Consider the following 72,089-nt stretch of genomic DNA (forward strand, 5'->3'; position numbering starts at 1 on the left):
GTTGTAATCAATAATTTTGATTATTTAAAAAAATATACTTCTAGTTTTCATTTTCCTCTTTATATGATATCAATTTCACTGCAATGAAGAAAAAACATTTTTATAACTAATATTTATAACTAATATTTCAATCAATTGAAAAATCTGATTGAGTTTTCTGTGAACAACCAATTGTCATTCATTTGCATTGCTGAGGCCAGTGTTATAAATCAGTAATGAGAACATGGTTGTTTTTCTTTGATGATAGATCTCTTTTTGAGGATCAACCTAGCCTTTTTTTCTGAATTTCAGAGAGACTACAGGAACCTAGATTCATTTCCAGGTATTAGTAAAGAACTAGAGGAAAGGAAACATAATTCCGAGTGTCCTGAAAATCACCTGTTGTTCAAAAAATTCAAAATCCATTAAGTCTTCCAGACCAAATGCTGAGCCCAGAATTAATTTGGAAGAGCATTCCAGTGGTCCACAAATCTATGGAAGTAATTGTGTAGTGTTTTCTCTATCTATTAATATGTGAGTTTTAGTGTTTGCCTAGTAAGGACTAAGGCCCTCAGCTACTCCAGATGTCAGGACTGCTGATGGCTGACAGCTCTAAACTCAACCTCTCTCCAGGAATTGTCCTCAGTTGAGAAGATGCTTTTCCTAAATGCAAGCTCCTTCTCCAGTGTATGGATCTAATGACTGCTCTGTGGAGGTGGATAAAAGACAACTCCCCTGTCTTAAAACAGAATGAGTCTCTAAGTCCATCCCTGATCCAGAACTTCCCACAGGGTTTGCTAAGGCCTTTATTATGACTGCATTGCAGGTCGGCTTCTTCCCAACTCAGCCCTACCCCTTTCTCCCTCATAGTGGATCCCCTGAGCACTTTCCAATAAACCTGCTGCATGAAAACCTCAGAGTCAGAGTCTGTTTCCCAGAGAAACCTCCCTGTGACATGGATGTATAGATAGATAGACGAATAAAGCACAACATTCCTTCACACTGTGTATTTAAACAAATCCATCTTCTGTGAACAAATTTATAGTCAGAACCTCTTGGTGGCCCCAAAGGAAAGCACCCTGAGTTGTATCATGTACATTCTATGAATTTCCTTTTAACAACCACCCCACCACACAAAAAAATTAACAAATAGGGATACAGATACTGAAACCTCATCTATTAGTTATAGAAAATAATCTGCTCACAAGACTAAAGGCTTCTTTTGGGGTTGGACAAACCAAAGATTCTTCAGTTCAAATAGAATGTTTCTAAGCCAGGTTGGGGAGTTCTAGTAACTAACCTACAACCTAGATTTCTAGGTAAGTATGACAAACTCCTTCTCCAGAATGAGAGTTGAAATCTCATAGCATCAAGCCACAGCAGAGAGTCCCCAGTAGCTCTGTATTATCAAATGTATATCCAAGCTTTACAGGCAGAGTGTGAAGTTTGCATTTCCCTTATGTCTTTACTATTTACGTAAAGAAACTAGGCTGGAATGAAGATGAACTAAGATAAACTATTTCCTTTGGTTTTCCCTAAACTGTTATGTGTAGCTAAATGGTTCTTCACCAGTGATTTTGCTCCCAGAAGACATTTGAAATTATCTGGAGACGTTTTTGAATGTCTCAGCTTTGGAGGGGAAATGTTATTGGCATCTAGTGAGCAGAGGCTGGAATGCTGCTGAATTCCATGCAATGCACTGTGCAGACTTCCTAAACAAGGAAGTATCTCCTCCAAAATGTCGGTAGGTTGAGAAACCCTGCTGGAAGGCACTCAACAATTAGAAAGGGACAGAGTTACTCCACTCCTCCTGCTCAAGACTACTAAATTAACCAAACAAGTTCTGTAAACACTGCACTCTTTGTAAACAGCTCCACAGTTAACTTTGCTTCTTTTTTTCATATGCTACAGACTTCCAAAGATCATACAGCATTTTCAGATTTCCCAACATCAGCAGCTGAAGGAAAAATGATGCGAATTGCAGAAATGCACAATACCATGCTGATCTGATGTTTGATGGCTTGCAGAGTGTGAGTTTTGTTTATATATAATTGTATATATTATGTATATATATTATTTATCTTTCTGTTCTTTTGTACATTAGTGATTATGTGACAGTGAAATCCATAACATCTGATAATAATGCTGATGATGTAACCTCTGTGAAAATAAAAATACATGTTTTTCTAGCAGTCTTTTCTTGAGGTAAAAATGCTGTTGAACTGCTGCTATAGCACTTCAATTCAACAAATATTTATTGTGCTTACCATATAAAGTTTCATAAAGTAGCTTATCATTCCTGCCTGGACAATTTACATTTTTCCTTGTGGCTGACCACTTAGAATTGTGACTAATCTGTTTAAACCAACTTAAATTTTATTTCTTTTTAATAATCTGCTTTCAGAGGTACAAAAAAAAAAAAAGATTTCACTTTCCTAGCCCAGACCACTAGCACCACAAGAAAAACTTTAGAGGAGTTTGTTTAGATATGGATTTTTTTTCATTGTAAAATACTATTTGCAGAAAATTAGCTGATGAGCTATTTGTCAGATCAGTTTTATTTTTTTAAGAAACAATTTTTTGTTTACAATAAAAAATTTTTTATTGTTAGAGAAACATCTTGTAATCATCTATTTTGGGGCAAGTTAGATTGTAAGGCTTGTTAGTCTAATTGTATTACAGAGACTACAGGCAAAGCACCCGTCTCAGGCATGAGGATGGATTCTCTCCTAGGAACTGGACTCATTCTCGCCACTTCTACTACAAATCATGATAGTGTGACTTAGATACTAACTCCCTATAGCTGTCAGGAGTTTGACATTTTTCCCTATGAAATTTCCGTTGTCTGCACAAAATAAGGATATTTGTTAAAAACAATTCTCCATTTGTGACCTCAAAGATGGTTTAAAGTTTACCGGAATGATACTATGTCACTCTTTTTTATGTTAAGTCCATAAATTGTAAGACTTGATTTTGGTTTGAGTTTTTCAGCTCAGAAAATATAGGCAATCCAAAGTCAGGATTAGCCTTCAGTGTGTGGAAAAGTAGCCAGGATAACTTGAGGACAGTCAGGCAAAGATGTTAAGTCCTAAGGTTATGGCAGTGGAAGAGCTCAGGCTGTCAGAGCGCCTGGGTCCCGCTGCCTATCAGATGCAGGGTATTTGGTTAGGTTCTAGTAGGTGCCAGCCAGTAGCCCTATGCTTGTTACAAATGTTAGCAGGAAAACACGTGAGGGTTGTCTTATTTCTGGTGAAGGCCAGGAATAGAAACCTAATAATGAAAAATAGAGAGTGGAATATACAGACTGGCTATATTCAAATCTCAGCCCTACCACTTGCAGATTATATATAGACAAATATCTTAATCTCTTTGTATCTTAGTTTCTTTACCTGTGAAATTAGAAAATAACAGTACATCTATGGTTGTGAATGAAAGTTAATGTATGTAGCAATAACATTCTACCTCTTAGCTACTATTATGGTAAGTAGTTTAGCCTCAAATATTAACCTGTAAAATTAGAGGAAAAAAACACTTCCCATTTTCACAAATGAGTTTAAATTTTGTGTTGGTATAGGCAATAAAATGATTCTAACCGGTACTTTTACTCAAGGAACATTTTATTAAGAAATGTTAATCTTGATAGTTGTTCTGCACTTCAAATGAGCTAGGGTTCAGGCTCTAGTCATACCACAAATAAGATTGGCCCAAATTAAACAGAACCTAATTATTAAGTGTTTTCTAAAAACAGAGTTACATTGAATGTGAAAGTAATCACAAATCATAAAGTTCTATTACAAAGACTTTGGCCTTGGGATTAAATGGAGAAAATAAAAGGATTACAGTGTTCAGTCCTTCCATGGATATCATTAAAAAGGAGTTCAGGATGGAATTCTAAATAGGCTCAAGAAGAATTTACATAAATCATAAATAATGTGCCAAAAGAATTGTGGATATTTGGTTTATATAATTATATTTTAGGATTCTTTTTTTAAGGAAGATTGCTTGAAAAGAAATAATTGTCTTCCCAAAGCAATTTTTATTGCCCCTGTAGAGACAAAATATTATCCCAATTAGATTATTTTAAATGAGCAGGATGATTATCATGAACATAGAAATTATTAGTGAATATTAGACCCTACAGTATAATACAAAGAACAGTGAATCTGAATCAGAATTGAGGTGCCTGTCTGGGTTTTGCTTCTGTGCAACTATGTGGGTATAGATAAGACTATGTGGGTATAGATAAGACAATTCATTTCAGTAAGCCTTTTTCAGTTGTAAAAGTAAATAATAATTCCTACCTTTACTTCACAAGTTTAATTAAGACCAGATGAAAACAACTTCATAAGTCTTTGTAAACAGTGAAACTGTATCAAATACGTCATAATAACCATAATTATTATCATTTTGCCTTAATTAAGGGAAATCAACCCACTGATCCATCACTATAGTCATTTTTAAATAAATCACGTCCATTCCAGGTTACTTAATGATAATTTAAATATACTACACTGATGGAGATTGGTCTGAATGATCCCATATAATTTATGTTTTAGGCAAATTTCAGTTAAATGAGGAAACGATCTTTTTGAAAATTTTAAAATACTGTATACTTCAGTTTTTTAAAATTTCCTTCAGTTTATATTTAAGTTCCTAAGACTTGAAAACATATAATTCAAAATTCAGACATTTTGGTATAACATCAATTAGTTGAGGAATGAACAACTTGAGGGAAAACTGTGGTGGTCCACCCTAATGCAAAACTATGTCCTAAGAATATGGACCATTTTTGAAAGTGAGAACTTCAGTTCGAGGAACCTAATATTAATAGACATAGATTTTTGTATTTTCTAAATATCACTCAATGATTTTAATAAGGTTAGCTTTGCTGTCTTTTACATGATTATTTTACAGTAGATGCAAATCATCAAAAATACGCTTAGCAGCTCATTTTCAAGTAAGACCAAGAGAAGAAAATTTTGTATGCAGAAGATCAGAGTAATTCACTGATCTAGTCCTGAGAATGAGAAGCAATTAAGCCTACAAAAAATTTTGAATTCTTTCTGCAAACAGCTCTACTTTCATTACACTTTCTAATTCTAATATATGCATATTTGTCCAATTTGTAAATTTTGTTTGTATGCAAGTCATATTTTGAACAAACATTTTAATTGTTGCATACATAAAGAAAATATTTTTATTCTGCTACACTCTAACAGTGTCCTCCTCAGTGAGGTGGGCATATGTTCAATCACCTTGTCCTGTTCTTCTCTTGACACCTTTTTCAGTGTAGGTACCAGGGTCCCTGCTGAACAGAGAGTGAGCCTTATGACCCCGTCCCTACTGTCAGTTGATTCAAAAGGGTACGTTCTGATTCATATTTGACTAATGGGCTTTTTTGTCTATGGAACAGGAATTTGTATTGAGGCTATATTAATTCTACTTAGGGTGTGTTGACACTAGATTGAGGACATGACCGAAGTAACAGAGAAAGTAAATAAGCAGAAAGAGAGGAAAACAAAATAAAACAAAAAACATCCAAATAAAACCACCATCAAACTGAGAACACAACAGAGAGAAGTCATCAAGTGGCTCCAGAGAGACTATTGTTCCAGTAGATTTCCAGTTCCGTGCAAGTCCCTGCTATACTTTATAAGCTTGCTTTAGATTAAGTACACCCTTTTCCCTTATATTAAATCCCCATTTCTGCTTAAGCCAGTAGGTGTAACTAACTTGCACAATTTACACATTTGCAAATGAAGAAATGGATGTACAGATCCTCAGAGGTAAAATTCACAGGTTACACTGTGCCAAAGATGGACTAGGACTCTGTTATTCCACTGTTCCTTCTTTGTTCAGTGTTCATTTAAAATAGTCCATTCCATTTGCCTTCATGTTTTTTTCTGTTTAGATTCTCCTATTACTTTGTCTTCCCACCCCTTACTAGATCTCATGTAGCCTAAATCAAACTCTGCACATTTTATGAACTATAAAGTCCCACAATTTAGTGAGGAAAAATAAACCCAAAACAAAACACTGCAAACATCTAAAAGACTTCAATTAGAGGAATATAGCATTCAGAGCACATGTTTTTAAATGTAGAGCTTTTAATTGTCCATAAGCAACAGAACCTTTCTGGAGGATGCAGTATTACATTCATACCATTATTCCTGGGAGGGGCATCTCTCTGAAATGTAAGAAATTATATACAATGTATAGTTTATTAAGTCATAACAGAAAAAAAGAGCAGAAACAAGGATTCACTTGTTCATTCATGAACAGTTTCTACCTATTTTCTTACAAGAGAAAACCAGAGATTGAGGGTATAAAGAACAAAATCCAACCAGCATTTTTAGCACCTTACAATTAAGATCAAAGCCTTCTCAAAATCCAGCTGTGAATTATTTTAATTAGCTTGCTACTCAGTATAACACATATTGCAAATATTCCTTCTTGAATAACTTCCTTGAATAATGCAGCTGGGAGTATAGTCGGTTAAGCATTGATGCAGCTGGGTAGCTGAAAAGATGAAAATCAAATGTGAATTCTGATGAAGTAATTTCATTTTGAGCCTTTCATATTTCTTCCCCCCTAAATTAAAAAAGAAATGAAACCTCGAGTTCAGCTGGTTCACTGCCTACTCCATACCAATTCACATTTTCAGATAATCAGAGTATTTTGCCCAAAATGAATACTAAACACAAAATTCTATTTTCTCACCTAATGGTGAGAAATTTTTTTATGTATGGAGCTTATAGTAATTTTCTCTGATAATGTAATAGCTGACCTGCTTTGTGAAGAGAGGTGAACATGTTATTATTGCTAATAAAGCATAAATGTTGCTGTAATTTCTCATTATGAGATGTTATCTTCTCTACAAACATTCACTTATAGCATATTAGTTTCAATATGAATTCTATTGTGAAACAGCTGCAATGATTACCCTGGGATAATCTTTCCATTGTGAAATAATATCAGAAAGGCTTCAGGGACCATTTTTTCCCCTATGTACTTTTAATGCAATGAATATCTGCAGGAATTCAATCAGCTGATAACTTCATAATTTCAAACTGCCACAAAATCCAATAAATACAATGGAATATCTCCTTGTTTTAGTTATATGTATGATAGCCCATTTTAATTACAGTATAAATTTTAGTTTTAGATCTCATTTGTTTTGTGTTAATATGTTTAAGTACATTGGAGTTAAAAATTTTTGAGCCATTTTTTTGACGAGCAAAATTTTTTATTCATTAATTCATTCATATACTTACCAATAAATATTTATTGAGGACTCACATGAACCAGGTGGTATGTTAGACACTAGAAATACAGAAAATAATAGTATAAATGTTGGCTTTCTGATCCACAGTTTTTCAGAGAAAGAGAGACCATTTAACAGATAAAAAGAGTCTGCATTCCTTTCAGATTGGCTGAAAAAAAATAAAGTGACAATACAAAATGCTGGCAAAAATGTGAAAAATGGGACCACTCTTCATTGCTGGTGGGAAGGCAAAGTAGTCCAGCCACTGTAGAAACTTGTTTGGCAGTTTCTTACAAAAATAAGTATGCAACTACCCTATGACACAACATTTATACTCCTGGGAATTTCTCAGAGAAACGAAAGCTTGGATCATGCAAAAGTCTGGACACAAATGTCTACAGCAGTTTTGTTCATAATAGCCTAATACTGTAAACAGCCCATATGTCCTTCAAAAAATGAATAGTTAAACAAACTGTAACATACATGCACCACGGAATACTATGTTTATCAATAAAAAAGAACTAATTGTGATTTATGCAATGACTTGTATGAAACTCCAGGGAGTTATGATGAGTGAAAATATCCAATGAAAGTCACAGGTGGCATTACTCCACTTGGGGAATATTTTTGAAATAAAAAAATCATTGAAAAGGAGAACAGATTAGTGGTTGTCAATGGGAGGAGGCAGGCATGATTATCAGAGGGCACCAGGAGGGATACTCATGGTGAAGTATGCCTGTTCAGTACTTTTGTGCAGTATCTTGACTAGGGTGGAAGATAGATGAACATGCAGATGTGATTCAATTGCATAAAACTAAATACAAACACACACTCAAGTGAGTACAGACAAAAGAGGGGAAATCTAAATAAGATCAGTGGATTGTATCGGTTTCAGTTTTTTGGTTGTGATATTATATTATTGATTTGCAAAATGTTACTATTGGAAAAAACTGAGGAAAGTGTACAGAGGGTCTCTTTGTATCAATTCTTACAACTATATTGAATATACAAACCTCAAAATTTTCAATAAAAATAGTATAATAAAAGGTGGGAGTTATTTTCATAGAAATTTGCAGGGTATATAGTACAACTACATGGAGACCAAGGAATATTTGTGTATGCAACTATGTGCATCTTTTCCATTGCTGATTGATTCATTCACTCATTCAGTAGGTATTTATTTAGCACCTAGTATGCTCCAAGAACAGATGATTTAGTGAGTAAAACACAATCTTGGTCTCATGTTGCTTCCATTCTAGTGGGGAGAGATAAACAATTTTTTAAATATAGGTGATATATATAGTATATTTAATTGTGAAAAGTTATATGAAGAAAAATAAAGCAGGGAATGGTGAACAAAAAAAAACAAGAGACATGGGGTGGGGTAGGTGATAAATACTTTGACATTTACTCTGAATGAAAAGGGTAATCATGGAGAGAAATACCACTTTATTTCATTTTTCATTTATTTTTGAAGAATAATGTAATTACATACAGTACACCTATCATATATGTAAAGTCAGATAACTTTTTATTGAACCTATTTTGTAATCAACACCCTGATAAGAAACAAAATCCACCTCATGGATTCCACCTCCTGCTACCCTTTGGTCACAACAAATCTAGCAGAGAAACACATCAACAGATACAAACAAAATTAACTCTTCCAATTTGGAGGCCCTCTTGTGGATCTGGAGCTAAAGATCTGTTCTGAATTCTGGCTCCAACTCTAGATATTCACATGGGCTTAAGTTTTCTCATTAAATGACAATAAAAATGAGCTTAGTTTACAGGATCTTACAAACATCAGGGATAATGATAGGTCTTTAAAATTGTTAAGGTGTGAATACATTAAAGTTATTAGAACAAATATAAATCTTGACTTACTAACAGCTACAGGTCTTTCTTTTTAAAGAGCTTTATTATTTTTAAATTATGAGGTATTACATATTTCTTATTTAATTCTTACACTCCTCTGGTAATTCAGCTACCACTTAGTTTGTTTTCATTAACAGTTTTCAACACATACCAATTTAATAATGACTTCTCTAGATATATTATTGCAATTGACAGATTTTGAGTAATATTCCTGTTCTTAAAATTTACTGAGTAAATATGGCCAAGGTTTGTATAAAGCTAATTTTTTTCCTGAAATGACAAGTAACTATTCACATCCTAAGAAAAGCATGTGATTTTTCAAATAAAATGTACTATCTTCCACATTGTTTCCATTAGTTTTTTTCTCACCTTAAGGGGTTTGTCTTTCTAGTGAGCGGATGAATGAAAAATCTGTCTACTTACAAAATTCAATAAAGTTCATTAACGTTTCTTAAATTATTTCAATTTCATTTATGTGATAAGATTTTTTTTCTGTTATTCTATTCAGCAGGTGTTATACACTTCACAATTTTTTTCCAGAACACAGTAATAGCATAATAGCCATGTTTTACTTCTGATTTTTGACTTATTTAAAACTTCTCTTTTTTGATCAAGCTGTGACAATGTTATAATTTTGAACAGTTTTACAAACTGCAGAAAATGCTATAAACAGATCTCCCACAATGCTAATTAGATTTAACTGTATGTTGCAATTAACTTTAAATATGAATGTTTCAATATTCCTAGAATTTAAATGAATGTAAACCACTCATTTGGGAGATAAATATTGAGTGGTCAAATGTACCTTATATATTCTTTCCTATTAGAAATCTTTTCAAATTACACTTGGTTTGCTTTCCTGTGTAAATTTAAAAGACATACTGGTGGTATTAATAGCAATTTAAAACAGACACCAGTGAAATAAAATAAGGGCCTTAATGGCAGAGAGTAACTGGATTCTGATCTTTCAGCAAACAATTAACAAGCTATTAATTAATCCTGAAGGGGTGGTAAACTCAAATGCTTATAATGACCAGAAGACATTTGTCATCTTTGTAATTTTGAAAAGTGTTCCAGTGTAGGCAGTTACTACACTAAGAACATGCAAACACATGTGTGGGTGTTTGTGTGCATGTGCATGTGCTAGCCTGGGTTACACTTCAGGTGAATTCATTTTCTCAGATCAGTTACTCACCCTTTAGGGTAGTCAACATGTAGTCAAAAAGACTTCATATGAGAGATAGCTACTAAAGATGGCTACTTTATTATGGTACTTTGAGCTACCTATCTACATAGGAAGTTTTCCTAATTAGCAAAATAAATGCCACAATTTTTTGTGTCAATATTGCAATCCATATTTTGCATACTGGCTAGAATAGTCTTAGGACAATCCTTGCAAGAGGTTCTGCCTGTGACACACCTCACATCCTTCTGGCCTCACCTAATTCTAGCAGCTACTGCAATAAATATTGCATGTTGGCTTCCATGCAGTTTGTAACGACCAACATCCTACCAAATTTGGTATGTCCTTTATTCTGGTTAAGAAAATATATGAGCGAAGTATTTCATACACCAATAATTTGTAGGCATATTTAGCTGACTGGTGATCTGTGAAACGCTGTCTTCAGTCAGGTGTTAAGTTTTTTATATTGTGCTCAAATATATTATGAAAATATTGGTTAAAACAAAGTTAAATAGATTAATTTATTGTAGGACAACACAGAATCCTTAATATGGTAAAGAATACTGTGACTTTCAAAACAGAGCTTCTACACAATGTATACATTACACCCAGAAAAACACACACATAGTAGGGAAGCAGCAATAGCAAAGTGTTTATAAAGTACTCACCTATGACAAGCTCTATCTAGTTTCTAGATTATAAATTCTCAACAAGGTAATGGGCTACATTTATAAATAAAGAAAAAAACCTAAAATGTTAAATATTTTTATTTTCCCAATTCCTAGTCTTTTACTTCTAAAAATTTTTATTTTCAGGGGAACAAAATTATTTACTTAGGTTAAGGTGGTTGACCTCCATTATCTTTACCAATTGCAGAAGGATTTTGTTAAGCTCCTCAGGAAATACAGGAGGGGTTTTACTTGATTGGATTTCTCCAGAAAACTGGAAGTGATTCACTGAACATATTTATTTATCCCTTGCAAGGTGCATGATGTCTGATTAAAAATAGGGCCTATCTGAATTTTTCCTTAGAACACCAGAAGAGTTGTGTACCAACCTTTTTGAAGCGGTGATGCAGGAGCAGGCCAGACATAGCAATAAGGAAACAGTATTGATTCTAACCAAAGACAGCTGAACCCAGAAGAAGTCTGTGACCCACAAAATTTTTCAGTTTGCCAGATCTAGTTAGAACTTTCCACAACTAATTTTTTTCTCCATATGGATACCTTCCTGTGTGATGTAATCACTTTGAATTTTCCACTCAAATTTTCCTCTGAAGTGTAACTACATGTGAATCCTAAACTAGTTAATATTTACATTGAAAAAAGTGATTTTATAGTTATGACTTTATTTATAAAGTTGTCCTGTTTCTCTGGAAACTAGTAGAGACCACGCACCATGAGACATCCAGCCATCCTCAGTACTGTGGATGAAAGAATGCACATCAGTCCAGTTTGGTCTGTTTTCTTTGTATGTTTTGCCTTTCTCTTCCCACAAGGCTCTGCTCTCCTTAAGATCTAATTGATCTGTATATTTGCTTCTGAATATACTAACTTACCTGCTGGAAATATTTTGATCTACTCATGAATATTGATTATATATGTTTAATAAGTAAGTAACTGCAGTATCCAATCTAACTTCTTATGAACCCTTCAAAAGGATTTTTATGGACTCTTCAAAACTGTATCTCAAAGACAGTAATACTTTAGATGGACCATAAGTTTGGTCTAGTTAAACAGTACCCCACACTGAAGTTGCCTGGAAGTACTCTAGTGCTTCCACAAGGACCCATGCATTTTTCAAATTATCTTTTGTGATTTAGTTGCCTGAATTTTGTCAGCCAAGTACATTTGACAATCTTAACAAACCTATATTCAATATAGTAAATATTTTCCTTATAAGAATATATGGACATAACATTATATTATTGATCCTTAGAATAATAAAGAGATAATTATTACAAAAAGACTCATTCCCTTTGGCAGAATGTAGTATAAACTGTTAATAGGCCTCCTCAATTATCCTTTGAAATGCTTTCTAGAATCAAATTTCCCAATGTTTTCCATTTTTCAAGAATTTAGACTGGGACCACTTAATTTACATACTATTTGTACCATAGAGTTGCTTGTTCTGCAATATGCTAAACAAATACGTTGTTTAGTGTATGCACAGACACTTCTCATATGGAAAAGTTGCACTTTTGATCATGCACTGTCTAAATCTAGCATCTTAGGTGTTGCAGGTACAGCTAAATTCAGATTGACCTATCAGATTATTGCAATTTAGTGGGCCATTGCCTGCATGTGTGAATTATTATTACAACATCACAGATGGCTAGAACAGATCTTCACTGACTGTTGGAATTAATAGTGCATCAACTTACTGTGACATAAACTGCTTTGGCAAGGGAAAGGGTAAATGACTAGATGTAGTAGGCATTTAATTTCTAGACATTCATATGAGAAGCAGTTGTGGAGAATCTATATGATTAAAATTGGACATTTACTTAATTTAATAGATGCTAGATGTAAGGAAAACTTTTATAAAGCCTATACTGAACCTGCAGCAAGAATGATTTTCAAGTAATCTAGTTTTATGACTTATCACTATAAATGGCTAGGACCTCCAGTACTCCATTGAATAAAAGTGGTGAGAATGGGTACCCTTGTCTTGTTCCCTATCTTTCAGTTTTTTGCTGTTAAGTATGGTCTTGACTGTGGGTTTATCACATATGGCCTTTATTATATTGAGGTACTTGCCTTCTACACCCATTTTGTTAAAAGTTTTTATCATGAATGGATGTTGAATTTTTTCAAATATTTTCTCAGCATCTATTGAGATGATCATGTGATTTTTGTCCTTTTGTTGAGGTTGTGTAGGATGTTGACAGAATTTTGAATATTGTACCATCCTCACATCCCTGGAATAAATCCCATTTGATCATAATGGATGATCTTCTTAATGTACTTTTGAATTCTGTTTGATAGTATTTTGTTGAGTATTTTTGCATCTATGTTCATCAAGCATATTGGTTTGTAATTTTCTTTTATTTTGGTGTCTTTTGCTTTGGTAATCAAGTGATGCTGGCCTCAGAGAATGAGTTTGCAAGTATTCCTTCTTCATCTACTTTCTGGAAAACTTTAAGGAGGATGGATATTAGATCTTCTTTAAATGATAAAATTCAAGTGGTGAAGCTATCTGGCTCAGGGGTTTTCTTCTTAGGTAGTTTTATGATTACCAACTCAATTTCATTGCTGGTAATTAGTCTGTTCATATTTTCTGTTTCTTCCTGGATCAGCCTTGGAAGGTTGTATTTTTATAGAGTTTTTCTATTTCTTCTAGGTTATCCAATTTGTTAGCATATAATTTTTCATAGTATTTTCTCTTAATTCTTTGTATTTCTGTGGTGTCCATAGTGACATTTCCTTTCTCATTTCGGATTCTACTTATATGTGCACACTCTTTTTTTCTTGAAAGTCTGGCTAGGGTTTTATCAATTTTGTATTTTCTTGAAGAAACAGCTCCTGCTTTCATTGATTCTTTCTATTTTTTTATTCTTTTCACTTTTATTTATTTCTACCCTGATCTTTTTATGTCCCTCCTTCTACTGACTTTGGGCCTCATTTGTTCTTCTTTTTCTAGTTTCATTAATTTTGAATTTAGACTGTTCATTTGGGATTATTCTTCTTTCTTGGGGTAAATCTGTACTGCTATACACTTTTCTCTTAGAACTACCTTCACTGCATCCCACTGAGTTATTTTCATTTGTCTCCATATATTGCTTGAACTCTTTTTATTTGGTTAATGATCCATTGATTATAAGAGCATGTGATTGTAGGTTTTTTTGTTTTCTCCATATAATTTTTTTCTTGTGTGGTCTGAGAAGCTCGTTGGCACAATTTCCATCTTTTTAAATTTACTGAGGCTCTTTTTGTGGCCTAGTACATTATTTATTCTGGAAAATGCTCCATGTGCACTTGAAAAGAATGTGTATCCTGCTGCTTTTGGGTGGAGTGTTCTGTAGATGTCTGTTAGGTCCATCTGTTCTAATGTGTTGTTCAGTGCCTTTGTCTCCTTACTTATTTTCTGTCTGGTTGATCTAACTTTTGGAGTGTGTGGTGCATTGAAGTCTCCTGAAATGAATACATCACATTTTGTTTCCCCTTTTAATTCTGTTAGTATTTGTTTCACATATGTAGGTTATTTTATATTGGTTACATAGATATTTATAATGGTTATATAATCTTTTTGTACTGACTCCTTTATCATTATGTAATGTCCTTCTTTGTCTCTTGTTACTTTCTTTTTTTTAAAGTCTATTTTGTCTGATATAAGAACTGCTACTCCTGCTTTTTTCTCCCCACTAGTTGCATGAAATATCTTTTTCCATCCCTTCACTTTTAGTCTGTATATGTCTTTGGGTTTGAAGTGAGTTTCTTGTAGGCAGCATATAGACATGTTTTCTTTTTTTTATCCATCCAGTGACCCTATGCCTTTTGGTTGGTGCATTCAGTCCATTTACATTTAGGGTAATTATCAATAGATATGTACTTATTGCCATTGCAGGCTTTAGAGTTATGGCTACCAAATGTTCAAGGGCAACTTCCTTACCTTCCTTCCTATTTAACAGTCTAACAACTCATTTATTATGCTATTATAAACACAATCCAGAGGGTTTTTTCCCCCCTTCTTCTTCTTCCTCCTCCACTCCTTATATATTAGGTGTCATAGTCTGTACTCTTTGTGTATCCCTTGAATGACTTTGTGGGTAGTTTGCATTTGCTTACTAATTAATTGATCAACGTCCTTTATTGTGGTTTTATTTTCTCTGGTGACAGCTATTTAGCCTTAGGAGCACTTCCATCTACAGCAGTCTCTCTTTAAAATACACTGTAGAGATGGTCTGTGGGAGTTTAGTTCCCTCAACTTTTGTTTATTTGGAAACTGTTTACAATCATTGCTTCAAATTTAAATGATAATCTTTCTGGGTAGAGTATTCTTGGTTGGAGGCCTTTCTGTTTCATTGCATTAAATATATCATGCCACTTCCCTCTGCCCTGTAAAATTTCTGCTGAGAAGTCTGCTGGTAGCCTGATGGGCTTTCCTTTATATGTGATCTTTTTCTCTGGCTGCTTTTAATAATATTTCCTTGTCCTTAATCTTTGCCATTTTAATTATTATATGTCTTAGTGTTGTCTTCCTAGGGTCCCTTGTGTTGGGAGATCTCTGTACTTTGATAACCTGAGAGATTATTTCCTTCCCCTGTTTGGGGAACTTTTCAGCAATTATTTCCTCAAAGAGACTTTCTATTCCCTTTCCTCTCTCTTCTTCTTCTCATGCCTGTGTAAGGTGAATATTGTTCCATTTGAATTGGTTGCACAGCTTATTATTCTTTCATTCCTAGACATCCTTTTTTCACTCTGTGCCAGAGCTTCTTTGATTTCATGTTCTATAATTTCTATTTCATTTACCATCTCCTCTACCTCATCAAATGTACTTTTAAATCCCTAATTTATATGTTTCATTTCAGATACTGTATTTTTCAAAGTTTCCATCCCTTTCTTGAAGTCTTCCATGAGATCTTGAATATTTTTCTGTAGCTCTGTGAGCATATTTATGATTTTTATTTTGAAGTATTTATCAAGAAGATTGGTGATTTCATTTTTACTTAGTCCTCTTTCTGGCATCTGGATTTTTGTGCAAAATTTTTTTTCCATTTCAATTTTCTATTGATTCCTATGGAATAATAACTTTGTGTAAATATCACCCTCTAGTGCCCAGAAGCTCTACTTTCTGGAGCTCCCCAGGACCTGGAACAATGATGGGGTTGCAGGTGAAATGCACCAGCACCTGCCAGGGAGAAAGAGATCTTTCTTGTTTTCCAGCTGCAGTAAGTGCCTCCATTGCCAGGGACAATGGACCAAGAGCACAGGGAAATGCCTCTGCATTATGCCCCTGTAGCTGCCATAGGCAGGGTCACCATCCAGCTGGTCTGGCTTGATGGAGGGGGCAGCACGTGTGCAGACCAGTTCCTGCCTGGAGAAAGGAGCACCAGGCTGTGTATTGCAGTGGGGGGCCTCAGGGCTGTGTTGCCAGCCAGGGAGATGGAGCATCTGAAGCTCCTGAAAGTTCCCAACCTGCTGGGCTTAGTGTACCAGGACTATTTTGTCCACCTGCCCTTTCTCCTTAGCAGCAAGCTCTGTGTAACCTTTGCCCATTTATAAACCCCCTTGCTTTTGCAAAGTCTTTCAAAGTGCCCACCTTTCTTTTATCCCAGAGTAGCCATTTGTGCATACGTGTTCTACACAAGTGGCTGGAATCTCAGTCTTTCTGAGTATTTTTCCTGTCTTTGCATTTCAACCCCACTAATCTCCAGAGCACCATGTAATATGGGTTTGTGCTCCTGGAGCAGACCTCCAGCAGTGGGTATTTAGCAGTCCTGGGCTTCTACTCCCTCCCTGCTCCTTTTCTATTCCTCCTGCCTATGAGATGAGAGGAGGGGCAAGGCTTGGGTTCTGCTGGATCATGGCTTTGCTACTTTTCCCTTTTTTGTGAGGTCTTCTCTTTCCCCAAGATGTAGGCAGTCTGTGCTGCAGTCTTCTGGTCACTCTTTCAGGATTAGTTGTATTTGCTGTTTTTGTGTTACATGTGGTTTTGGGAGGAGGTTTCTGCCTCACTTCTCATATCACCATCTTTTTTTTTTTCTAATTAATGATTGATTCTTTTTCATGTGGGTGTCCAGTTGTTTCAGTTCCATTTGTTGAAATGACTTTCTTTTCCCCATTGTATTGCCGGTTCTCCTTTATCTATAATCAGCCAACTATATTAATATGGATCTGTTTTCAGGCTCCATTCTGTTTACTTGACCTAACTTTCCATTCTTTTGACAATACCACACTGCTTTCATTCCATACTTTTATAGTATATCTTGAAATTGGGGTTTCTGTTCTCTTTCAATATATTGCATTGGATCTTCTGGATCTTTTGCTTCTACTTTAATATCAATTTGTTTATATCCACAAAATAACTTGTGGTTTTTTTTTTATCAGGATTGCATTGTATTTATAGGACAAATTGGGAAGAATTTATGACTTAACATATGACTCTCCAGAAATATGGAATATCTTTCCATTTATGTAGTTCATCTTTGATTACTTTTATCAAAGCTTTCTCATTTTACTCATACAAATATTGCACATATATTATATTTAAGTATTCATTTTTGTATGCTAAATGATCCTGTGTTTTTATTTTTTAATTCTACTTACATATAAGAAAGCAATTTTCATGTATTAACATCATATCCTGTAACACTGCTATAATCACTAATTAGTTTCAGGAGTCATTTTGTAGCTTCTTTTCAATTTTCTACATAGATAATTATATCATCTGCAAAGGAAATTTTATTTCTTCCTTTCCAGTCCAAATGCCATTTTCTTTCTTTTTTGTCTTACTACATTACCTAGCACTTCCAGTACAATGTTGAAAGGAATAGTGAGAGAAGATATCCATGGCTTGTTCATGATCTGAAGAGGAAATCTACTTTCTTACCATTAAGCATCATGTTAGCTATGTTTTTTGTATATATATATACTTTAACCAGGTTGAGGATGGCCCCCTCTATTCCTAGTTTACTGAGTTTTTATCATGAAGAGCTATTGGACTTTGTCAGATGTTTTTTCTGCATATATTGTTTTTAGCCTGTTGATGTGCTAGATAACATTAATTGATTTTTGAAAGTTTTACCAGCCTTGCATATCTAGGATAAGACCCACTGGTTGTAGCATGTAATTCTTTTTATACATTGTTGGATTAATTTTGCCAATATTTTCTTCAGGATTTTTTTATCTGTGTTCATGAGAAATATTGGCCTGCAGTTTTCTTGTTATCTTTACTTCTAGTAATATGCTGGCCTCAGAGAATGAGTTAGGAGATGCTTACTACTTTCCTTCTATCTTCCAAGGAAGATCATAGAGAATTGGCTATATTTTTCTTTAAATATTTGGTAGAATTCAACAGTGAAACCATCTGAGTTTAGTGCTTTCTCTTTTAGAAGGTTATTAATTATTCATCAATTTCTTTAATAGATACAGGCTTATTCAGAATTTTTATTTCTTCTTGTGAGAATTTTGACAGATTGTGTTTCCCAAAGAATTGTTCCATTTCATCTAGTTTATAAAAGCTATGGCCAAAAAGTTGCTCCTGGCTCTTCTTTAGTATCTTTTTGATGTCCATTGGCATTATTACTTTTCAGTAATAATATAAACAATTATTTACTTATAGCAAAATAAATAAATACTAAAATAAAAATATATAGATTGATAATGACTCATATTTAGAAATAAAAAAGTATAATTTATTGGCTGGTAATACAGGTATACTACATTTTAATCAATGTATATTAATGTGTAATTATGAAAAGACATTTGACCACTAGGGCATTCAAGGTTGTTTTAGTGAAACCTAGGATAAATTTGTTTTGTCTTAATTAGGTATGAATCATCCTCATTTTGCGAGAACCTTTTGCTGTTGTCCTCATGGTTAGGGCTGTGTATATTTTCAATATTGGTTATAAGGATTTCCTTATTCATTATTCATTTGCTGTATTCAAGCAATCTAGCAATGCTGGTTTTCCTACTTTAAAGAGAATGCTTAAAATAATAATATAATTCAGGTAGCTGAAACTCTGTAATCAACATTTATGTCCTAAATGTAGTATTTTATGTATTCTCAGTTAATAGTAGATTCAGAAATGCTGTCTTTGGAATCTTTATTCATTATCTTTTTATTCCCTTGTATTTTATTTAAATCCTTGGAGACAGCTCTATTTGTATATTCAAATTATTCTTACCTGTCTCTACTGTGCATGTACTCTTCATCTATGTTGGTTTATTGATGTCTCTGATAAACTAATGGACTATATGGATCTATTCCATTCCATAAAAAAATTTTAATGTGTTCACTGAGCTCACATGTTTAAGTTATTTACATATACATTTTTGCCTGTGCATCAAGGTGGTTTCCAGATATTCTGAAGCCCATCCGTATTCCTCCTAGGAGACTGTGGATTCTTGGAAAAGAAGCTGTAATCAGGACCTGCAAGCTCTTTTTATGAGACTCCACTGTTTGTCAGTACCATTTGTTTTATTCTATTTATTGATTCCAACCACACCTTCAAATTTTGAAATAAATTTTCTGTAGTCTTGATGTCAATTCATTTACCATTCAGAATTATTCCAGTTAAAACCTGGAAAATTATTTATAGAAGCGGAAGCTAGGACAAGATGGCTAAAAGAAAGGACAGGTCTGCTGTTGGCTTTTTGTTTTTCCTATATATTTGTCATGGTCTCTTGGGCATAGCTATCTACTGGGATCTGTATCTTACCTGTTTAATACTTGATCAGAAACCTGTATTTTTGCCCTCATCCTCACCTGATATTTTTCAAGCGTGGATTTAGAATCCTATTATAATTCCATATTAGGCAGTATATATGATACTGAAGTTTTATTTGATATGAATCTTTCAAGCAACCTTATCTAGTACTCTATACCCAGGATATTAAAGGAACTGTATTTAGGATTAAGAAACTTGTTATAAATGACAAGGGATTAGTTGTAAATGTTTCACTGGTAACATACAAATATGAATTATGTAATTGTTCATGGATGCATTAATTATGAAGTTTTTCATTTCATTTCTTTACCTTCTAAAAAATAATTTTTAAAAAACATAAATGCCAGAAAAAAAGGTACTTTAAAATACAAATTATGATCTTAGTGAACATAGTAAATATATATATTTTAAAAACTGTTACTTGGGAAAAAATAGTGAAAATCCATTTTGAAAGGTCACTTTCAATCTGATGATTTCAATTCTGGTCAAGGTCTCTCCAAATACCATTTTGTTACCTTGTGCATAAATTATGCAATTTAGATTTACTGATCTTTATAAACATGTGTATTTTATTTAGAAATTTGAGGGTGAATACTTCTTTAAAAATAGCTGGATCATTTTTATAAGATAAACTATGGGTGAACTCTTACTACCTGATTGGAGGTGAGAGGAGTGAGACAATGAATAAAATCTAAAGTGATATTGAGTCTACAAAAGATTTTGGAACTGTAGTTCCTTAGCATTTGCAGATTTAGCATTCATGAACATAATAACCACATATGAGCGTAAGGGGTCATATAGAATTCTTGTTTTATGGAAGTATGAAATAGAGAACTGGTGTGGGGGCATTATCTACAGCAGAGTTTGAGGCTAGAATTGAGTTCAGAATCTGCTTTTCAAGCCAATTCTTATTGCTATCAACTTAGCATTATTGAAGTTTTTCATTTAAATGGAGAAAATTAAAGATGTCCTGGTATTCATATATTTGAAGATAAGAGATTCTCAAATATGCACCCCAAGTATTAAGACTATATTATATCAACACCAGCTTTTCTAGCTTCAATTTTGGAGGAAAAATTAATCAAACAACCTAGGGAAGACTGGTATAGGGGGAGGTGCACAGATGTCCAGCATCACCAATCAATCCCATGATTCAAAGAGTGTTGAACAGCAAAGAATTAGGCTAAGTATAAATTCTTTTTGCATTTATTTTCAATAATAAGTGAGGATGGTAATGGTTATAACACAGAATATTTATTTTGTTTTAATAGCTCTGGACTGGGAAAACTAAACATGACTTTATGGAGGTCCCTAAAGCGGTATTGTTTTAATGCTCTTGGGCTGCCGTAACAAAATACGAAGACTTGGTGGCTTAAACAGAAAAAATTTATTTCTCATAGTTCTGGAGGCTGGAAATCCCAGATCAAGAGGCATCAGGGTTCAGTTTCTGGCGAGAGCTCCCTTCCTGACTTCAGATGCCCACCTTCTTGCTGTGCCTTCACATGACCTTTTCTCCGAATGCTCATGGAGAATAAAGGAAAGAGCTCTCTGGTATCCCTTTTTGTAAGGATACTAATCATACTGGATCAGAACCCCACCCTAATAACCTTATTTGACCATACTTGCCTCCTTGTAAGTCACATTGGGGGATTGAGCTTCAACATATGTAATTTTGGAAGACACAGTTCAGTCCCAAACAGAGAATTTCCTGCGAGAAATATCATAGCTAAAGTTTGAAGGACCATCCATTATACAGTTGGCAATATTGTGACATACAGAACTTGACTAATATTTCTAAAGGTAATTAGCAGCAGAAAAAATATTTTGGCTCAAGTATATTATTTGGTTTCCATTCTTTGATAATTGCTACCTTAAAAACGATGACATTTTGTGGGATATAATTAAGCATATCAATTTATAGTATTCATTGACCAGACTGATCTAGTACATAAAGGGAAAAAAAATATGTGCATCTAGCTTGATTTTCCCAATAAAGGCTTTAAAAAGCACTATGAGTCAGACAATACTGTAGAAAAAGGATCATTATAGTTCATTTCTAGCATACTTCAAATTTTGTCCTTTGAATCAGAAATACATGCTCACTCTTAAAGAGAGTTATTGCCCATATTACCGTGTACTAGCTGAGTTTCTATTTATTATGACATGTGAGTAGATGGGTCCTACTAGAATAAATATTAGGTGATTGACAGCTGAGAGCAAGGCAATATGTATGAACTCTACATGCTATCCAGTCTTTCATTTTCAGATCTCAAAAAGGCACCTGTTATCTTCTAGGTACTTATTGAAAAGTTGAGGGGGAACTGACTTGGGTAAAATTTTCTAACAGAGGACCTGTAAAGATCTAATATTGAAGAAAAGATTTGTGGAAAAACTTTTACAACTAGTCCTTTCCAAAAATAAGCTCAAATCAAGTTCAAAGATGAGTAAAAAGAAAACATGAATATGATAATAAATAAGAATAGTATTTTTAAGGGCTGATAGGAAAATGCAGTCATCAAAACATAAAATATAGTTGAATCAATAATTTTTTTAAGCAGACACAGTTGAGTGCCCACTGCACGATAGCAATATGCTGAGGCCTGGAGGTACAATAAAGAAAAACATTGAGTTGAGGGTCTAGAGGGTAAATGAATAGTTGTATTAAAAGCAAATAAGATCTATAATGGAGGATATTTATTGTGCTAAAAACTATTTTGTTATTGTTTTTGTATTTTGTTTTTTCCAAAATAATCCACTTAGACTCACTGAAGTATCTAGTAAGGAGCACTGACCTGAAACCCTGAAAGAAGTGATATCTAGGCTGAGTCTTGAATCTGAGTTGGAGTGAGACATTCAAAGGCAGAGACACTTCTTTTAGTTTAGTGGAAAAGCATGTATGAAGACTCCATAGTAAAAAAATGAAAAGAATACAAAGAAGTAAAAATGAGTTCATTATGTATAGTTAGATTATAACATTTCTAAGGAAGGGAGTATAACAAAATTGATGACTACTTACTTAGGTTACGCTTTTGTTAAAAAATTATATAAAGCCTATAAATTTAACACTGATGATTATTTTGAGCACAATCTAATATATTCAATGATCATTTTCATCATGTCTAAACATTCTGGTATTTATGGCATTATAATAAAAGATATTATCCAAAAGGAATAAAGAGCCCTTGAAGGACTTTTTAAAGGTGGATCTTAATCAGATATCCATGCTGAAGAACTTAGGTTGCAGAATAGGCAATAAAAAGACTAGAGGGAGGGATCCCAGTTAGGAAGTGCAATGGAAGAAATGTCCTGAAATAAGACAGTGGCTGGATGATGAAGCAAAGTGGGTAGATTAGAGAAAATTTTAGGAAGTAAAATAGACATAGTGATTGATTTAGGGATGACCAAAAGTTGATGTTTTGGTTTCTGGCTTGAGTAGCCAAGAAGACAAAAGTAGAGAAAATGAATAAAAAGTAGATTGCAAACACCTGCTAAATTTAACTTGGTACATGTTGATTTTGAGGGATCTGTGGATCATCCAAAAATAATTAGATAAGATATTGAAGGTTAAACAAATTTGAATTTAATAAGTAATTCTTAGTAGAAAAATTCTTTTCCACTAATAATACGTAAGTTAAAAAATGTGTCAAACTGTTATATCAGATTATTTACAAAATGATTTTCTTTAGATGTGGGCAGACCCAACCTATCTTTTGTTTTATACATGCACACAATTCACTTTAATCTTCTCTCTAACCAAAATAAATGCCTCCCCACCAAGAAAAAAAAATGCTTAACACATTCTGAGAAATCATCTTTTTCAAAGCCTAGACCAACATTTCCCAGACTTGGTCCAAGTATGTCTGAATCCTGACTTCAGGCACACTAGGACACACCTCTCATATTAAAAAATGGACTGAAACTATGGAGTACAATTATAATCCACTGTGAGTATTTTGAGAGGTAAGATAAAGGAACTGTCCATTACAACTGTCTTTTTCAAAGCCTCAAATCATCTATCTCATGCAGAGCTGCCCTCTCCTCTCTTTAGGCATTTATAACTTTAATTTATGGCCCTCAGTTTCACTGAGGTGGGTCCTGCTAAGATCACTAGTGATCTTGATGGCTTCAAATCTAATGCTTACTTCTTGGTCACTACTTTTTTACCTCTTAATATGTGAAAAGTTAGCTACTCTATGGTACCTGGGATTTTTCCTCCATATGAAACCTATGGTATTTCTCTCTCTTTGCTTCCCTCCAAATGAACTGACTACCCCTTAGCATCCTTCACTTCTTTTCTTCTGATTGATCTATAAATATTGGAATGTCCAGAGAACTTGAGTATTACTTTCTGTCTAGGTGTTCTGTCAATTCTATAGTTTTTAAATAACTTTTACCTGTTGATGGTGTGCAAATTTTTATTTCTATCCTTGACATTAATAGCTATGTATAATAGACATTTCATATCTCTAAACTTAATGTGTCAAACTATATAATACTTTAGTTAAACATAGCAACCTTGATCTTCCTCCCCAAGACCTTATCCTTCTTTGTTCTTCCTCCTCTCAGTGAAAGGCATCAACTTCCATTCACTTTATTAATCAAAAATTCTAGTAGTCATCCTTGATTCTTTCCTATCATCACTCCACCAAAACATATCTGTATCAGCCCACTTTCCATTTCAATTCTTGCAATCCCAGTCTAAACCATAGCCATTTCATATAACAGTAGCTTCATTATTGGCCTACCAGTTTTAACTCTTTCCTTATACTATCCATTCTCAAAACAATACCAAAATAATCTTTAAAAAATATTAATAGGAGCACCTAGTCTTATTTAAAATCTTCTATGTCATGTAACATTTAGCATAAAATCCAACTCTTTATCACATATTCCAAAGCCCATAATGATCTGACGTCTGACAGTTTCCTGATATTCTTTAAGATCCTCAGATATATGGAGCTGGCCCTAATTTAGAGCTTTTAACATAGTTATTTCCACTGCCTGGAATGATCTTTTCCAACTTACATGCTGGGTCACCTTTCTTATTGAGGTTATGTTATGTTCTCAGACAGACCTTCCTAAACTTCCTGACCACCGAAGCAGAGGTTAATATCAATGTGCATAGCTGTATAGTTTATAAAACAAGAAAGCAAAAAAAATAAAAATAAAAATCATCAGTAATATGGAATGGTATCAACTGAAAATTGCATAGCAACTTAAATAACATATGAGTGCTTATGTAGTCTATAAAAAATATTTTGCAAATGTTTAGTGTCGGGTTCCTTCCCCGTCTCTGACTCGCAGATGGGGGAAGAGACGCGATGAGTCGTCGAAGACCTGAAAGGACCAGCCAGGGGACTCAAGGTGTGACAGTGCAAGAGTGGTGCTGAGAGGGCACCTCTCATATTTATTGATTAAATGATTGTTAACAACAATAAGATCCTGTATAGAGGTCTCCATGCACAATCATTAATCAAATCCAACTCTCAACAGTTTCCAACCTTCTGAAACATAACAAACAAGTCCTCATGGTGAACAATACAAGAGCACTCATATCACAGAAACTGTTTCTGTCTTGGCTACTGTTTCTGTCTTAACTATGAATCATGAACTATAAACAAACAATCAAGTCAGATATGATTATTCATATGATTTTTATACTTTATATATGAATTCCCACCGTTTAGGGATTTTAGAATTACAATTATGCAATATATGCAAGCTTCATAAAAGAAAAAAGAAAAATCTTAATAGTTATTGCATTATTGGAAATTTTAACCTTAAGGTAGTTATAGGTACTGTTTGCTTATACATTTTAACAAGTTTATTGAGTAATGCTAGTAAATGATACTATTACTTATATCATGAAAGAAAACTTTGACATAGTAATTCAATATGCCATTTATATATCCATGTATGCTTTTTTCTAAATTGACATAAGATCATATATAGGACTAAAACTGATAATAACTTATAACAGCTACATTTTCTTAACTATTCCTCTGTGCCAAATAACTTTCTAAGCAATTTTTATGTAATAACTTTTTAATTTGATCTTCACAAAACCCTATATATTATGAACCATTATAGTTCTTATTTTATTAAAAAGCAAACCAAGACATAAGATCAATCACCTAGTAATTAGTACAGCAAGAATTTGAATACAGAGAATTAGAATTCAGGCAATCCAAGCTTACAAGCCCAAATCACTTCTATACTTCTTCTTTCCACTATTAATATATGCTTTTCCTTAGGTTCCAGAGATAAAGAAGCATTTAAATATACTCAATTGACTTTCATATATGTATACATACATACACACATATGTATACATATATATATACATACATACACATATAAATATTACACATTTTCCTTATCCATTTATGATGGACACTTCAGTTGTTTTTGTGTCTTGGCTATTGTGAATAATGCTTCAGTGAACATGGGAATGCATATATCTCTGTTACATAGTGATTTTGTTTCCTATGGATATATACCCAGAAGTGGAATTGCTGTATCTTACAGTAGTTCTATTTTTAATTTTTTTTAGGAACTCCCATGATGTTTTCCATAATGGCAATACCAATTTACATTCCCAGTACAGAAGGGTTTCCTTTTCTCCACATCCTCACTGCATTTGCTGTATTACAGCTTTTTGATAATAGTCTTCCTAAGAGGTGTGAGGTGATATCTCACTGTGGTTTTGATTTGCCTGTACCCAATGATTAGTGATGTTGAGCATCTTTTCATCTACCTATTAGCAATTTGTGTTCTTCTTTAGAAAAATCTATTCAGGACTGTTTCCAGTTTTTAATTGGGTTATTTATTTTTTGCTGCTGAGTTGTATAAATTCCCTGTATATTTTGGATACTAATACCTTATCAGATATATGATTTGTAAATGTTTTTACCATTCCATAGGTTGCCTCTTCATATTGTCGATTGTTTCCTTTGCTGAGCAGAAAATTTTAGTTTGATGTCTAACTTATTTATTTTTGCTCTTGGTGCCTATGCTTTTGATGTCAATTCGAAAAGATCATTGCCAAGACCAATGTCAACATTTTCCCTATGTTTATTTCTTGGAGTTGTAGAGTTTAGGGTCTCACATTTAAATCTCTAGTTCACTTTGAGCTTATTTTTATTTATGGTGTAAGATAAAGGTGCAATTCCATTATTCTGCATATTGATAACCAATTAAGAACACAATTTATTGACAAGACTATGCTTTCTCCATCATGTATTCTTGGCACCTATGACAAATATTAGTTGACTATATAAGCATGGGATTATTTCTGGACTGTCTATTCTGTTCCATCAGTCTATGTGTCTGTTTTCTGTCAATACTATACTGTTTTGATTATAATAGATCTGTAATATAACTTAAGTCAGGATGCATGATCTCTCCAGTATCATTCTTCTTGCTCAAGATTGCTTTAGCACTTTGGAGTCTTTTGGGGTTTTAGAGTTTCTTTTTTCTATTTCTGTGAATATTGCTATTGAAATTTCGATAGTGATTTTATTGAATTTGTAGATTGCTTTTCAGTAGAATGGAACAAAATTATTCTAATCCATGAACATGGGATATATTTCCATTTGTTTATCTCTTCTTTGATTGATTTTTGGTTGTTTAAATAAAAATACTTTACTGATATAGCAAAAAGAAAGCATATTCTGAAAACTGCTTTTATCCTTGTGTGTATAAACTTTTTATATTTTCATGGCTTAACAAATTACTTAAGGAGAACCTAATTTAAATGTATCCCAGATAAAGTTCTGGAAAAGATTCTCAAAAGTTGAAAAAAAAACAATCCCCTACCTTTTCTTGTTGACATTTTGACAGATGACATGCTAGAAAACCTTTGTTGATAGACTTTAAGATGCTGAAATGAATGACAGTTTCTACTCAGCTAATTGACAACTGGAGACAAAAATAAATCAAATGAAATGCATTATGATATTACTCAAGGGAACAGTCTTTTAGGAAATGTACAATGTTTATTTTTTTAAATGAGACTGCATTTTTTACTAAGTATAGTTGATATACAATATAATATTGCTTTCAAGTATATAGCACAATGATTCAACAGTTACACATATTATTAAATCCTCACCCCCACTAGTTCAGTTACTATGTCAACATAGAAAGATGTTATAGAACCATGGACTATATTCTCCATGCCACACTTCCATTGCTATGACCAATTTATGTTATGATTGAGATTTTGTGCCTCTTTATCCTCTCACCTTTCCTGCCCACCCACCCCAACCCCTCCCCCATGGTAACCACCAGTCACTCTCCTCATTGCCTATGAGTCTAATGTTTTTAAAATTATTTTTGTTTTGCTTTTAGATTCCACATTGAAGTGAAATCATATGCTATTTAAGACTGCATTTTTTTACTTAAATCACTGAACTGTTGGCTACCTCTTGTAAAGAAAAGCAGTAACTGCAGAAATAATGATTATCCAATTGAGAAGGTAATAGGCACTGATGGTAAGATCATGAAAGTTCTTCCTTGAAGTATTTAACGTGATCCCATTTAAACAATTTAACAGAATTCTATACATTGTTTAAGATCTATCTATTCAAAGAGATCTTAAAATTATAGTCAAATATTGTTAGATAGTTTTGATAGTTAATATTTTCCTGCAAGTATAATAATCACCATATTTCAAAATCCCAAAGAAATTCCTTGGGTTTCATGATTTCCATCCTTGTTTTTCCTTGTAATGCATATGATAGAAATTCAAAAATAAGTTGCATATTCTCAAATAAAAATTTTCTGAGGAGAATGTGAATATTTATGAAGGACTCACCCTTGAGTTTCACTATGTGATAGAGTAAATGTAATAATAAAAATAAGTACTTATATCTGTACTTGTCTAAAGAGTGAGTAGGGAAAATTTAATCTTTTAAAAAGGAAAATAACTTTTCTCCTGAAATGTCTAGCTAATTGAACCATTTGAAAGGAGGAGAACTAATCGGCCTTGAACACCTGCTCTCTGGCTTGTATTGTGCTGTATGCATACTGCTCCATTCATGACAAAGTGTTCAAAAGTCCAGAGTGAAATAATAACATGTAAATTAGAGGTTTTAAAACGTTTTAAAAAAAGTTTTAAATTATCAGTTTCTATTTTTGTTCTGTTTATATAATTTCTTGGTGTTAAAATGGCTTCATTTCATTATATGGTAGTCGTGGAGCTTGCTTTCATTTTTTATTTAGAAGAATATTGAAATCCTACATGAGTCCCTAGAGGTTATGGGATGCGATATGGGTTTCATGGAATGTAAAATTATAGAAATTATGATTGGTTCTCACAAGATGACCTCATACTGTTTACTATTAGCCCAGTAGAATAGATGATAAATTAAGACTCAAAGAAATAATGAACTTTTCCAAGGTCATCCAACAAATAACGAAGAGGTGATGGCAAATTTAGAGAAACAAATTGAAATCAGTTGGGGGTTGATGAATTAATCTATCAGCTACAGTTGGCTGAACTATTCATGGTTATTGTTCCCTCTCCTGTAAAATCATCTTTTTATACATAGATTAATTCTCTATCATATTTCTTAGAACCAGTTTGTGATGTTTAAATGTGACATATTGCCTGTTGTTCCTGGAAATTCCTCTTATCTCTTTCAAAGTTGGGATTTGATGGCTAGACTGCGATACAGGAATAAGTAATGAAAGGTGCAAAAGGAATTTGGGACAGCCTAGATTTGAGATATGTATATTGATTCTCCTTTCTTGAGAGAAAGACCAGAGGTTTCAAAAATTAAAAATAGGTCATTAAAATAAGGAAAGTCATGGTACAAAATGAGAAAGTTTTCTTGCAAGGTAATTAGCTAAAATAAGGACTAAATCTGAAAACCATAATGATCAGCACAATGGGGGAAAATAGGTAATCAGTGGAAATCCAAGAAGCAGACAGGTGTAGTGAATGAGGCAGGTAGGCCATGATGGATAGCAGGGTTTTGTTTGTCTGAGAAATTGTAGTTCAGGGCAAAAAAAAGAGAAAAAATCCAGTCCTGAAAGGCTGAAGGCTTGGTTTGGAATTTAGTAACAAAGTTTCTAAGTGGAAATCATTGAGCTACTAGGAATAGTCACTGTCTAATTCCTATCTAGGGAAAAGACTATTCTGTATTTGGAGCAAAACTGAGAACTTTGCTGATAGTGAAGGGGGCACTTGCAAGTGTTCTTAATTTAGTTTCTAATTAGAATAGTGGTTCTTAACTGATTTGCATTTTAGCATTGGCTGTATTGTCTTTTGTTCTTTCTTTTTTCAAAATGTGCATGCCTAGAGAACCTCATACTTCCATTTAATTAAAATGTCTGGGTGTAGAGGGTTTATTATTAACAATTACAACCAGTTACCTTTGGTGATTTCTTATACACATCTAGTGCTAAGAACACTGGGAGTGTTGCAGGCCCAGGGAACTAAGTAATCCTTTAAAATAATAATCAATACATTTCAGGGTGCAATAGATACAGATCCTAACACACAAGAAATAGTTACATTGATTATTTTGTTATCCTATTCTTGGATTAAAGACTTCTGGTAAACAAGATGCAATATCCAGTCCACAAATACTACTTAAGAAACAGAAGAAAGTTGGGAAGTACTGTGGAAGTAGAGAAGGAAAGCCCAGGTAGCACCACATTAAGTATAAATTCATCATGAAGTTCCACAGATGTAAAGTAAAATGCTTATACCTGGCATGCTCATTAGAAGAGCCCATTCATTTGGATTATACATGAAAATTCTGAAAGCAAAATAAAGGGTGGGAGGTAATGTTTCTGAGTGTAGTCATTTGGAAACATCTGACAATTTATTGATTGAAGTACAAAACCTTGAAAGGACTAAAAATAGGTAGTGCATGGTTATCACAGTGTTTCTCAAATGTTAATCCTCTTGGGATCTTGTTGAAATGAAGATTCTGATTTGATAAGTTTAGGTGAGCCCCAAGATTCTGTATTTCCCTGAAGTTTCTTGATGATGTCATTGCTAATGGGCTACATAGCATTTTGATTAGTAAGTGTATCTGATTAGTAAGGCCATCAAAATAACAAATAATCTAGATTTATAGTTGAACAAGGAAAAGTAAAGGTATGTATTTTATGTGTTTCATTCTGTAATAGAATTAGTGACCCACTCCTTTCCTGGATTTTTTTCAGGTATTTAGGCAGAAGGGATGAAATCAGCCACAGATGACAACAGAATTTCATATTAATGTACTTGATGAATCTGAACATGATGATCATCTCCTGTAAGGAGGACACTAAGTAATCAGTACTCAATTTTATGTACACATGGAGACTTTTAATAAAAGAAATTTCAGAATAAACTTTTTGGTATTTGTGACAGCAAATTATCTTTCAAGGATTAAATTTGTATCTTTCCAGGAAATTTGAGTTTTTATTAATCCCAAGATTAAGACTCAAGTTAGAAAAATAGTACAGTTTGGTTTGTGTGTTGGGGATGGGGGTATAGATTATGAAGTGACCAATACACATCATAGAGCAAATTTTCCAGCATGAGCCAAAACTGCATTCATTATACCAAGCAAAAAGGTCATGCGCTGAATGATGGGGCTGTATTTCCATGTTACAGGACTCTGCTAGGAAAGATCTCAAATTTGTTTTAAAAAATTGTGTAAGCCTTAGAAGACTGGGAATTATAGGCAGTCCCCAATTTACAATGGTTTGCCACAATTTTTCAGCTTTATGATGGTGCAAAAGTCATAGGCATTCAGTAGAAGTGATACTTTAATTTTTGAATTTTGATTTTTCCCTTGCTAGCAATATGCACTGTGACGCTCTCATGATGCCAGGCAACAGAGGGAGTCAGCTATGCAATAATGAGGGTAAACAACCAACACACTAAAAACCATTCTCTACTCATACAGCCTTTCTGTTTCTCACTTTCAGACAGTGAGAAACAAATTGCATGACCTATTCAAGAATTTTTTATAAAATAGGCTTTGTGTTAGATGACCTTGCCCACCTGTAGACTAATGTAAGCATTCTGAGCATGTTTATGGTGTTGAAACTATGATATTCAATAGAGTAGGCATATTAAATGCATTTTCAACTAATATATTATCAGCCTACTGTGAGTTTACTGGGATAGAACCCCATCATAAGTCAAAGAAAATCTGTATTATAGGAGCTGTACATTTCTTATCTTTAGAATGTATACTGGCCCAAATAGGGTGGGAGAGGGTGCAATGTTAAGAAACTGCAAAACAAAACAAAACCCTGCAAAAAAATATGTGAAACCCAAAGGAAACATTTCTATTTAACATCTGTGTGACAGAGAAGTGCAAAGTCCGAGCAGCATTAGTCCCAGCATGAATAGTGAGGCCGAGATGGCAGTAGGTCGGTAAGCGGGTGCTCAGTGCATGGAAAAGAGAAGCAGTAACATTGGTGGCAGTTACAGCTACTCTTAACCTCCTCCCCCACCCTGCCCTTAACGCTGGACACTGATACTATTGTAAAACCCACTCTTCTAAACCTTGAGCATCTACAGACTGGAATAAATGAGCCCAACAGCACTAACTCAATGTTGTCTTTTACTTAGTATCAGTGAAAATCAGATGATTCAAAACACAGAGCAGGAGCAGAAGAATATTAATACAGCAGACACATTGTTAGAAAACTCATTATTGGAGCCCAATCTCTCTCCAATGAGCAAACTATTTTGGAGGAACCTCATGGAGCTAGTTTGCCTGCAAGTGGGAGAGAGAGAGCTGCTCAACAAGAGCTTTGTTGCTGACACTGGCATCTCTAGAATGGCAAAACCGAGGAGACATACATTTCATGCTTTTTTAAAATCTGAAGAGACAAAGTGTACTTTATATATGCTTTGTTATACTTTCATCATTAAGGAACATCTCTAAAGACCCAAAAGTCCTAATTGAGAAGGAAGTGAAGAATTTTAAAAAGAATCTCCCAAAGTGATGATTTCCAAAATCAAGGGCAGGAATGTAGCTGCTTTTGGTTTGGAAATTACTTCTTGAGAATGAAAGTCGTGCATATAAGAAAATGTATTTGTACAGCCAGTATAAAAGGAAATGTGAGTGACATGATAAGAATGCACAGGTTCTGTGTCTGGGAAGCATTAATGAAAAGACATTGTGTGAGGAAAGAAATGAAAAATCTTTATCATGTGCCTGAAGAATTAGTGATATTAATATTAAATATAAAAATTATCAGTCTACTTAGAAATCACTTTATAGCAGTGGAGTCAAGTAGGCAATAGAATAATTTTCTAAATAGTCTGGAGAATTGGCAACTTCCTTTTTTTTTGTTTAACTTTTCTTGTTAGTATAGATAGAATTGAATTATAATGTAGCATATAAATTAATAAAGTGGCATTTTTGAGGACAAATGGGAAGTGTTTTAGAAACATGAGACTATTTATATTCTATATTAAAAGAGTATTCGGACTTACTTGTGAGTTGAACCCATTTCTTACAACTTAGCTCCACTTTGCTCAATCGTGCTAGTAAAATTACCATTTGCTTTTGGAAGTCAGGGCTACAGCAAACAGGATTGAACACAGTGTAAGAATTTGCCGCTAGTTAGATTTTCTTTAGACTAATATTATGCCATTTGAGTCATTGATAACAAGCACTTATAGAATGCTTTATATTTTTCAATTTCCTCGCTGACTTTACAAAGCAGTTATTAATTAATTTGCCCCCAATGCTTTTAAATTAGAATAATCTACAAATGAGGAAAATGGATACAGCTGCTATTTCTTTCATGTTTTATTACAAGATTCATATCTTTCTCCAGGATGTATAAGAGCTCGGCTGAGCTGGGAGAGAGAGAAGTGAGCTGTTGCATGTCAAAGTAGCTGATTGAAGCAGCAAGCCAAAAATGAGAGCTACACCTTTCATCTCTTACTATGATGGGATGAGCAAGAGTCTAAAGCTGGAGGAAGTACCACTCGCCTTGTTCCCACCTGCCATGGAGCAGCGCACCTGGCAAAGGGCAGGGGGTCTGCTAAGTGCACCTTTCACTGTTGTGGGGGCCCCAGAACAAAAGGCCCTGAGGTCGACAGGGTAGGTGAGAGGGAAGAGTTAGTACTATAATAACACTGAATCCTAAATCAGATTGGGGAAGGTATCTTCAGGATTTCTGCCTCTTCCAATGGGAGGTCTCAGCAGAGGTGCCTGAAGCAGGCCCTACCCACAGCCTCATAATTTTGAATGTCTGCTCCTTGACATTAGACATGGAGAGCTAGAGACTGGTAAACTTATAAATTCTGACCATTAGCATCTAAAATTGCTTTCTTTCCTTTATTTTTATTTACAAATCTGCTTATCTTTTATGTTTGCTAAAAAGAGACCTCAGATTTTTGTTTTACCACCATTTCTATAATCATCTAACCAATATAATATATTCTAAAAGATAACTATGTAACTTCTGCTTCATTTTCTACCATAAACTCCCCAGTATGTTCTGAATTTTAAAATAAAATCTTAATAGTAACTATATGTAAGCACAGTTAAAGCATTGAACTGGATATAGAAGGTAGATGTTTCCTAGAATCATTATTTTAATCCTGTTTCAGTAATTTCTATATGAGTATTTTGATAAATAGTGAATTTATGGAGCAGATACTGTGTGTTTGATCTTATATTGGCACCGAGTAACTGTATCTTTCAAAGTTTGATAACTAACCAGGGCAGAATAAAACCAGGAACTTGAAGGAACAAACTGATAGGAACAGACTTTATTCAGTGTCAACTCATAGGAAAATGTAGTAACCAACTCTACCCTGACTGGATGATGAAACCACACAGATTAGACAACATAAGAGGAGTTGGTAGGTTTATAATCCTGGGGAGGATGCAAGATGAAAATCAGAAATATTATCCAAGTAACAAAATTTCAAATACCATTAAGGACCTTAATGAGAAGAGACTAAAATATACATTCTTGGTTGGATCAAATTAAAAAAACTTCAATACATATTATAGATCTTATAATTGTTTCTAATGATTTATTTAAAAACATGATTTATGTAGAATTACAGAGCTGCTGGCTGCCAACTATTATAAGAAATGACTAGATAAAATTTGAGTAAATGAAGCAACCTGTTTTATTATTTATTCATTAATTGTTGAGTGTTCTTCGAAAAATTGAAGACTGAACCCAGAACTTAATTAACCATAAGTGGTAGACTAATGGATCAGTTTTACACACTATATATTCATGTTTTACAGTTCTTTTCTATAACAATCCACATTAGAAACTAAGTTTTATCTTCCACTTAAAAGTAATTTTTCTGGTGGTTAGAATTTCAGTGTATGTAAATATTCTGCAATGTCTGCCTCTGAGATAATTCTTCCTTTGCCAATTGTACCAAATGCTCCTTTTCCTTTGGTAAAACCTGTGTAACAGATTTGACATTTGTTTCCTGTGTAAGTCTATTTATTTAAAAAAAAAATTCAGTCAGTGCATCCTTCCTATTTCAAAAGCCCTTTGAATTAAATACATATAAAAGCCTTTTAATAACATAAAGGTGATAGATATGTACATATCATCCAGATTAGTCCATGGTACACTTTCCACTAAGTATGGCCTCAGTCATTTAATTGTTAAAAACTGTGTGTGCTGGAGCAGGAAGTAGAGGGCACATTCCTGCCTACACACACACACTCAAACACTGATTACTCTCTTTATGGTAAGAAAATTGTCTCTCCCTTTTTTTCTAAATCGTAATCAAGATGATACATGCATCCTATATCACTAGCACACATAATATCAAGACTGCTGCACCTGCATTCAGATTTTAAATGACCTCACAGGTTTTTCTCAGAATATTATGTGGATCATCAATATACATTTATTTTACTGAAGTACTTCTATTGAGGACTTTTCTAAAAGAAATCTGTTTCATGTAACTATCATTTACTTGGGAAAAAATACAGATGCTGAAATTGACAGTGAATATGACCAGGCACTGTTCTAATTACTTAACATGTATTATTGACCCATTTATTCCTCAAAGCAACATTATGAGTAGGCTTTCCAAGGATCTTTGCTGGTAAGGAAACAAGTGTTGAGATACTCCTAACTTCCTCGGGTTGTAGAGGCAGCAAGGGGCAGAGTCAGATGTCCAACCTGGCAGTCCGGCTGTGAAGCACAGGGCTTACCCACTATATACTAGTCTCTCCTGCACCCCACAAACAAGTTGTTTGCAACTTCCCAAACAAGTCCCACTGTCCTGGCACAGAGCATCTTGTTATTTGGAGATGAAATCCAATTTGGAATTAAATACAAAGGATTAATATGCAGATTAGTTTTTATGAATTTTGGTTAACTATCCATCCATATGCATTTTAAAAATGGAGCCCCAGTCTTCACGGTGACACCCTACTGCCATACAACTCAGAGGTAATTTGTTCTTGGTTGTTGTGTTATCCTGCTGTCAAATGTCCTGATATATTTCCTTTTTTCCTCCTTTATCAATTGTCTTTATGTTCTATTCATAGTATCTGATTTTTATTCTATTACACTTTTAAGGTACATCCACTCATTTGCTTTTTGGAAGCAGATGGCCTATAAATAAGCAAGTACCTTGATTTATTTAAAAATTAATCTTGACTTATAAGTTACCTTGATTTATAAAAAATTAATTCAATTATTAGAAGCTTTTCCTACATATGACTGACAACCAAAAGTAGAGAAAAAATTCCTAATGATGTAATTTCTTATTAGTATTATAAATGGCTTGCTGTCAGTTTACCCTTGACTGATTTGGTTACTGTAATTGAGCAAGGCTCTTTATATTTATGGTGACACATTAATAGGGCAAATTATTTGGAAAAAATGTATTATTTATCCCATTTTACTAGGGAAGGAACTAAAATTTGGGAGTTTAGTTGGCACCAGTTCTGACAGCTTCTATGTAACAAAATCAATGGTTGGGACAAGATATTTTGATCCTAGACTAAATGTACTTTTCACATCATGGGTATGGATAAATGACTCAGCTTTTTTTTTTTTTTCCTGTGACATTTACTTTTCAAATGCTGGTAGAGCACAGGAGAAATTTCAAATAGGAAACCCAGAAAAGTCCAGGAGATAAATATTAGGTTGGAATTTGTACAAATGACAAGTACAAATGAAGGAATGATAGAATTGTGGACTAGTGAATTATACTGATGGAAGTTTAGGCAAAAATACAAATGACTTAAAGAGCTCTAGTAACTATTATTAAGTAGGTCACCTACATGATCCATAAGTAGCAGTAATAACACATATGGATAATGGCAGTTCATTTCAAGGAAACAAAGTCAATAAACACCACCTCTCCCTACTGCCAAATTCTCAGTATATGAGAATTCTCAGTTTTGAGAATTACCAATGTGTATTTAGCAAATGATGGCTATATTCTGAGTCATAGCCAAAGCTAGGAACGTTGTTGTATTTCAGAATTGATGTTCTCACTCTCTTAGAGAAGTCCTTTTCCCTCTTGACATGAACATCATATACAAGCAGCTGGAACTTTGAATATGTAATTTGGTTAAGGTGTTATGTCTCCTCCCAGGCTGGTTGATTATCTTTTTATAGTTTTGTGTGTGTCATGTTGTCAGTTTCCCACACTGTGCACTCATTCATAAACTCATTGCTTAGTTTGGACTTTATTTTTTTAGGAATATATCAGAATCAGAGCAGATTAAGTAGATTAAATTTGAAATACAGTAATTGCCTGAAATGTCAAAATCTACATTAGGAATTACCAGAGTCATTCCAATGGAACTGGGATTCTTTTCCAACTTGACTATGACGTCTTCTTCCCTGAATGCTGGGTAGCTGCTGTTATGTTAACTTTCCAACTCTGTTTTGGTGGTAGACCATCCACCCCTACTCCTTTATAAATCCATTCTTTCTAAAGATTAATTAAGTTTAGTGATATTGCCATAACCTCAGGAGGTATTTGGACTCCCTCGGGAGAATTTTCATTTCTTTGCTCCAGTTCATTATGCTAAGTGATTTCACTTTTTTCTTTTTTTTAAATGACAGAATGGAAAAGAGACCCGTAGTAGCTTCCAAATTCTGACAAAGATAAGACCAACAGCAAATATAACCATTTTTGAACCAAAGTTTTCAAATATATATTTCAGTTTTCTCCTAAAAATTGTTTAAAGCCCCATTAAACTCTGAAATCCTTGAGAGACCCTACCAGTAATCATTTTTGCATTTCCATTGTCCAACATGGCATGTCATATGTGGTAGACACCCAAAACAGATGTATAGAATAAATGCCTCTATTATTTATATAGCTCTGAAAATATTATTCACCAATTATTTTTTGTCTTTAATTGGTCAGTGTGTATTGTATATATGTGTGTGTGCCTATCGTGACACTTCCCCAGAATTATTTTTAACATGTTTATTATATATCAGAAGAACAAAGTATAGAGTAAAAACAAAAGCAATCCACTGACAATAGGATACCTTTTCAAGTAAGAACAGATGACATCACTTCCCATACTTCCCTATATTTACATAGCAGCTGGTCGAATTTGCAGCAGTAAAAGAAAACATTTATTTATAAATAAGAATGTGGTGCTACACACAGGAACTTCCCGTAGCTACATACATTAATTAAAAGTAAAATAACTGTTGAGCTCCAAAATCGTGCAGCTATAGAGTATCTACTGTTAAAAGAACATATGGGATGTGAACAGTTCCCAGGAATGTGTTGTTTTAATTTGTCTGATTTTTCTCAAACTATTCAAATTCAGTTAGACAATATCCATCATATTATTGAAAAGTTTTCACAAATACCTAGGTACCTAACTGGTTTTCTTGGTTTCACTGGATATGGCTGGTAATTGCAGGTCTGCTTTTGTTATGTATCTGTATTCCTATTCTGTTAATGTGTGTACACAATCTAATTAGTAGTTTGTTAAAGCCTATACATGCTTATGTTACTCTACAAAAAGTTATGTCAAAGAAATAATCAATCTTCCCATGTTTTCTCCATCTGCTACTTCTATAGCTTTTCTTCTTCCTTCCTAATTACAGCCCTTTAGTAGAATTCGTGCCTCATATCGAAAATTACCGAGTATCATAATTCTTCTAAGTGGTAAAGATACCTCAAGACAAATGCTGGGCATAGAAGCCACAGGGCATAAATCTGCAAAGAAGTAAAAAGCTAGCCTTTTCAGAGCATATTGCTTCTCTCTCACTTACCAACTTTACATTTACCTATATGGCCCTGGAAGACGGCTGGTCAGCCAGAGATGGGTAAGATTCCTCAAGGGAGGAACAACCTAAGACAGGCATAGTCGCAGGGGGGCCATCAGGTGAGAAACTGGGGATCAACAGAGGTGAGGCTTAGAACCTCACCCCCCCTGTTTTGAGAGAAATCTTGTGCATCCGTGGATGTTTTGTTGCCCTTGTCTAGCTTGGATTAATCCTTGGTCTATAGGCACACACCTGATCATCTACATTTGCCCTCTTACAGCACTAAATTATGTTTTCTACCTTTATCTTGCATCTACCTACCACTTCAGCATTTTATTAAAAAAAATAAATAAGGGAGAAATGTGGGATTCACATATAAATGAAGTATAAAAATCAAATGAATAATCATATCTGACTTGATTGTTTATAGTTCATGATGCGTGATCAAAACCGAAAGTTTCTGTGATGAATGCCCTTGCACTGTTCACCATGTAAGAACTTATTCACTATGTAAGAACTAGTTCACCATGTAAGAACTTGTTTGTTATGCTTCAGAAGATTGGAGACTGTTGAGAATTAGGCTTGGGGTTGATTAATGATTGTGCATTGAGTCCCCTATACAGAATTTTATTGTTGTTAACAACCATTTGATCAATAAATATGAGAGTTGCCCTCTCAAAAAAAAAAATAAATAACTGTTGAAATGTGTTGTTTTGCAAATAATAGCAAATGATTTAGAATTTTGGTGTAGTATCTTCTACCTAATGTAGCTTATTAATAATTGTATATCTTTCTGAAACTCAATTTTCTCAAATGTGTAGTCACCCAGGATGTTGAACATCATATTGCAATGCAAGTCTAACAATATTTAATATCACAGGATAGTTTATGCATCATATTTTATCAAGTTAGATTTTGGTTACTGATGTGAATTTATGTAATTAAATTAAACTCATGTCTACTATTAAAGGTAACCGCTAAGAAATGTTTTGTGATTCATTGTATAAGATACTGTAACATCATGCTAATATAGTTTGATGAGATTAGTATTATTTAATATATGATGAGACATCCAATAATGCCAGATGGACTAGGCCAGATCAACAAGTCCTGAGGGTATATAAAAATCAAGTAGAAGAAGAAATATAATTACAAATTATAATTATATTTAACTTGAGTTTCTCCAGGAAATGAATAAAACATAATTGCTCTTTAAGTATATACTTGTAGTTAACGAAGGCTGTTTCCTGAGAGGAGAAAATATGAAGGGCTTTTTACAATAAACTCCAATGGCAAGGAATGCTGAATTAAAATAAGAAAGGGAATTTTTGGCAACATATAAACTCTTAGATTAAAACTTCTTACAGAAAAGCCAGTGATGATACAAACAATGGTTTACCTCTAGACTCTGAATAAGATTAAGAGGTTACATAAATGAAACACAATGGTCGAGTGGGACTGTTGCCGAGCAGTGGACAGATATCACAGATGTTTGGGGACATTTCTTATTATACAAATGGATCGTAGTTCCATGGAATTTCATTTTTTACATAAGCAAAATCAAACACCCAGAGTCTGTGATGAAACCTTCAAATTGCAATGGTTATTTGTATTCTGACTTTTTTCAAATCAAAGATATGAACAAGTACTTTTAAATGAAAGAAAAATGATAACAACAAAAATATCTGTGATAAGAATGTGGTTCAGAAGAATCCTCCTGGTGCTGGACTGGAGAGAAACAATGACATCTCTGGAAATATATCCCTTATTTCTACTGTTGAAAAAAAAAGCCATAATATAAAACGAGAAGAGCAACAGTTCTTGCCTTTCCATTAGTTCTCTAAGGGCAACAAAACAAAACAATTGCCTATAGGAAACCCGTTTCAGTTAGGGAAAGATTTTTAAAAAGCTCTGTTCTCATGAGAGACGGACAGAAATACATGCCAACCCCAGCATTGTAACTGAAGAAAGGCAAAATATCTGTAAAGGCCATATATCCTACCTTCAGGGACACAGCGTCTTCCTAAAGCTTAATCCAAATACCAGCCTCACCAGTAGGCTAGCACGCTTTGTGTAAAAATACCTATCAAATATAACTGGGAGAACTACAAGAGACAGATATTCTCTATGAAACAGTGCAAAGAAGAGTAAAAACCGAGTGTGGACATTGGGGAAAGAACTTGTAACTGGGTAACCCCATCCTAAACACACTATGCCACTAAAAGAATTTGATGGCTTTAGGTCACTAAGGTTAACCATAACAAAAATAAACTTCAAGTCTAGTTTAATTCTTTACTAGATGAGCACAACTTCCACACTAAAGTCCAAAATTATTTACCTCTCTCTTAATGGTCCTATACAAGATATCCAGCATTATTAAAAAAGAAAAACCGTAAAGCAAATTAGTTAATGCCAGTGGTCATACCGATTCTAAGTGAATTTAGAATGTAAGTGTGACAAATGGTGCTGCCAAGTCCTCTTACTTACTTAAAGGAGTAGTTACTGTTTATCTTGAGAAAATGGATGTAATGGGTTGTATCTGCTTGTCTGTATGAAAGGGTGAGATTTCTTTTTGTCTTTGCAATTGACTAAGATGCACATCCCATTCTGTTTTAATGTTTATTCAACGATACAGCCGTTTTCTTTCTCTTCTATTTTTTTGTAGTATTTTGGTTTGGGAGAAAATTTTGTTTTTCCTTATATTGACCCAACAATTCTGGTGAAGAGGATCAAATGTCTACTAGTTTCTGAACTGAGCAGAATAGCTGATGGTCTGTGCTCATACCACAGTCAGGTAAGAAACCCCAGATTATTAAAAAGTCTCTGTTTTATCTCTCCATCTTCTGGAATACTAGCCACATGAACTACCTTCTCCAAATTCAAGATTTTACTATTGAAGAAATGTAGGTTATATGGGTTCTAAAATCCCCTTAGGATCATCATATGGTTGAAAGATATAGGAAGACAGGAATCTTGCCTGTAGGTCTTCCTCTTAAAGAACTAATATTTTTCTGTCATATTTGGAATGGGTGTATGAGAATCTAGTTTTGCAGAAGACTAAGGATAGTTCTTTAAATTTGAATAAATCACATCAGTTTCCCTGTGTGGCTGACAGAGCCACTTATTTAACTGGTAATGAATTACCTGCTCTGCTTAAGGACAGAGGTTTGTGTTTGGTGGCTTTCCCCTGAGTCCACTTCATACCTAAGCCCAGATTCCACCTGCAAACATCGCTTATCACCCATACACCACAGAGCTAGGAAAGCAGACATGATCAAGGGATCTATCTGGTCAGGGAATAATTGAGAACTTGGATGAGACACTATGCCCTCATATGAAGGCAATGGGATGAAGAGTAGCTAAATTAGTCACTTGTAAAGAGACAAACAAATAAGGTATTAGGCTGATGAATATTAACCCAGGAAAGAATAACCAAAGTATATAATTTACATTTTTTATCTCTGTGCGTGAAAAACCAGTCCTTCCTGTTTGGAATATTAGCAAAGTTGATGAAATTGAGAAGCTACCCAGAATTCCTGAGTTATCCACATGCCTTCCTCACCCATAGATATTACTCATTTAAAAGCTTCTGTTCCCTTTGCAGAAGTACTATGAAGTGTATTTTCAGTTTACAGCCCCCTGCTTGGAGATATACACTGACTACTGCTCTTGTGATGCAGCAAGCACATGGGGGTCCACAAGATCATCACATAAAGGGATACTGTGGCCAAAGGAAGCTGACTATCCACTGCCTCCCACAGCTACGGACATGAGAAACCCATCAAGAAGGGTTTCCAGTAGTAGTACTTGAAGCCTTTTTGGTAAAGGTTAGCTGGGAGAAGTAGCAGTATTCCTAGAAGATGGATGAGTCTCCGTTGATTTGTATTAGCAGTATATATCAAGACTCAAAATTCACTGGCATGGACTCTGGGGCTCATCAAAATCACTCTCTAGTCTTGTCCATCTGTCTGGGCTCTCTTGCTCACTGTCCAAACCTAAGTTAAGGCAGTAGGATGGTGAGGCAGATAATTGCTCCAAACTTGGCAGCACGTACTCAGTTTTAGGAGTAAAGATAGAGAAAAAGATAAAAGAGAAGAAAAACTAAGTCTTTGAACTGGTGAACTGCTGCTCAGTTAGAATTCTTTACTAAAAGGAATAATCCCTACTCTGGCCAGTCTATAAAGGCAAGAAACGAAGAAGGGAGACTGTATGTCATTTTTGCAAGAAGTTAAATTGTTGGAAGAAGGACTGGAGAAAGAGACTCTATAAGATGCATGAATTAAAGAGATAAGAAAAATAGAAAAGTCTGAAAGGACAAATTTTCAGCTAAAAGATAATTGGCAAATAGCTCAAAATTGACAGATTGAGGGAATCTTGGAGGTGGGATCTTGTGAATCATACAATCAACGTTTCCTCATGCAAATCTGCCGTTGCCTCTTCTCATAGATATTGGTGCTCTTATCCTGCAGTTCCCTGAGAAATTTCTTGCTTTCCACTTGCTGTAAATCAATACAGTTGTTAGTATTTTGGGTCAACCTTCTGCTTGTTCTTCCGCCATGGTTCCATTATAGGCAGGTCCTCCTTATACAGTGTATGTGTAGACACATTACCATTTATCCTACTGGGGAGAGAAATGATGTGCAGTTTAAAGGCTACCATATTCTGTACTCAACATGGAATATCTGTGGAACTCTTTGGAGAAAAGGCACCTGAGTAGTTATTAGGTGCCTTACTTTTTTTTAAAAAAAAGAAGGGGAATGGCAGAGTGGCAGTCTCATACCATGCTGGAAAAGCATCCTGATCTGAATAGTAACCCTAGGAAATAATGATACTGGTTTAATTTGAGATATAGAGCCAATGAAGATAGTTTGCCGAAAGGATAGGCTATGGCTATTTGTAAAACAATATTATTTGCAGAGAGCTCAACGAAAAAGTTATAAAAGAATTAGGCAAACAAGAAATTACTTAAAAAGAGGTGCTCTATGATACTCCCATACTTCCAGTAAAGAAGAATGGCAAATTTAATAAAGAGGGTCAATCGCTATATAGATTTGTACAAGATTGTAGCCATTAATCTCTTTCGTTTCTACCATGTAACTGTTCTGAATTATCCTGACTTCTGACTTCTGACTTTGCTATCCTTGTCTTCAAAGTTTAGTTCTGTAATTGATCATTGTTCTGCAATTCATTACTTCCTTCCTCCCTCCCTCCCTCCTTCCCTTCCTTTGTTTCTTCCTTCCTTCCCTCAATTCTCCCCTCCTGTTCCTTTAATTGAACAGTCTAAATTCCTGTTTACTTTTGTTTATGAAGGGGTCCAGTATTTACGGTAAAGAACACTTCAAGGTTTTGGGGACTCTCCTACTATTTTCTTTAGATATGTAAAGACAAAACCATATGCAATTTATGGGACTAGTAGAGCAGCAGTGGATTCCAGCTTTGGCATAACAAACAAAATGTGTGCCAGAAATAATTCTCCAGATCTTCTGGTTTGTGCCTTAAAATCTGAAGAGGTTTTTGAAAAGCTGACATTAGCTATAGCCTCTCCTCTAGCTTTGGGATCCCAAATTTTGAAAAATATGTCCTTATTTTTCTGATATTCCCATTCCCATTGCATATTTGATCATTTTGACTGATGGGTCATGTTCTTAGGATGAAAGTGGCCCACTTAAGGCTTCCTGTGTTGTGGTGATGACTTATAAAGCCTTGACAGCTTATGTTTTGCCTGGAATTAAGTCTGTACAAGTAAAGTTAAGAGCAATTACCATAGCTATAATTCTGGATTCCAGATTTTTTATGCACACACACACATATATAAATACACACATATTATATATATGTGTAGTGTATATGTGTATAATATGTGTGTAATGTACATGTGTGTGTATATATATGTAATGTATATGTAACACCATTTTTAAAAATAGATGATTTTCTGTTTAAAATGAGAACTAAAATATTTCATGAAAAATTTATGGCTGTTTGGTCAGAAACTTTACAACTACCTACTCTCAGATATCAGTAATTCATTGTAGAGCTCACACGGGCCAGAAGGATAACATTATAAAGGCAACCATTTTGCTGAAAGAGTTGCCAAAGCTGTTATTAAAACATGGGAAGCTTCAAACTGAGAAACTCCATTTTCAATACAATAAGAAACTTTTGTTCATTTTCAAAAGCACACTTTATGAAAGGAAATAGACAAATGAATTATAAAAAGGACTAAAAGAAATGTGACAGGACTGTAGGAATTACCTAACAAAAAAACTTCTACAGCATAGTCTCTATTTGCTTAGTTAATATTGTGTCACCAATAAAAAAATCATCTGGATAAAAGAAGGATTTTAAAGACACTAGATCCTTTTTTGTCTAATAAGAAACAAAAATATTTAAAATATATTAAAGAGACTTGTGATTTGTTAACAGAATCTTAGAAATAATGGAAGTTCTCAATGATTAACTTTACCAGGAACCTCGTAGGAGATGGATTTCATTGAACTAATGCTTGTGAAGTCAGGAGATACTGCCTAGCTTTGGTGTGCATGATGTATGGATAGTCTGAGGTCTTTCCCTCCTCAATAGCTGACATAGTAGTAAAAGGCCTTTTAATAATTTCCACTTCGGGACACCAAAGCATTTGAATCAAACAGAAAAGTTGGTTTTTTACTATCATCCAGAAATTATGCAAATATTTACATATTCCTATCCTAAATAATGTCAACTTACAATTCAGATTTCAGCACAAATATCACCAATTTGCATCCCTTTTTATAGACTTAGGACAAGGTATCTTTTCTTCATAGCTTTACAGTTATATTCTCATATATGTGTGTTTGCATGTATGTTAATGCTTATTGTAGGTATGTATATAGATTATATATAATGAAAATCATATTTAATTATAATTTATGTTTTTACCCTGAAACTCTTTATAAGAGAGAAATAAATTTGTTTAACACAATGGCTAAGAAAAATGAATGCTTAATAAATATTTAATAAATGAATGGGTTTACAAATGAATAATTTATTTCTCTTCTTTTAAGCACCAACTTACTTATTTGACAGAAGGGCTGTGGCTACAGATATTGACTCAGCTTCAAAATGGACAGCTGGTTGTGTCTTTAAGCAGACATTTTAAAGAAAGGTGCATTGAGTTATTAGTTCAAAATTGAGAGTAAGAGCTATATTCATAATATTTAAATTTGTAGAGATGTTAGTGTCATATTAGATTTTAAATATACTGATAATTAATAAAGAAGCTCTGCTGCGTATATGGCTTTGCTTTATATGTATATAATTCAAGTGGCATATAATCAGATAGGAAGAACACTTAACTCATGTGGGTTGCTTCCTGTTTACTGTGCTAGAAATTCTTCCATAATTTAATACCTTTTTTCTCTGTCAGTCTAACAACTTTGATTTCTATGCTGTTTTTCTGTGCCAGTGTTTTGGTACATGTAATTCCCTGGTTTTCCCCTTCAAGCACACGTGCTCTTGCTCACTCAAATGAACATTTGAAATAGAAAAAAGAAGTCCCAGCAGTGCTGCCAGACTTGCTTCCTCAGATTGAAGCAGATAGAAACTGACTTTTTAAATGTACATTTAAAAGTAAAAGCAGAGCATTCTTCTGTCAAGTTAGAGGTGGAAGAGGTGAAAGAGGTTTTTATCCTTATGATTCTGGGCTATGTTTTCTGATAAGAAATCAACCTCTATTGTGGGAAGAAGGGAGCAACATGAAGCTTTTGCACCCCTGGGCACAGAGACTGAGATGGAAATGCCACAGAGGTAGAATAGAAAAAGAAAGGAAAAGTGACTGGACGCTGGGTCCTTAAGACAGCCAGAGATGTAAGGTCATCCCGAGACAAGTTTCAGACTGGCAGCTTGGGGGCCTGTGGAGACCAGGATGAGTCGGCCCAGTGGAGACTAGAGGCATCTGCCCGAAGGAGTCCATCCGAGCTCTGAGTGGAGGCGGTCATCAGGTGTTGAACTTTTGCCAGTACTTCACTATGAATTCACCACAGTCTGTTACAAAGCCAATATTTGAGGATGCTTTTCTAAGCTCCATTCACCAATCTGACCACAGACGCACTTAGGGAAAAGAATACAGAGAACAAAAAATATGAACAAAGAAATTGTTTTTAAAATGTTGAGAACTAATGAAAGAATCTCCATATTAAAAGTACTTACCTATTGTACAGCTCCAAAAAAATGTAAGAAAGAAAGAGGGGAAGGGAGGGGAGGGAGGGCAGGAGGGAGGAAGACAGATGGAGAGATAAAGAGATAGAGAGATGAAGGAAGGAGTCAAGCTAAAGCATTGTCAAATGTCAAAACACCTGAAATAAGGAAAACATCCTAAACTATTTCAGAAATATATACAATAAACAAGTAAAATAGAAAAAAAAACAGATCACATTGAAAGAAATCACAATGTTATTTTTAGTCTCAACATCTGAAAATGATGATGTAGTAATGTCTTAAAAATTCCACTAATAGGTTATGTTATTACTAAATCCATTAGTGGGAACACACACACACGCCTTCCCTCACACCCCATACACACGCTGGGAAGATGATATGAGGGAATATGGGATCAGTGCTAACCAAATCTTCATCAATCAAAACGTAACATCAATGTAATTGTTTAAATTGATAGAAAATTTTATGCTATATGATTTTAAAAGGAGGATAAATCCAGAAAAGAACAAATGAAAGTAACACAATTGCTTTTGGGAACAGGGCTGTGAAATAGAATAGCAGAGTCACTTTTCTTAAAAATCTGTACTGTTACTGCTCCTTTAAAATTACATTTGTGAATTACTGGATAAATATAAATATTATATAACATGCAATTATTAAATACTTTTCAAATATTCCAAATTATATTTCACTCAATTGAATTATTACTGCCTGTATGAATCAAATATATGACTTGGTACTTTTCGTGTATGTATATTAAAAATATGGTCCCTGCTCTCAAGTAGCTTATAATTTTGAGAGTATTGTAATCATTATTTAACTAGTTACATTAAGAATCTTCCGTTTTAACACTAAGACCTTGACTGCTTGTGAAAAGAAAATAGATTTTTATTTGTTATAACATTTGGGATAAAGTAATGTGCTTCAATTCCCTTTGCTTCTTTTTTTAGTAAAGTAATTTATTTCTAATTACTAAAAATTATGTATGCTAGTCATAGTTTAAAAAATTGTAATAATGTATACATGCAAGGTGAAAGTATACTATAATTTCATAATTTACAAAATAATCTCACTTCTTTTATAGCACATTCATGGATTTTTCACAATCACTGCTATTTGCCTTTGTTTATTATATGTTTAAAATTCACATTCACATGGAAGTACATATTATTTATTGGTAAAAATGTAGCACACTAAGCACAATACCTTGATATTGGCTTTGTGTTTTATTTTCTATTCTTTGGTAAATTTTACTTATAAAATTTATTGAAAGTACTTATAAATCTATAATTTTAGGTATGAAGGACTAGTTCATTGAAAACACTGTAATTCATGGCAAAATACCTGTTGATGAGCCTTTGCTTCCTTTAAATGTTTTGCTATTACCAACATTATTGAATTGAACATTTTTGTTTTAAACAATTATTGCAAATGCTTCCATATGACACTTTTTAAATGTAGAAGTGTTCAATTAAATTGTGAGTATTTTATATTTTGATATATATTACTAAATTGTTCCAAATGGTTATAGCATAGTGCATATCTTCTAGATATTAGATTTCTTTTTTCACCAAATTCTGCCATAATTAAGGGTTGTTAATATTTAGTAATGTTCGTAAATCTGATCAGTTCAAAAGTATATTTTATTATTTTAAATTAATTGGTTTATTTAGTACAATTTATATCTAATTATATCTTCATCTTCCACTGTGTTTCTTTTAATATAAATTGACCATTTTTTTATCTAGTCAATCATTTATCTGATTTGTTGGAGCTTTTTTTTCTAGTGAAATTAGCACTTTGTCCTTTTAAAATATTTTCCTCAATATGTTAACTGTCTTTCATATTTATTTAGAGCATTTTTTGAAGTTTAAAAATATTTTTAAGTTTAATATTTTCCCTCTTTCTATCTTCAGAGTCAGCCAAAGAAAGGCTTTCCACAATTCTAATTATGAAGATATTCTGCCACATTTTTTCTAGAACTTTTTGTTTGTTTTGCAGTAGATTTTTGTTTGTTAGCTGCTTTGTCTGTTAGTGGAGGTCTAAATTTAGGTCATTTAATCTTCAATTTGAAATTGAAGAAAGAGAAATACGGTGCAAGGAATGGACCTAATTTTCCTTTTTTCCATATAGTAATATTATGTTTGACTGATTTAAAAGCTAATTTAAACCTTTTAGCAATATAAAGAACATTATTGTCTTACATCCTTAAAAGTCCAGTGCTGGGTCTGACTTCAATCTGACCTTCATCTCAGAGTTTCGGTGAACTTCATTCTCAGGGTTCAAACAATGCCATCAGTATCTGGTCTTTTTTAAATTTTCATTTCTTAGTTTTTCCTTGGTTTCATTTTCAGACTCATGTCAATTTGGCTAATGAATCTTAAGTTCATAGCTCCCAGTTTCAAATCCAGTCACGGGATTGCTTAAAAAGGTAAAGTCAATCAGAGTTCACCAGACACGCACTGCCTCAAAGAACTTAAAGGTGATGACTAAAATTAGCTTTATGGTTTGAATTTATATTCCCCTCCCTTTACATTATTTTCTGGGATGGCCTCTGCCTTACCCACAGAGTATTTTGTGATGTTTAATAAGCCTCATGTTCTCCTTTCAGACACCTGCATTCCCCTTGTTTGTACAATACATTGGGGATATATCTAAGTGTTAGAGGGACTTAAGATAGAAATTGGTCATATTCTATTTATTTATTATACTAAACTCTCATAACTAGTGTATCATCTTTAGTGTTGATGTACAGCTTCTAAAAGCACTTGAGCAGTTCTTAAACAATGTACCTGTAACTCTGAGGGGAAAATCCCAGGGCAAAATACCTTTGAAACCAAAATCAATCAAAGGGAGAAATAAAGTTTAAGAAACCCGTTTATTTCTTACAAGCAGTGGTCCCATCTCTCTCTTGACCAGGCTGCAGCAGAATAGATCATCCAGCCTCTCCCATCCAGATAAACTCTGCTCGCCCCTGTAATTACCTATTGATATGCAGATGGACTAATTCTCTCCACCCTTTGGAAACACCTGCTGATAGGTAGATGTACTAAAATCAGGGGAGAGATTCTGGAAATATTGCAATTTACCCACAATACCAATGTTGGGACACATTGGTTGGAGATGCTCTTTCTTTCTCTTAATATAGTGCCACATAACTTATGATGGAATGTGGTTTTCATAGTATTGAGAAGGGGACCAATTTGGCAGAGTTGTAAATGATGTGATTGGTAAGGGATTTAGACTACTTAAAACTTATTGTTTTAGAACATATGTGTCTTTCCTGTGAATCACATGTGAAATATTCAAAACAGAGCTGATTCTTTTGGATTCTGGAACAAGAAGTCTGCCTAGAAGTCAAGGAGCTCTCAGAAAAAAGAAGTTGAATGCCAGAGGAAACAATTTTAAGTGACCAGGTGGAAAAATTATGTCTTTTTATGTTGTAAAACAAAACGGTGGGTGAGAAATGGCCAATGATGGGGTATCTTTAAAGAATAGGTATCAATAGACATGAGAGAAAAGGTTTAAACACTAACCAAGCCCATGAAGCACAGAAATCAGCTTATGATAGTATTAGTCAACAAATAAAAACATTTCCTACTCCCTTACTTTTATCCTGCATCCTTGTTCCAAACTTAAAGCAGACAAAAGTAACATATTGAATGAGAGAATGGGAGTAAAAACTCCTAAATTTACTGGTTACCCTTTCAAAAAATGTTACTGGATCAGAATTACAAGTATGTGGTAACAAACAAGCAAACAAAAACTTCCGTAAACACAACTATGTGCTTTTCAATATTTTTCAATGCTCTGAACAAAATCGTCTTTGGTTAAGTCTTTGTCCAAGACTGAGGAAGCAAATTTCCTGTTCTGAGGCAGCCGTCTTCTGCGTGTGTGGCTCAGAGGCTCTGCAGCTGTCTACGGAGCAGTGCTTAGTCTTCTCCTTTTAGGATCTGAGCTTTTGCTGTAGTTTACTGCAAATCACATTAACCCTCCATGCTTCTCTGCTTAGATCACACTCCCATTTTTAAAGCACTTTCAAAGTTCATTCCAATACATTAGAGCTGCTATGCTACACTGCCCCCTTAAAAAGATTTTTGTTTTACAAAGTCAGTTTTCTTGACTTTTTTACCTTTTGCTTAATACTACACTAGTGTAGCATCATCCATATAAAAATTTTTCTGAGGTGATTCTTTTCATTAGGAAAGTTGTATGTCTTTTGTATGTCATTGACCTGGGATGAATTGGCCTTATTTTATTAAATTGCTACATCAAGATCTCACCTATAACTATTCATATCATAAAACTAAGTACTGCTCTGTTGAGCACCAGCTCTGATACACTAACGGCTGAGTCATATTTCTAGCTTAATGCTTAGTATTCTGGTCTGTATATATTTTAAAGTACAGTGTGAGTCATTTGAAGGAGGCCAGTAAATGTAAGTTGAATATATTGGTATTGATGCCGATTATAATCAAGGTTCATTAACATGTAAACTGGATAAATAGGTTGGAATTGGGAGTCAAGGACTAGCTAAAAACATCAATATTAAATGCATTGAAGTAAAACCCTAATCAGCAGTGATTAATATATATCTCAGTTATTTTTGCCTCAATTTCTAATGGTTCCCCATTATGTTTTCCAGAATTTATTTAACTCATTTTCCACTTTCCATAAGTTTGACCCTTTGCTCTGTGAAGATGACAACCCTCTTACTACATGGAGGGGATCAGCGAATTTATATCAGTTCTTTCAATTTTTTCCTTTCTGCCTCAAAATTTCTTTTCATTTCTCTTCTCACAGGAAGGATTTTCCCTTTTTCAAAAATTTTTCATTTTATTTCTTCTGATTTTATTAATAATTTCCTTTTCCTTTTGCATTCATCCACCAAATCCTTTTCAACTTACAAGTTTTCTTAAAGTTTTGCTATCATAAGTGAGTCACTGATGTTTGTTAATTGAACTTACTATCTATTTACTTCTAAACCCTTGCTTCTTGGCTTCTGTCTCCACCATTTTATTAAATGGTTCTTTTAATGGTAACTAATAATTCCTTTCCTCAGTCCACATCCCCTTTGACAACAAGAAGCTATTAATACAATTGGTCATTTTCTTACAGTTCAGTTCAGGTCAGCAGCTAGCAATTTTCTACTAATTATGTCCCTGGAACTGTTTTAGCCAATTTTATTATTTCTTTACATGCACTCTCTGATTACTTTGGTGACTTAAGGTTTCAGGGCAGTTATCAAATGAAACCTCAACTACCCATGTTTAATTTCTCAGAAGGCTGCATCTTGTGCCTCCAAGGCTGGCATCTGTAAGAATGTCCCCTATCATACTGGCACTTCTGGTGGGCATCTCTAATTCACACACCAGTTTTTCAATGAGGAGAGATTACAGAGAGGGAAGATTTCTGTTACACTTGTGCTAGAATTCTCTAAGAATATATAAAACATTTTGATGCTGTATTCCAATATACTGATTTATATATTTTTAATTGGACTGTTCTACCCTAGTTCCCAAATCTTTGAAGTTTCACTCTCCTAAAAATGCCTCAAACAAGTCTTTAACCCAATTCAATTGCCTGCTTCTTGAAGAGATAACACATTTAAAAAATCCATTTATCATGAAATTTACATAAAATCACATAACCATAAACCTAACAAGATTTTTAAAGGTTATTTACAGTATTTGCTACATAGGTGGATCTGATAATGTTGGACATCATTATCTAAAAGTTTAGCTATTATTTAAAAAGCCAGGCCTCTTCTTCTCTCTTATGGTGCAAAGATCTATATATAATATGCCAAGGGTAATATTTTACAACAACTATTTATTGATTGTATAACTTTAATAAGCTCTGTATCCATTTTAACTATCTGATAATTTTCAACACAATTATGAACCACCAAGGACATTGGCTACCAAGAGATTGTCTGTGTACAGTCTTCCTGTACCTAGCTCCTTTTCTTTTGCAGATTTAAATAAGTGGATGACTCAGACTTGCAGCAGCACCACAGTATTTATCTAAACTTGTACTGACTGTGCAGGTATCATTTGGAATTTTTGAAATGGTTGTGTTAAAACAAGAAACCTACATAATCAATTTGCAAATCATCCTTCATTATTCCAAGTTTAAATTAAGAAAATAATGCCTGAAGGAAATCCAGACTAAAAAATTGCTTCTTGGTCACACTATTTCCACAGGGAATTTATATTCTATCAATTTATTGGGGACATCATTGCCTTAATTTAAATCTGAAGAAACGAAGGATGAGTTCTTAAAATTACACTGTATATTTGCAGAATTGAGCATTTACTATTTTTTTTTATGGAACATAAGTATAACTTCTCAAACATTGATTTAATTATATTTTTTGGTCATATATTTTTGTCTTTTTCTTAAACTTAACTATAAAAAAATTCAACAAAGCCAACAATAAAAACATTCCTTTGACCCATTTTAATATCATTTTTACCCATTTTTGAAGCCTCTATAATTAGTCTTTTTTTAGGCTTATGCTATCTCTTGTGGCATGAGATGACAAATGTCAATGAAATAGGTTAACTTAAAAGTCTCTGAGACCTAGAATTCTGCATTTCCTATAAACAGCATATGCTACTGGGAACCTGAATCATCTTATACTCACTGAAAATAAGACCTAAAGTGATATCTAGAAAGGATAGTGCCAGAGAATGAGTGGAATTCTAAACTATACATATACATGGAATGTATGGCAAAACATGACAAAACACTTAAAAGGAAGACTAATGGTGTCTAGCAGCAGGAAGTCTGACAGGAGTGGGCAAGAAGCAAAGACTCAGTAGTCAGGCAGCAAGAGAGAAGGTGTGCCATAGAGTCTGAGCTCAGATACTTGGTCCTGAACCTGAGAACATAAGCAACAGGTAAGAAAACTACCCTCAGTGGCAGGAGGGCAGGACAGAAAATGCAACTAATGGCCCAAAGTTAGGTAAATAAAGAAGCATTTGAGTAACTAAAGCTTAAATACAGGGCAAATTATAAGTCTTAGAACAAGCATAAGTTCAGTAATAAAACTGAGGCATGAAGACAGGGAAAGCAGCAAGTTTAACTTGAACAGTCATTTAAATATTGAAATGAAGTTTTTTTGTAAAGATATTATTGTACCCAGAGACTTGACATGGATAAACTACAAGTTAGCTACAAATATATATTGGTAATGAGAGATAAAGGCCTGCAGGATAAACAGATACATAAGGTATTTTGGTGAAAATGTTAACATTTTAAATGATATAATTTAATATTTATGATGAAAAATAAATTATTGTTATTCTTTTATTAAAGGTAATTTTACTTTAAAAGAATTTAAAACTCTATTTTGACATAAATAGCACATATTAAAATGTGCAATTTAATACATTTTAATAAATGTTTATTTCCATGAAACCACCAAAATGTATATATCCATCATCCCTAAGAAGTTTCTAAGTCTTTTTTTAACTCCTCCTTACTGCCACTCCCTATACCCTTATCCAGTCTCCAAGCAATTTGCTTTCCATTACTTTATATTGTTTTAATCTTCTAGAATTTCACATAAAGGAATGTATACAGTATGTATCTCTTTTCTCTGATTTTTTTTTTTTTTACTCAGTGCAATTGTTTTGAGATTCATCTATGTTGCTGCCTAGCCAATAGTCTATTCCTTTTAACTGCTGAGTAGTGCGGGTGTACTAAAAATTGTTTATCTGTTTACTTTTAGTTGACTTTTAGGCTGTTTCCAGTTTTCATGTGGACAAATGCTGTGACATATGAGTGAACTACTGGGTCATACTGTAAGCGTGTGCATAACATTTCAAGAAACTGCCAAACTATTTTCATAAGTGGTCTTATCATTTTACTTTCCCACCAACAGTGTAAGAAACTTAGAATTGCTCTTTATCTTTATCAACACTGGGTAGAATGAATATATAGATATATAGAAAGAGCTTTTTAATATATATATTTTAAAATGTTACATTTTTTTGTCTCATAGAATCTTGTAGTTATTTTAATTTGCGTATCCCTAATGATTGATAACCTTGAAAATATTTACACATGCATATTTTCCATTTGCATATATTTTTGGATAGAGTAGTTCAAATTGTTCATTTTTTAAAATGGGTATTTTCAGGTGACTGATTCATTCTTAAGTGAGATTTATCAGCTTTGTCTTTCTAAGCATATGCTTGTTTGTTTAAAGTTGGTTTTATTGAAATGAACTTGTTTATATTATTCCCTATTATCACTTTCCCATCTGTTGAATCTGAAGTGATTGCACCTTTCTCATCTCAAGTATTAGTATGTGTTTTCTCTTTTTTCTTGACCATTTTGAATAGTTTTCCAACTTTACTGACTTTTTCTAAGAACCTGTATTTTTGTTTCATTGATTTTTATCTATTGCTTTTCTATCACCTATTCCAATTACTTCTGGTTTTATCTTTATTGGTCTCTGTATTCTGCTTATTTTGAATACAAGTTGATCTGCTTTGTCTAGTTTCTTAACTTTGAAGCTAGATCATTGATCTCAAGCCTTTATTCTTTTCTAATATAAATTTTTGTGTGATATGCATTATTTAACTGAATCCTCATACATTTTGAAATAGTATGTTCTCATTATGTTAAGTTTATGACACTTTCTAATTTCCCTTTTTATTGCTCCTTTAATCCCTGCTATTAATTTAGTAGTGTATAATTTGGTTTTCAAATATATTAGTATGTTCCAGATATCCTTCTATTATTGATTTTCATTTAATTCTTTGGTGATTTGAGAATATCATTTGATTTTATTTTTTTTAGATGTACTGATGGTTTTGGGGGGATAACAGAACATGTTCCATCTTAGTAAAAGTCCTTTGAAAACTTTGAAAATATATGTAATTTTTTATACTGCCTTTTTTTTAACTTTATTTTTTTTTAGAGCAGTTTCATGCTCACAGCAAAATTTATAAGACACACTGATTTTTCACACATATCCTGCCCACACAAGTGCATAGCTTCCTGCACTATCAACATCCCCCACAAAGTGATACATTTGTTAACAATTGATGAACCTACATTAACATGTCTTAATCAACAAAATCCACATAGCTTATATTATAGTTCAGGTTTGGTATTGTACATTTTATGGGTTTTGGCAAATGTATACTGACATGTGTCCATCATTATCGGATCATGCAGAGTATTTTCATTGCCCCGCCCAAATTCTCTGTGTTCTGCTTATTACTCCCTCTCCTACCCAAACCCTGGCAACGAGGGATCTTTTTCCTTTCTCCGTGGTTTTGCCTTTTTCGTAATGTCATATAGTTGGAATCATAGCATGAAGCTTTTTCAAACTGGCTTCTTTCACTTAATAATAATGCGTTTATTTAAATTTCTCCCATGTCTTGTCATCTTGATAGCTCATTTCTTTCTAGTACTGATTGATATTCTATTGCCTCAATGTTCCACAGTTTATTTATTCATTCATTTACTGAATTACATCTTCAGAGGTTTTCACTATATCGTTTGCTTTAACATTTGTGTGTCCATGATTTGTTTTTACTATATGTCATCTATGTCCTTTCTCTGTGTTTCTCTGTCAGATCATCCAAGGTTATTTGTATGTTTTCATGTGTACAATAGAACTGACAGTCTTTTAAAATCTGTTCTTCCTCTTACACTTATTCTTAGTCCCTCTGATGGTTTATAGCATATTCTTGAGTTCAGTCATTTTCAGTTAGAATAAGCTGATCAATTTTTCTAATAGTTACCTTATCTGTAAAACTGATATGTTTATATATTTTTACTTACTGAACATTACATGAACTCCTGATACTGTACCATGCAAGGGTTATATCAGGTCTCTTCTTGTTGATGCTCAACTCCTATGGGACCTTATCTTGGAAAAATGAGTTTAAAGTACCCCTGTACATTTACAGTCCCCACCTTAACACTCCCCTGCATACCAGACTCCTTTATATACTTAGACTTATGATACACATCTCAAAGTCTACAACTGAACTCTTGACTTACTCTCATTGAATGTGCTCCTCCTACAGGTTTCCTCATCAAAATAAATGTTAGTGGGAATGCAAATTGATGCAACCTCTATGGAAAGCAGTATGGAGTTTCCTAAAAAAAACTAAAAATAGAAATACCATTTGACCCAGAAATTCCATTCCTAGGATTTTACCCAAAGAAAACAAATCCCTGATTTGAAAAGATACATGTAACACTATGTTTATTGCCACACTATTTGCAGTAGCCAAGATATGAAAACAACCTAAGTGTCCATCAACATGAATGGGTAAAGAAGATGTGGTACGTATACACAATGGAATATTATTCAGCCATAAAAAGAAAAGAAATCCTGCCATTTGCAACAACATGGATGAATTTAGAGGGTATCATGCTCAGTGAAATAAGTCATGCAGAGAAAGACAAATACCATATGATTTCATTTATTTGTGGAATATAAAAACAAAGCAAAACAGAAGGAAAAGAACAGCATTAGACTCATAGACACTGAGAAGTGACTGGTGGTTACCAAGGGGGGAGGGGCTGGGGTTGCTATGATGGGGAGGGGGAGGCTGATAAATGGGCATAATAATTCACAATCACAATATAAGTTGATCACTGGGACTATTAAAACACTGTGATATACATTTGAAACCAATGTAAGATTGTATATTAATGATACTTCAGTATAAATAAATAAATAAATGCCCACATCTTTTCAATTGCTCAGACCATAAGTCTTGGGGTCATTCTCTCTCTTCTATTCTTCTATAGTATTCCATCATAGAGCCAATTCATCAATAAAATGTGTTGGCTCTACTTTCAAAATATATTCAAAAATCTTTAACTTCTCACAAACTTCATCTCTATGCTCTGGTCTGAACCTTCTTGATCTCTCATTCAAATGGTTTGAAAAGACTCCAAACTTGTCTCCATTTGACCCTCTCCAGTATCTGCTTTTAAAACATGTATTCCAACTAAACACCGTCCCATCTCTCTGCCTTCATCACCTACTCTTCCTCCTCCTCATTCATTCTCCTGTAGTCACTTGGGCTCTGCTCTTCATCTGCCTGAAATATTTTTAATTTAGGTATTGGCATGGCTTAATCCCTTACTATTTTCAGGTTTCTTCTCATGTGTTATCTTATCACTAGGCCTTCCTTGCTGACAATAAATAACAATATAACCCCTTCTTCATTCTACCACCAACCAGTTCCTTTTACACACTGAGCAGGAGATGAAATTATTTTTTTCAATTATTCACTCCTATTCCATGTAAGAGGATTCTATATCTCTACTGCTGCCAAGTGGTTTGCAATACCACCCGATGGGAGGAATACACTTGCCTGCTTCATTTAATCATACTTGGCAATATGACTTGTTTGACTAATAAAGTGAGCATGAAAGTTGTAGTGTTCTAGTTAGAGCAGAGGTTTTACCACTCATTTTATGGTTTTTGTTTAGTCTCTTGCACTTCTGCATCTGTAAGAATTCTTTGTCTCAGGTTGAGGTTAGTCCTTTAGCCTAAATTCCAAAATGAATAAAATACATAAAGCAAAGTCATAGCTAGAATAGAACCACATCTGATCCCAGTCAGTATGAAGCACAGTGATCTCAGGATTGTTGACTATCACAGCATAACTTAACAATTAAAGCTGAATATTTATACATATTATATATGTATCACATGCTATTTTATTGTTTTCCTTACAAAAGTGTTACTACTATGGGAGCAAGGACTGGGTATGTTTTATTTTCTTTCCTATCTCTAGAGCCTAGTATAATGTTTGATACACAGTGAGATTCAATAAATGTTTACATAATGAATAAGAGAATAAATAAGTGGATATACTTGTTTGACCCACTAATACAGAAAGTGCTTACTAAGTATTGGCAAATACTAATTTTCTAATACTAAATTAGCATTGTTAAACTACCATGACTTTTTAACTTTCATAACCTCAATAGCATAGAGATGAAAGCTTTGCACAGAATATGTGCTTAATAGAAAATTTCTGAATATAATTAAATGGATACTTATTTACCATCAGTTTGTGTCACAGGGTAAGGAATTTCAAACATGCTTTTGATTTATTAATGACTTTCTAAAGTAGTGTGAATTTTAATTTCTTTGCAGATTGTGAAAGATATACTTTAATTGACTCAAGCTGTCTACTGGTGATTTGAATACTAATAAGTCCCCTCTAGGCTCATATTGGTAAGTTCATGAACCTTCATTCTTATTAGAATTAAGAGCATTAACAATTAAGAGCAGATTTAATTCAATATGTCAACAAAAATGTACTGAGTACTTATTATGTGCAGGCATCATTCAAGGAGCTGTGAAAATAACTTAAAAAGGTTATTATAGATGCACTAGCACTTGGGTTTGCTACTTGAAAGGCCCAAGATAAAGGGAAAGATATTATATTTGAACTAATATATACAATGCACTTTTTCTTTTACTTCTTGACAGAAATAAGAAATCCTATAAGGACTTCAAATTTCTTTTGCATGGTATTTTTATTTGCAGGATTCTAAGATAGAGTTAATAATGAATTCATTAACATATAACCATTAAGTGTATATTAAGTTCAAGGCAACCTGCTAGGATCTGTGTAATAAAATGAGGCATAAATAGCTTCTCTCCTCAAGTAGTGCCCAAACAGCCATGTCCTACAAACATATTGTTAGAAAATAATGAAAAAATTCTCTCAAAAAGCTAACCAGGAAACTGTAAATCACCTAATTCTAGGCTGATGAAAGTGGATTTATTTTCTCCAAATAAAGAGAAAAGAGCAATTTATAAACCAGTGTACCTGGGAGACTGATTCCCCCAGGGAAGCCAAGCAGGTCCAGAGGTGGCCAGATCCTTCAATACAGCCACTTCAGTACAGCCTAGAGTAACCTCATTAGGTTGCTGCAGTGAGCCATATAAATATGATTTATTTCTACACATATCATACTGTGAAAAAGTTTGGGAAGTGCTACTTTAGAGTTTTACACTGTCATTGGAACTGTTAAAGTTTTGGCTAGCAAGTTACCTCACATAGGTTAGCTCTCTCAGAAATCTTACTCTTACAGGAAAACAATATGACAGACAGCAGAAGACAGACAACACTGAAAGAGGAATAGACTTCCCTGGTCTCCCTATGTTTGTAAATTAAAACTTCCGACTTGATGGTACTTGCTTTCTATCCCCCATCTATTTTTCTCTCTGACTTCAAAATTTTGAATTTTTGGTTTTGAAAATTCAGATTACTGAGAACAAACATTTTACTCCATGTCTAAGTACTTCTGGGTCCTTTAAAAATATACACGTGTACTTCAAACATTTATCATGGAAATGTGAATTAGCATATGAGTTATGTTTTTCAAATTACGTGTCTAAGTTCGTAGTTCCTTCACAGAGAAATTGTATGTCCAGCGGCCAACTTCAGAAGTGTACCATAATGCTAAGTAAGACAGTATTTCTTTTTCCTACAGAAACTTTCAAGAGCTATAATATCTTAATGTGCCTACAACATTTTATCAAAGCAACTTGTGAGTCCAACCAAGATTCGAACAGAAGGGTAGTAGAGTACATCCCATTATGGGAAAAGCTAAGAAGAATTTGTGGCCATTTTTAACCTACCATGAAAGAGAATCTTCAAGAGGAACGTAAGGTTGGAGGGCTATATGAAGATATCAAAATCTGCCATTAAGCTACAGTAGTGAAGACTAACTGTGTATTAGCGTAAGGACAAATAGACCAAATGAAATGAGTAAGAGAGTAAAGAAAGAGGTTAACACTTGATTTCCAATAAAGATGAGACTGGAGGACAGTGAGAGAAAGGCAGAGGGTATCTGGACTTCTCTCTGTTTTGGATTTACTTTTGTAGGATATTTTTATTAGACATGAAATTTTGTATTGGAGCTTATTTTCTTTAAGCACTTCAAATATTTTCTATTTGTCTTTAGCCTTTAGTGTATTTACTAGACTGCGTCTAAGTATGCTTTTCTTTAAATTCCTTCTTTTTGGGGTTCATAGCTAAAGCCGAATCTAGAAGAATCTTAGCTTCAAATTAAGCAAGGACAGTAGTAAATTAGATGAGGATATTAGTAAATAAAGGCAGTAGTAAGCAGAAACTATAATTAGTAAACTCCAACTGAAGAAGAGAGTAAAAGTAGTAGTAAATTAAATCTGTTAATATAAAAGCAATCTGTAAGTTCATATTCACACTAAATATTTAGAAGATATAGATAACAGTATTAGTCTGCTAGTGCTTCCATAACTGTATACCACAGGCTGGTTGTCTTAAAGAACAGAAATTTATTTTCTCCCAGTTTTGGAGGCTAGAACAAGGTGTAGGCAGGTTTAATATCTCCTGAGGCCTTTCTCCTTGGCTTTCAAATGTCTGCTTTCTTGATATGTCTCCACATGGGCTTTTTCTTTGCATGCGAGCTCCTTAAAGGAGCAACAGCCCTATCGGATAAGAACCCTACCCTTGGGACCCTTGAAGAATCATTTAACCTCAACTACTTCTTTAAAGAGATGATCTCTAGCTACAGTCACACTGGGGGTTAGAGAAACTCAAAGACTCTTTGGGGAATGCAACTGAGTCCATAAAAGATAGGTAATTGATAGATGGATATAGATGATAGATCCATAATAGATGCTTAGGGCAATTTACAAACATCATAGTAAATGTGGGAAAAAATAATCAGTGGGTGCTCAATCTCAGGAGTTGAAATTTTTGTGGATAGCAGGGTATTTGTATGGTGTTATAATACTTTCTTACAGATTGCTTTAGTTGGAAGGATGAAAATAGTAACTAACTAATGAAGAAAACATGCAACAATTTGACCAGGTGATCAGAATCGACATCACCAGTGCAGAGCAGAGGGACATTATATGCTACCAGATATGATACCCTGAGAAAGACACAACCTCCCTTTTATAATACCTGGATTGAGGATGTATAACATGAATCTGGAAGAAGAATCAGACCATCCTAACTTGAAGAAGATTCTATAATATAATTGGTCTATGTTCTTCAAAATTGTCTGTGTCATAAAAGATGAAGGAAGTCTGAGTTACTGTTCCAGATGAAAGAAAAATAAATAATATGACAACAGAATGCAATACATGATCCTCAGCTGTATCCTGTACTCAAGGGAAAAAATATAAAAAGAATATTATTGGGACAATTGATGAAAATTGGAATATAGACCATAAGTTAGATAAAACTATCAGGTTAATTTTGCATTTCCTGAATTTAATAAGTATACTGTGGTTTATATAAGATATATCTTTGTTTTTAGGAAATACTGAAAAACTTAAGGATCAAGGGGTATGATATGTATAACCTGAGTCTCTTCTGAGATTCAACTGGACATTCAGACTCACAAGAGCCTTCTTGAGAGCCACTTGACTCCACTCTAACCAGAAACAACAGGATGGGAATCTCAGCCTGCTTGAAGGAGAATGTCAGGCATTTCTCTTCTCCAGGAGTCCTTGCTGTAGTCCAGCAAAAAAAAGGCTATCAGACATGATCCAAATCAGGAGGTTATAGGATCTAGCTTAAAATGCGCAGGATCCAGAGGGCCCACATCTCAAAGAACAACTCCACAAGCAGTGCTTCCAGGGTCTCTGCAAAGGATATGCCAGCTAAAAGACTCAAGGAATAGTTGAAAGTTGTAACATTCAGAGAAGCCTAAGATACATTTACAATCAAGTATTCACATAGTTTACCAATTAGAAGTCACTTTTTACCATAGTACAAAGTAACACAATTGACATTCCAACATTTATCAGGTAAATCAGAGCCACAGAGCTAGAGTTCATCAAAGATCAAATTTTCATACAAAAGAGAAATGTTTTTGCTAAACCTTTTTTCATGGCAACCAATACTAAGGTGGTTTGTAAGAAATAATAACAGTGGTGTGTGTATATGCATGCACACACACATGTGCAGGTTAGATGAAACAAATGTAGCAAAATAATAACAATTGGTGAATCTGGATAAAGGGTATATAAGAGTTATCTGTACTATTCTTGAATCTTTCTGTAAGTTTAATAAATTTTTAAAGTAGTTTTTTGCTAAGTGGAACATCATATCAAAAAAGGTAAATGCATTAATTTTAAAACAATGAAACTTAAAAATATATATTTTTGATAGTTTTATTTTTGAACAACCCAGAAACAATATGTAAATTTTTAGGGAAAACAATAATCTCTCTTAACTTCCATGGTACCTATGAAACGTGCAATTTCTCTGAGCTAACATAAAGACTTCACCTTTCCAGAAATCACTGATAAAAGACAAAATATAATCTATTTAGAACAAATAGAATAATGGCATTCAAAGAACACATGTTTTAAAGAAATCTGTTTCTTTTTTTCTCTGAAGTGGTTTGAATATTGTAAATAAGAATCAAACTTAATTATGTAGATGATAAAAGCATATTCTGTCTTTCCTAATTGGTGCAGAAAGTTGTCTTTTAAGCTTTCCTGCCTGCAATCTATAAATCATCTGGAATTCTAGACACTTTCAGAGAGTTCAAAAGTGTAGTCCACTTCACTTCTCATCCATGAATATCTAGATTGCTCTTCAAGCTATTAAAGAAAATGAGAGCAAAAGCCTGCCTTCAAGTAGTGAGGCCAGTCAGCACTGGGTAGTGATGAAATGAGATGACTCCCTTTTACTGACACTGCTCATGTAAACTCTTTACTGATCAAATGTAATGAAAATGTGCTGTATCAGAGAAATGAATGTGGAAATAAAAGAAATAATGGTGTTTTAAATTCCCTTCATATGGTCCAATTACTTAATAATCCCACTTAAAGATTTTTGATCATAGACAATGCATTAAGAACATATTTTAAAAGAGCATGGTACTTTACATTTTCTTAGTAATGTATAGTCTTTAAACACTTCATTAGAAATTCATCCAGTAAACATTCTTTAAACATGTATCACATCTCAAAGTGGGAGGAATTATTTTGAAGAAATCAGTCTTTCTGAGGTAGGTGTTTTCATTCCCATTTTATAGAAAATAAAGCGAAGGGTAAATATTGAAATCTATTCAGATAGGAAAAGAATGATTTTTAATGTAGAGAACAATACTTCTACTTTTTACTTTTGATGCACATATATTTTCCTTTTATTTTGGCATTATAAGACGATATAGCAATGCTGTGCTTAATACATGCTGATCTTCACAAGGCATAGAAAAGTCACCCCTCTTTCAGCAGCTCCTCCTTCTTCTGTTTCTAGCTCATTTTAAGTGAGTCAAAGATAGACTTTATTATTGTGTTACATCGAAATGCATTTCTATGTAATATGTCGCTTTTTTTTGTAAAAATTGTTTGGATATAACCAACATTACATTAACATGAATATTATATAACCATAATAATGGAAACTTGTTATTGCAAATATTATTGCTTGTTATCCTCACAACAATCCTAACTTGGGAATATATTATTCCCAAGTTAAAGATGAGTAAACTAAGACTCAGACCTGCTCAAAGACATAAACTTAATAAGAAGTAGATATAAAAGCCATATCTACATTCCAACTCCAGTATTCTTCTCACCTCACCAAAAATAAATATATTGTTCCCCAGCCCCCAAAATTTTGTAAAGTAAGAAAGATGATAAATTTGCTTTCTAATTTTCTCAGGTTAAACTTTTTGGAAGGAATAATACTAGCCAAGACTTTATACCTAGCAAAATTTGATTTTATCCCAAGAGAGACTGAAAAGTTGTCAATTTTAAAAGGCTGTGCTATAGCAGTTGTGCATAGTTATCCCTGAGTTCTGCCAAGAACTGAAGGAAAACACATGGCCTGATCTCAGAGGCAGCTGCTTTCCCCCAGACACACAAACAGGTAATCAGGGGCTGAAAATGCATCCTATTACCACACCGGCCACTTGCCTGAAAGTTGGTGTAGAGGATGTAGTTGCTCACCACTGGTCAATAAGTGCCCCGAAAATTCAATGAAAATGCTTGTTCTAAGCTTGGCACAGGGAGAAAGTGGATTCCTTGAGCTGTAGAACCACCTAAACTCCCTTAACACTGTAGATCCAGATGATGAGCAGCCCGGCACTGTCTTTCTTGGACTGAAGAAAAAGCCCAACCTCAAAAAATACACTGAGCATATTCTGGAGTCTGTGGGAGCATGAGTTCCTCAGAAACAGAGTTTAGAAGGACTTTATTGGAAAATGTGATCCAGGGAGCCAGAGTAAGGAAGATATGTGATGCAAGAAGGGAGGGGGAGCCAATACAATGGTGCAAAAGTAACTGGCCAGTAACTGCCTGTTCATTCAGGACCTCCTGGAGTCATAAAATGCATCTCAGGACTGAGCCTCAGTGAAACGAAAGAACATTATACATCATTGGTCAAATGTTTTCCTCATGCGGCATAAATATCACCTGTTTAGGAAATGCAAAACCGGTTCTTTTTAGAGTCTCCACTTCTACATCAATAACAAAACCCTAGGGTAGAAGTAAGAGGAGCTTTGAAACAATGGCCAGATAACTAATTACAGGAGCAGCAGCTGAAACAAGAAAACTGTGAGGCCAAGAGCACATTAAATAATGCAGAAGAGTTTCCATATCAACTATTCTCATGCAACTCAGATACACCCTATGCTTTATTAAATCTAATCCTGAAAACATTTAAGGTAAGAGGATTTTGGGAATGAATCTTTACTGCTGCATTTGCTTGTGGGGATATTCATCTCTCTTCTCTTCTCTCACTTTCATTTGCTTAAACTCTTAGCCAGCATTCCAACTGGCCTGCATTGTTTGCCTTGATCACCGAAGGATCTGAGTTCACTTGCTTTACCTAGGTCAAACTGTGATTGCTTTAATTATGCATTTGCCACTTGGTCCTCTGCATTATAACATATTTTCCCATGCTCCTGCTGTCTATCAGCAATCCTGGCTCCTGATGGAAATCAGGGTTTATTTATTTCTGCTAGTAACTTTATTCTGTGTGGGCTAGATTATCAAAATTAAGAACTTCAGCATACCCAGCTGTCAGTTCTGCCTTCACGTTCAGTGAAACCTTTGCTGAGTTTCCTTGAAGAGGAAGCTCTAATCCTGGGCCTCATGTTCTGTTAGATGAGCTGCATATGGGTGCTGGAATATATGTAAAAGCCAATGGAGCCTATGGCCATGCATCCACTGTATCACTTCCTTTGCCATAAAAATGTATCTCCTGGTAGGAGACAATGTTGTGCATGATATTATGTCCATATAGTGATCTCTATAAGATCTAGGTAGGGCAGTGATGCTGCCATAGTGCAGTCAGGGAAGGCAAAAAAATTATATCAAAAGCAGATGTGAACTGAGAAGCCCAAGGGAGAGAAGGACTGGCCTGGGCCTGAGATGAAGTATCCTCAGGCTATGTCAGCATGAACTTAGTCAGAGCTCACACAGCCTGGGTTGCTATAGCAGTAGCTTTATGTGTGTGAAATAGTCTACATATATGTTTAATACAAAGTTCTAGGTTTCAAGGGAGAGGAAGGAGGTTCAAACTGCTGAGATTTGATTTTTAACCCACCTAAATGGCACTCAAGTTATGTCATTTTATTTGGAAATGTGACCTTCCTTGTAATAAAGTATCTTATTTAAAAAATCATACATTTTACATTCAGTAATACCTATATGTATGATAAGTAATAAACTGGATCAAAGAACCTTTTATTTCAAGGAACAGGGTAGAATATTGCTAGATTCATAGCCTAAACAATCCCAAAAGCAGCTACAAAGGAGCTGACAGTCTTTCCATGGCTTCTTGAGTATGAGATCTATGATCCATTTGATCATATTGGGACAAAACTTTCAGGTACTCATCTCAGAGTGATAAGTTTTAAATACAAAGACAGTGCACTGAAATGCAGCAGCCACTAATTTTGGTCTCTAAAAGCTACCTTCCCTATCTGCAGACACCGCCTACCAGTCAAGGAACCGTGGTAGCATTAACCCTAAGAGGACCGCCTTTACTGTGACAAACTCTTGGTCATTCACTGCTCTAGTCACAATTCTCACTCCTTGTTTATCATAAAATCAAACAGCCTGACACTTCAGCAACTGACATTTGTTTTTCTATAGGGAGAATTCAGCTCACAGTAAAAACCAGACACCAAATGCTTCTCTTGAATTGCTCAAATTCCTTTCTTTGTCTTACCCTCTGATAAAAATATTGCCAAGTGCTTGATTATTTATGGTTGATTGCTTCTAAAATGTTTATAAGAGTAACTTCTTAGCTGGAATGAACTGAAAGAAAGTACATATGCACCTTCTAACTCCTGGAATTTTCTTCTGTGATTGTAGGAAATGTTCACATCTCCAAAAGCTGGTAAAATTGAAAATAAAATTTCAGCATTTCTCTTGTGCGCCAAGTCAATTCCTGGGTGATTTGAAGAGGAAGAGTAAGGGATCTCAGAGGTAATAGTTTAGATTGTTTAATATAAACACCCTTCTTTTAGAGAATGGGAGGAAAATGATCCAAAGATCCAAAATATTTTTCAGGAAGTAATATACGCAAGATAAACGAAGTGTTATTAAAGAACATAGCACAAAATGTGAGCAAAAGAACTATAACATGAAGCTGAATAGGAAGACTTAAAAGTAAGGATTTTCATCATTCTGCATTTATTATGTAAAATTAATCCTGTTCCAGTCAGACTCTTTATAGGGCTGCTTTTGTTATTTTTAACTTGATGAATTTATAATTAGATTAATATGGAATAATAGATGTTTAAAATAGCCAAAAATGTTGAAAAGGAAGAATATATGTATATCATGTATTCAAATTGATTTTAAAATTTCAGTAGTTAAAATAATTGATTTGAGTGCTACATTGCAAGAATAGATAAAAAGACTGAAGCTTCTAAAACCATGATGTTAGGGTAGAAGCCTTTATGAATGTATTTTGTGTGAAAACTGGCATTTGTTATCTAATACATCTGAAATTAAACACCTCAAAATAAAGAATTGCTTTATCAACTTTCAAATGATGCATATGCCCTTTTGATATTTCTCTAAAGGGATACAGAAAGCATTATATCACCTGGAGCCACTGATTGAATATGTGGGCTGGAAGAGTATGTGTGGGGAAAGGAAGTCACTAGCATATAAATTCATGCCATGGCAAATAATATCAATAATATAAAACTTGAACATTCAGTCTTAGATTTTATGTACTATGGGCTGTACAATACTTAGAGGTTTGTGAAACAAATTGTGTAGTGCCACCTTGACTGAATTAAACAAGTAAAATCTCGCAGTTTTAGATTGGATTCCCAGAGAGGCCGATAGTTATTTGAGTGTATGCAACTGACTTGGGAATTGACTCTTGGGAGCCCTGATACGATGGTGGGGAAATGACACAGAGAAGGAAGGAAGCCAATCCAGGTGGTTAATGAGCAGATTCCTGCCGTGGGCAACCAAACTCAATCCCACTGGTGACTTCTGAGTAAGTGAATGTGACTGACTCTGAGTTGTCTCCTCCTAGAACAAGGAATCTGAAATATTTATTCACTAACCCCTATCTCTGATTTTTGAGGTATGTTTCCCATGTCATTAACCCCTTGGCACCTTTGAATTACTCTATACGTGGGCTGAGGATGATTTTGTAGGCAGCAAAAGATCTTACACAAAGAGGCGTTTGTGTTTCTGATAGAAGCCTTTGACTTGTGAGGAACATGATTTCACTGACCTTTAAAAGGGCAACATGTAAAGAGTTAGTGTCTGCTAAAGAATATTGGCAAGACATTGACAGCATCCATTATACATACTATGTAAGACTATTTCTTGATATTTACAATTCAAACAATGGAGCTATGGCCCATCATTATCACAATGCCCATCAGAATCACAACATTCCTACCAAGGAGAGTGGCTTCCCTTAACACTTGGGGAAAGAGGTCCAATACATAGAAATTTAGCCTTTGTGTTAAATAACATTTTAAATTAGTCTTAGAAATGGTTCATCACATTATAAAAGAGTGATAGGATAATTAGTTCCTAATAGGGGATAATTATTTTTCTTGCAGTTCAAATCCATTTTCCTTTCTCTTATAAAATTACTCAAATTTTGTCTGGAGTTTACTCTCACACAGCTGAAGGGGACGTACATGCCATTTAAGGTGGAAGGAGAAGACCATTCAGTAATACTTCATGACTCAGATCATGCTTGCTTGGGGAATGAGCTATAGACTCAATGAAAGTCAGTGAGAACCAATCCCAAGATTTTTGTTCCAACTGTATAAACAATCATGTGTTTTTCTGTATTTAGTAAATAAAAACAACATCAACATAATAAGATAAAGTATAATACTATTGTCATCAGTGAGCAAAAAAATCATAGCCATTCTAGTACTAGAGCCATAAAACAAGTAGAATAATCCAGTGTTAATCTAAGGACAACAATATTGACAAATTCTACTGTAATTGATGGGCTTTTTTTAAACTTAAATTTTCTGGAGTGATTTTATGCATCATCCCTTTAAATAATGGTTTTCAGCTTTGGCTTGTGATTTGTGTTTTAAAAAGACTATCTGAGAAATATTACCATTTATATTTCTTAGAAAATGTAAATATAAAATGATTTTGAACAATAATAGAACTGATTTTCAAAAAAATAGCATGGAGCAATAACTACTCATTGCCTTATGGTTATTTAAAATATAATAATGAAATTAAAAATTATATAATTAATTTTGAAACATGGGTTTCTAGAAATTGCCTCATTATTAAGAGTACAGTTTGTATCTAAAGTTCAACAAATGATTTGACTCTATCAATATTTCCATTGCAAAAATCAATTTAGAGATTCAATAGTGTTATTGGAAATATCTAAACGGGCAATTAGGAGATGGGATAGATCATTTACTAGACAAAGTATACAGGCCAAGAGAGTTAGTTACAAAGGATTCTCTTCTCTGTTCCCATTGACTTTATACCTGATTAAACAATGCTGAACTTGCAAACCTATACAACATATGACTATTACTTCCTCTTCTTTCACAAACCCATTTTCAGTATTCAAAAAAAAAGTATATTTTATGGCCATACTTAAACATTTTTTGGTATAATTTAATGTAATTAATCAAATCTTAATTAAATTATCCCTGTTCTTATTATAAAGTTGACTTTTGCTCTTATAGTTCTAATAATTTATATCCAGTAAAATATTCTGGCATTTGATTAGTTATGTATATACTTATCAAATTTCTCTTTGGAGGGAATAAAAACTTGCAATCAAGACAAAATAAATGCAAAATCAAAAAGCATTTATTAACAATCTAACTGGATGTTTTGGGCAGACATATCTGAAAAAGAGAACTGTGTGGACAAGTATCTATCCATGGTCTTATTAAGTGGAACCATATGAAATTTACATTTTTTTAGCCAAAAATAGTTGAATATCAATAATTTTGGATGGCTTTCTAATAATAATTTTAATTAGATCTAATTATAATTTAAGACTGAATGACATGCAACAATTTAAATTATGTATGAGAAGTCTCCTTTCTAGCCTACCTGTATAGACCCAAGGACTTCATTTCATGTAGAAACTTGTCACACTACTTCTGGCAGAACCAGGTAGACTCTGCAGCCTTAAAAAATAAAGAATAATCTTTTCATTTTTTACAAAAAAAAAGACCTAGACTAAGATCTACAATATCTCTTCTCTCACTTTCATGACTATCTTCTCATATGATTAAAATGTGACTATCTTTTGGGACCTTTTGCCCCTTTTAGGCCTGTGACGGCTGCAGACTGGAGGTTTCCATCCATCCTCATTACTTCTGCATTTGTGGCCTAACTAGCTTCCCGTGCACACACTCTTGGCCCTAACTCCGCCTCCCCACCTAACCCGAAACTTGCCTAAAGACCCTAGTGACAGATGAGATAATCAATTCCCATTGGTTTCTGTTACTTCCTTATCTTCTCATATATAACTAAGCCTCTGATGAAATAAAGCTGAGTTTTGCTGCGCCCTTGAGGCTGACACATCTCCTGGCTTGGTGTGGTTTTGTTTTTCCCCGGGTCTCAGGGGAGGGTGTCTAAGCCGCCAACACTTGCCCTCTCGCTCAGCCCTGGGGATAACAGGCTGGTCCTGCTTGTCCCCCTGCCTTCTTGTTGCTGAAGAGCAACAACTATCTAATTACACTGGGAATTGAAAATTATATAAAGCTTGAAGAATTTGTGATATAAAGCCAAATCTTCCTCCCCTTCTCCAAATAACAAAGTCTTGCATGTTAAGCCTCACTTGCTATGGTAAACTCTATGTCTCTGCTCATAATTTCACATTGAACAATATCACACATCTGGGAAAGCTCACGAAACATACTGTACCCCTCCTAAGGAAGCAAGGTGTTCCATTAAATTTGAGAAGCAGCATGACACCCATTATGGATTATTTTCAGACCAGACATATAAGTCAAAATGAATCAAGATCTATTACCTTTTTAAATGATATGATGACAAATTACTTGATGGAATTTGACATTATTAATGGGAAGCTTTATCTCTATTTAGTTCAGAATCTCTCTATCACTTCCATTCCCCAAATAATTTCTCTATTCACAATTTGAATACAGATGCACAGTTTCTACTATTGAGTAATCAAAAAGGAGACTGACATCAAATAAATTCGTCTTACATTTTGAGACTAACAGCCCCACCATAAAATAAATCCTGTGTCAGAATTAGTTGTATATAGGGAGTGGGAGTGCATGTGTACAAGTTGTAAAACTTGATTTAATACTTTAGTTGAACATTGACAATAGTCATTTAATAAGAGATAACATCATTTAGAAAAATAAATGAAAGTACAAATTTGATGCCATTGTGCCTTGATTCTCTACTTGAGAGTGGAATTTAAGTGCTGTTTTCCTGTGAAATCTCATTCATTCTCTTTGAAATCTGTATTTCTCTGGGATAGTACTATTTTCACCAAAAC

General features: G+C 34.1%; 1 long non-coding RNA gene across 4 annotated transcripts; it reads left to right on the forward strand.

Moving 5' to 3' along the window:
• The first annotated feature begins 1,814 nt into the window (after window positions 1–1,814).
• Window positions 1,815–34,833, forward strand: LOC140848204 (uncharacterized). Of its 4 annotated transcripts, none has more exons than XR_012128769.1 (4): window positions 1,815–2,009; window positions 28,051–28,193; window positions 30,880–30,987; window positions 33,505–34,833. It is a non-coding gene; the product is annotated as an uncharacterized lncRNA (long non-coding RNA). The 4 variants fall into 4 exon arrangements; XR_012128768.1 differs by having other exon boundaries at window positions 30,880–30,971; XR_012128766.1 differs by having other exon boundaries at window positions 28,051–28,177.
• The last annotated feature ends 37,256 nt before the right edge of the window (window positions 34,834–72,089 follow it).

Source organism: Manis javanica, chromosome 3 (assembly GCF_040802235.1).
Source record: "Manis javanica isolate MJ-LG chromosome 3, MJ_LKY, whole genome shotgun sequence".
NCBI lineage: Eukaryota > Metazoa > Chordata > Mammalia > Pholidota > Manidae > Manis > Manis javanica.